At 48.1% G+C, this 72,089-nt stretch overlaps 1 protein-coding gene across 1 annotated transcript; it reads right to left on the bottom strand.

Moving 5' to 3' along the window:
- Nucleotides 1-11,503: 11,503 nt before the first annotated feature.
- TMEM273 (transmembrane protein 273) lies at nt 11,504-33,266 on the bottom strand. The gene is made up of 6 exons (XM_036461219.2): nt 33,130-33,266; nt 20,466-20,519; nt 19,589-19,723; nt 18,324-18,354; nt 17,170-17,193; nt 11,504-12,673 (listed from the first exon to the last, which is right to left on the bottom strand). Exons 1-6 carry the CDS (start codon nt 33,173-33,175, stop codon nt 12,649-12,651), a joined length of 315 nt encoding a protein of 104 aa, XP_036317112.1. The 5' UTR covers nt 33,176-33,266; the 3' UTR covers nt 11,504-12,648.
- Nucleotides 33,267-72,089: the final 38,823 nt, after the last annotated feature.

Raw genomic sequence — 72,089 nt, 5'->3', positions numbered from 1 at the left:
TTCCTAACACTGTCATTCACACCATTATCCCCAACACTGTCACTCACACCATCATCCCTAACACTGTCACTCACACCATCATCCCTAACACTGTCACTCACGCCATCATCCCCAACACTGTCACTCACGCCATCATCCCCAACACTGTCACTCACACCATCATTCCTAACACTGTCATTCACACCATTATCCCCAACACTGTCACTCACATGCCACCCGGCCAGACACACGCACACTGCAGCTTTACGAGGAAAATTCTCTGCCCTGGAGAAACGTCCATGCCGGTGCCAACAGATAAGACTTTCCATTAAGGTGTTTACAGCAACAAAAATTAGAATGATGCACACTGAAGACCAAGTGTAACACTGGAAATGATTTCAATCAATAAAAAAGGAAAGTGTTTAAAAGGCAAAAAGCATTGGTGAGTGGGTGGAGGAAGGCTGAGGCTTAGATCCTGTGGGGTGGGGAGTGAACTGAGAGAGACTCAGGAACACGAGGCAGTGTCTGCTGCAGCTTCTGCCTGTAACACCAGGGAATTAGCCTCCTCAGTCCTCAGCTTCCTTCCGAATAACATATTTGCATTTCCTGGGAAAATCATCCGTTGTATCTAGACTTTCAAGTTTACTCCGATGAAAGTATTTTTTGTTATACGTACACTTTAATATTGCCAATGTCTGTCCATCAATAACAGTAACTGCTTACTGAGCACCTGCTTCCTGCCTGCACTGTTCTGGGGACAGCGACATGAAGTGAGTGAAACAGATCCTCAGATGCTGGGTTCCTCCGGGGACGGTAACACAAAGACCCTGTGCTTGGCTTCTGCTGTTCAGGTGTCGCATACGCCTGCCTCTTTGGACGTGTGTTGTTGTTCCATTAAACCATGGACATTCTGGATGGCCCACTCTGGGGACTCTGGATGCTGAAGAGTGTCGATTTCTAGTTGTTGTGTTTTCGTAGATTTCGTATTTGTCTATTTAGCATCCATTAATCACAGAGCCAAACTGACAGCCGAAGTTGCTCAGACCCCTGCAATCCAGCTTTCAAAATCGTAGCGTAAGCCCTCCAACCAGTCCTGGGTCGGTAGCCCAAGGCCTCTTGCGTGTCCCTGTCTCACATCAAGACAATAGTCCACCTTCAGTCACCCGCCTGGGTATCAGGAAACTGGAGACAGCTACAGCCAGCGCCTGCCGACCTCACCCCAACCGGCTGTCCGAGCGATTCCCCTGCCTGGCCTCAGGTGGGAAATGCTGCGAAGGCTCCAATCACACTCTGCCTTGTGCCCGTCCCTGACCTAACGGGGGCCCCTGGGGCTCTGCATGGCACGGGGTTACACTCTCCACATTCATTTGAAATGACATTGACGTGTGTCATCACGCAGTCGCCTAAAATGTGGGCACAGTCATTCCTCTGTCAGTTAAATCATGGCAAGTGATCAGGTCTGTAGACCTGGGCCTGGGTTTGCAGGTGGGCCTATCCCAGGTTTCCCTCCAGTCCTGGGCAGCACCCTACGGCTTCAGTGGAAGCAGATGTGTGACCGGCGTACAGAACAAGCCGGGTGTGCAGAAAGAGGTTTCTGTCGGTAACTGGCGTGGGCAGTGATGGAGTTGATAATCCACACCCACAGGGTAGGCACTGCCAGTTCAAGCCTGAAGGCTGTGCCGTGAAGCCTCCTTCTGGGGGAGCACGTCTGGGGGCTCACACCTCAGCTGACGGCAGAGGCCCACCACATCATGGAGAACAGAGGATGTAAATGTTAATCTCAGCCACGCACCCCAGGAACATCCAGAGAGGTTTGCCTGCCTATCCGGACACTGCGGCCCAGCCAAATGCCACATAGCACCAAGCTTCGCACACGTTCCTCTGACGTGTCAGGATTTGAACGCCACACTGTCCCTCAGCTGCAGGGCAGCTGCTCGGGCCTCTGCTCAGCACTTCCCAGGGCCCAGCTGTTGTTTTCCCGGGACCTTGGCTGTTGCTCTCTGCGTGCCCAGTGAGGAGCCACAGGGATTTCCGGGGGATTTTGAGCAGCATTCGGTCTCCTGCTCTAAGGCTACTTCCTTCTGGATTGCTCCCCTAAGTTCTTAATCACCATAAATGTCTCAGCCCCACCATGTCCTCCCGCCCAGCAAGACAGCCTCTTTTTTTTTTATTTTTTTATTTTTTTTTTTTATGTATTTTATTGATTTTTTACAGAGAGGAAGGGAGAGAGATAGAGAGCTAGAAACGTCGATGAGAGAGAAACATCGACCAGCTGCCTCTTGCACACCCCCTACTGGGGATGTGCCCGCAACCAATGTACATGCCCTTGACCGGAATCGAACCTGGGACCCTTCAGTCCACAGACCGACGCTCTACCACTGAGCCAAACCGGTGTCGGCAAGACAGCCTCTTTCTGCTTAAATTCCATGGCCCTGTGCAGAAAGCAAGTCAGTGTGGGCCCAGCTCAGCGCGGGGCAGTGTGGAACCTCCTATTTCTCTTCTGTTAAGGCTCGGTATCCCTCTGGCTTCTTCCTGCTTTGAGTGGCTCTTCTGTGCCTTTCGCTGCTTTTTCCTGTGTTTTCTGCTGCGTTTACACTGTTATTGAGAGAGGGTTAGAATGATTCATTACTTTGTCATTTCCAGCTTCAGAAACCTTGGAGATTTTGTAAGAAATATTTTGTGATTTGCAGCTGAGAAACCTTGTGTACTAGCATTTTACTGATTTTTAGATTTTTATTTTCTTGGGGTCGGTGAGATCACTTTTGTTTCCCTTGGCTTCCTAGTAGAATTCCGTGCCTCTGCTGCTGCTTCTGCCTAGCTGGTAAAGCTTCCTGCTCCTTCCCGGTGGGCCTCAGGGTGGACTTTATTTCATAGCTACGCTGTCAGGTACATAAAGCTTCATGATGCTTCCGTTATCAATGTAAAGCATCCACTGTCCCTTGGCAAGCTTTTTAACTGAATTCGGTTTTTTTCCTGATATTACTATTTCTACATCTGTCATATTTTTGTTAGCATTTGCCTGGTATAACCTTTTTCATCTCTTTATTTTTCTACCTTATTATAATTTTTATTTTAGTTATCCAATATATATAAAAACCCAGGGCCCGTAATGTCCAAAACAACCAAAGGCTCGACCAAACACCGAAAGTCAGTCCTGCAGTCAGTGCTGGGTTGCCATGGTGACCTAGCACTGACTGCTGCTGTACGGGTGCAGCAACCCAGCACTGACTGCCTAGAGGGCTGCGGATCAGGCCCAGAGAGAGGCCCAGAGAGAGAGGCAGGGTCTGATCTGCAGCCTGTGTGGCAGCTGTTGATCAGCCATTGCCTTTCTCTTCCTCTCTGGGCTTCATCAGCAGCCACGCCTCTGTTTCTCTCCTGCTCTCCATGGGGCTGCTGATCAGACCCACCTCTCTGATCAGGCCCAGAGAAAGGCCTGGAGATGCTGACTGGCATAGAAACAAACCAACCAGAACCAAATTGGCCTGCAGGGGAGGGCAGTTGGGGGTGAGATCAGGTCAGCATAGGAGGGCAGTTAGGGGCAACCAGGCTGGTAAGGGAGGGCAGTTAGGGGTGATCAGGCAGGCAGGCAGATGAACAGTTAGAAGCCAGTGGTCCCAGATTGCAAGAGGAATGTCTGATTTTTGTCTCCAATTGGAGACGGTGCAGGCTGGGCTGAGGGAACCCCCCACCCCTCCATGCAAGAATTTCATGCACTAGGCCACTAGTGTTTCTTATAAATACTAGTTGGCTGAATTTTTAAATAAAAATAAATATGTTTTAAATAGATTAATTTAACTAATTCATGCTTATTTTTATATGTTTATATGAGTACATATCTGCCTCCCTGGTTTGTTATCTGTTTATGATGTTTTCTTTTTGTTCTTCCTCCTCCCCCTTCTCCTCCTCTCTGTACTCCTCTCTGTCCTCCTCCTCCTGGTACTCCTGCTTCTCTTCCTCCTCCTTCTTCCTCTTCTTCTATTATTTCTCTTAGCCCTGTAATCACTTAGAAGCTTTTCATCCCCACCCCCTGTTAATTCTAGGAGCTTCACTCAAATTTATACCTTACAAATTTAATACTATATGTTTCTATCAATATTAAGAATTAATCAACATTCTATATTATGGCCCTAACAATGTAAGGCTTTTACTTCTCTCCCTCATTTTTCTCTCATATAACTTCCCATGCTGATAGCATGTAAAATTTAATGTACTTAATAGTGCTGTAATTTTGAAAATAATCATTACCTATTTAAATTTAAAAATAAATGTTAGAGTTTCTTGGCTTGCTGCCACTTCTTTTATTCCACATATTCTTTTAAAATTTGTTTCAGCCAAAGCTGGTTTGGCTCAGTGGTGGAGCGTCAGTCTGTGGACTGAAAGGTCCTGGGTTCGATTCCAGTCAAGGGCATGTACCTTGGTTGCAGGCACATCCCCGGTGCGGGGTGTGCAAGAGGCAGCTGGTCGATGTTTCTCTCTCATCGATGTTTCTAGCTCTCTATCTCTCTCCCTTCCTCTCTGTAAAAAATCAATAAATATATATATATATATATATATATATATATATATATATATTTATATATATATATATATATATATATAATATATATATATATATATATATATATATATATATATTTTTTTTTTTTTTAATGGACTGTTTGGCTGCCCAGGCTAAAAAATGTGATGATTTATGAATTGTTGGAAATGTGGATTTTTAAAATTTGTTTCAATTTTGCTGAAGTTCATCTTTTAGTCATGGAGCCCTCCTGCAGTCCCTCACCAGCTGGCCAACCTCCTGCGTCCCTTCCCTGGCCCCATTCGTACACTGGCGGGGTCCCTCAGTCTGGCCTGCATCCTTTTGTAATCCAGGACCACCTGGAGAATGTCAGAGAGCCAGTTTCAGCCCCACAGCAGAACTACCAGTCACTACGATGCTCTCAATGCAGGAGCTGCCCCCTAGTGGTCAGTACACAGCGGGAGTGTTGCTCAGCCAGAAGCCAGGCTCATGGCTGGCGAGTGCAGCAGCAGTGGTGGGAGCCTCTCCAGCCTCCGTGGCAGGGCTAAGGATGTCCAAGTTAGGTCCTTTCCCCGTGGGAAGTGGACCCAAGCCCACAGTCAGACATCCTCCCAGGGCTCCTAGACTGCAAGAGGGTGCAGGCCAGAATGAGGGACCTCCCCCCACAAGAGTGCATGAATTTTGTGTACCGGGCCTCCAGTTCCATATATTTATAGTTCACTTGTTTTTCTTTGTTCTTGGTAGCTTCAAATTTTACTTCATTTTTCTGGGTATAGCTGGCTTTGGATTTATCTCACTAGATCCTTCCTTTAAACGGGGTTTTTGCAACTTTCTGCAGCGTGGTAGTTTATTCTCTCTTTTGATATGTCTCTTTGTTCTGCTTCTTGCTTCTCCTAGCACACCTGCTACAAGAGCATCAGCAGTTTGGAATCCTTCCCCTTGTCTCTGACCTTCTGTCATACATCCACTCACTGTCTTCATGCGACTTGCTTTGTGAAGAAGAAAACAGAGCTCACAACATCCAGACAAATAGGGCACTGAACATCTTCCTTTTTAAAAAGTTTAATTTATTGAATCTTTATTGCTCAAATTATTACAATTGTTTCTCCTTTTTTCCCTCCACAGCTCCCCTCCACCCAGCTCTCACCCCACCCTCTGCCCTTACCTGCCCCCCAGTCGTCATCCATAGGTGTATGATTTTTGTCCAGTCTCTTCCCGTACACCCCACTCAGACACCTCTTTCCCCCTGAGAATTATCAATATCCTCCCATTCTATGCTCCTGATTCTATTATATTCACCAGTCTATTCTGTTCCTCAGATATTCTATTCACTTGACTTTTAGATTCACTTGTTGATAGATATGTATTTGTTGTTCATAATTTTCATCTTTACTTTTTTCCTCTTCTTCCTCTTTTTAAAGAATAGCCTTCAGTATTTCCTACAATACTGGTTTGGCAGTGATGAACTCCTTTAGCTTTTCCTTATCTGTGAAGCTCTTTATCTGCCCTTCAATTCTGAATAATAGCTTTGCTGGGTAGAGTAATCTTGGTTGTAGGTTCTTGCTATTCATTACTTTGAATATTTCTTGCCACTCTCATCTGGCCTGCATAGTTTCTGTTGAGAAATCAGCTGGTAATCATGGGTGTTCCTTTGTAGGTAACTGTTTTTCTTTTGCTGCTTGTAAGATTCTCTCTTTGTATTTTGCCCTTGGGATTTTAATTATGATGTGTCTTGGTGTGGTCCTCTTTGGATTCCTTTTGTTTGGGGTTCTGTGAGCTTCCTGGACTTGTAAGTCTATTTCTTTCACCAGATGAGAGAAGTTTTCAGTCATTATTTCTTCAAATAGGTTTTCAGTGTCTTGCTCTTCTCTTCTTCTGGCACTCCCATAATTCTGATGTTGGTTCGCTTGAAGTTGTCCCAGAGGCATTTACACTATCTTCAACTTTCTGGATTCTCTTCTCTTCTTGCTTCTCTGGAGGAGTTTCTTTTTCCTCTTTGTATTCCAAATCTTTGACATGATTCTTGTGTTCCTCTAGTCTGCTGTTGGGTCTCTATAATATATATATATATATATATATATATATATATATATATATATATATATATATATATATTTCAGTAAGTGTATGTTTAACTTCTAGTTGCTCTTTTTTCATATCCTTGAAGGTCTTGTTAAATTTATTAGCCTTTTCTGGGAAATTCTTGAAAAACTTTATAACCGTGGTTTTGAACTCTATGTCCAGTCTTTTGTTTTCCTCCATTTCTTTCGTTTGTGACCTGTTTCCTTTTCTCCTCATTTTCGCTGCTTCCCTGAGTTAGTATGGTGGCTTTGTGTGCTGGGTGTCCTATATGGTTCAATGTGTCAGCCTCTGGCACTGAACATCTTGGCACCTTGCCTGTATCACAGGTTTCCTGCCCCTCCTCCCAGGCAGCCCAACCCTGGCACAGAGGCTTCCTGGCCCTCCTTAGCATCACCATGGTCTTCCACAGCCCTGGTCATTGCCACATTGGGTCCCAGGACACTCTGCCCTCTTCCCTGGCACAAAGCACCCTGCACCCGGGCACCACTCTGCTGTGGTCATGCGTCTTCCTTCTTTCCTGGGCCCTGCCATGTCCTGTGCCTGCCTCTGGAATGCCTGTGCTTGCCCTGCTTTCATGCAGCTTCCTCCACGTAAGCAGCACACCTGGTTCTGCTCCCACCAGGGCGGGTGCACAGCTTGTAGCAGGAAGCATTATAGAGCATTTACAAGTTCTGGACCCTGTTCTGAGTGTTTCCTATGGATAACCATTGGAAACTCATAGCGCCCCGCTGTGGCCACTCTCCCCAGGTGACAGAAAAGGACACTGAGGTCAAGCTGAGAGATTTGGCAGAGTCATGCACAGAGGAAGTGGCAGATAGACAAACCAGAGTTTGGCCATCTGGATTAGAGCCCATATGCTTAGCCATGCCCAGAGAACTGTCCCACCATGAAGGAGCACATGGGTTGCTATGGTGAGTGCAACTATGTCTTAAAAGCTTGACTTGGAGGTGCAGACAACTTAAATGAATGAAGTATCCATAGGGTCCAGGGGATGGTGGCAAGTGCCTGAGCAAGTTTTCTCCTGTTCTGTCACCTACCTTTCTTCTAAGGGCAGCCATTTCTTGTGGACTTTGGCCCCAACCCGAATGCATGGGAATCAAGGCCTGAGGGGGCATCGAGTGGTTCCTGTGACCTGACCTCTAAAGCTTGTGGAGCTTCACTGAGAGGCACCTGCATCGGTGAAGGCGGGCCTGGAGGGTGGGGCCCTGGAGGGTGAGGCCCTGGGGGATGGGGCCTTGATGGATGGGGAGGAATCCATTCAAACTCACTTTGGAGGACAGGATGTCCGCTGATGACAGGAGCACAGCCTTCCTGCTGGTGCAGATGCCCCACCCCAGCGAGGGGTGACCCTCTGACAGGGTCTAAAGTCCTTTCTGGTCCCAGTGGGCTGCACTCAGTATGTTGTCAGTACATAAGAGCCACCTCCTGATTTAAACTCGGGAAAGGACAAAACAAACAAAAAAATCAGACCCACATTGTACGGCTTCCTCGTGAGTCATTTGTTGTGAAGAACGACAATTGGCAGCTCTGAGCCACTGCCTCAGGGCTCGGCGCTTGCCGGCCTGCCACTGACCTGAACACCGGGAGGGGATGTTGGCTGAGCCCTCACAGATCAGGACGCCCGCCTTGCTTTATTAAAAAAAAAATCAACGTTTCCTTTATACTGAGCCTACCCAGTTCAAACTTAGGTGACATCTGTCAGCTATCTGGCTAATTTTATTCATATGAGTAAAGATTTAAGATTTTACTTATAATAGAAAAGATTAATCAAGACTTGGGTTTTTGTTTGATTATAATCAATTTTATGTTACACTTAAGAGAAATCTATCATCATGAGAAAATCATGAGACAAATCCTAGGTTGAGGGACAGTCTACAGCAAGCATGTCAAACTCAAAGGCTAACAACGGCCAAATAAACAAGGTTCAAGTTTATGTGGCCGCAAAAAAAACAAAAGCTTCAATTTTCATAGAAACATAGTTTTATTTTGATAGAGACATGCTGAATACAAAGGGCTGAAATAAATGAGTAATTATTAGCATAAAGTAATAGGACATTTTAATAAAAATTAATATTTTTCTTGAACATTAATTTACTAGACACTGAATAACTACACAAATTAATAAGCATAACACAGATAAACTTATTTTTATCAAAAGTGAAATATTTTCTGTTGCGCACACCAAACAAATCGGCCCAAGACTAATGACGTGGCAGTAGTCTGCTAAAATATTCACTGCTACGGTAGTATTATTGGAGAGAAATGGTGCGCCTGCGCATAAGGCGTGTTAGGGAAATGAATGCAACTCGATGATAGTAATCAGTCATTAGCGAACACTGTTGTAATTTTTATAAAACGTTTCTTACATACCATTATATTGGCTGGGCCACAAAAATATTTGTTGGAGGCCCCATGTGGCCCGCGGACCATGAGTTTGAGATTCTTATTGTGCAGAATGCCCACCCAGCATGTTTTTGAAAGGTCAAAGTCATCCAAAGCAAGGACAGTCGGAGCAAGCATCACAACCACAGAAGCCTTGAGTACCGATGCCCTCAGTGTCCTGGGCGGGTCCTCGTGTAGAGAAGGGGTACGAGAGGGAAACTGAGGAATCCAATTCAGTCCAGGTTTGAATGGACACCAATGTAATCGTGCTGGGTCATCAATTGCGACATATAAACCAAAACCGTGTGAGATGTTACTTTAGTGTGGGCCTCGTGGGAACTCTTCGGACTATACTCACAACCTTTAGAAAACCTAAAACGATTCTAAAATTAATTTTTGTTATAAAAATATACTTTAAAATTATATATTTCACCTGAAATTTCACTGACAATGAAAACTTTTTTAATCTCAGTGCCTGGGTTTCGGGATGGGGTCAAAGTGGAACCACACACGTTGTAAGTAATAGGTCACATTTGCTGAGTGCCCATGACGTGCCAGTGTTGTAAGAGGTTTACGTGAGTTACCTCATTGAATGCCGACAAAGACCCTATAGAGCGGGGACAGCTATTAGCCCATTTCACACAGCAAGGTTACATAGTTTGTCCTGTGGCAAAGAAGCATGTGGCAGGAAGAGCCTACATGCTCGACCATTGTTCCAGACTGCTCAGAGGGCACATCCGAAGAGAGCCTGCCCACCGAACTTCTAGGACCACGAACACTCAGACCCAAATGCACTAAGTGAGGCTGACAGTTGGTGGCCCGAGTGACTGCCCTGCACCCTGCACACAGCCTGGGAGAGAGCGTCACCCAGTGGGAACGCACACGGACAAATCCTGTTCTCTGAAGGAAGGTTGCCTTATCTGACCCAGCTGGGGTGATGACAAACCACTCAGAAGGGAGAGACGCAGCCAGCAGGACAGACGCAGGGCACAGTGGTCCTGGCCCTTTCAGCTTCATGTCCAGGCCTCAGCCCTGGGCTCCACCCTCAGTACCCTGTCTGCACACCCCATCGCCTCCACTGACTCGCCCTGTGCTCTCTCATGGTGCCGGAGCACATGTTGGAGCGACCTCAACATGTGTGTCTGTAACCCAGGTTACAAGCTTGAAGCTACAGGACGTGGGCTCACGCTCTCTCCAAATGCAGCCTGTGCTTTGGCTGCCTCGTGCTTGAAGACAAGCTGCAGACCTTCCCAAGACAGGCGCCTGGGTCCTCCACACCCGCAAGGACACCGGACCTAGGATGGCGGGGCCGAGTTGGCATTTCCCTCCCCCCCAAGTCTGTCTGTCCACAAGTCCTGCCTCTTCACCTCCACACAGCACCCAAACCCACCCTCCCTCTGCGCCTTTGCTGTCAGCATCCTGCCCAGCCACTCTTGCTTTTGTTTGGAGGGGGCCAGGGCTCTGAGGCTAAAGAGTGATGTTGACATGTCATAAATTACTTGAAAATCACAACTCTGATATTCTTACCTCCATCTGCTTGCTTGTCTACCTCTCAACTATTTTAAACTTGGATGATGAAAAAGGACATCATTTATTTACTTATGCAAGCCCCATATACTCTAGAATAGAATTTACGGTAGACTATATGATAATTCTCTGATATGTATACTTTTAACTCACATAAGAAGAGCACAAACACAAACTGATATAATTTTGTGTATGGATTTAGTGTATGTATTAAAACTAAGTTTGTAGATATAGAGATGAATACAGATTAATCTGTTCATCTTGCCAGATAACCTTCCCCAGCTCACCAGGTTCTGGCACCAGCACAGCCGTCTGCAGCCGCCTCCCCATGCAGGGCGGCTCCCTCTCTGGTGCTCCCGTGCCATCTGCCCCTTCTGCTGTGGCAGGGAGGACGGCCTGCCCACCGCAATAGGCTGCCTGGGACCCACATGCGCTCTGGGGCCCAGGGCCTCCTGGCTTATCCCGACCCCCGGCTTCTGCTAGCAGCTCCCCACGCACAGCCCGAGGCCATCGGAATGGCCTCACTGAAGACATCGCACCCAAGCACACCCAGAAGGTCTGCCCACCAGCACCTCCACCCCCAGGAGCTGGTCCCATGGCGAAGGGCTGTGAGGATAGGGGATGGGGGAAGGGGGCTGTAGGACTGCCAAAGAAGAGAGCCACTGAACGTGAATTCGGATATAACCCAGGAGACCCATCGCTAAGGGTCCCCAGCCCCTTTTGCCTCTGGGCGTGTCAGCCTCTATAACCTGAGGAGAGAGCAGTGGCCCCCACACTACTCTGTGCTCTCCACAGGAGGCCTTGTGGGAGGGAAGCAAAACCAGAGCCCAGAGGAGGAGCTGGGGAAAGATGGCAGATGTGGGACAGGAGCGGACCCCATAGTCCTGTCGAGTCCACAGAAAATGAAAGGGTTACTGGGCATTCTGAGGCATCGCCTTCCGTTCACAGGTGTCTCTACCTTTCACAACAGATATCTTCATTAAAATGCTGCCAAAGAAACAAATCGATGAGCAGAGGGCTTACACGATGGTTTATTCTCTTACACACAGAAAACTGGGTCTGACTGTGGCATTCCTGCTCTAGGTTATCAGTTAACAAAGGCTGCTAATGAGCTACATTGTTATCAAGTCAGATGTCCTGGGAATGCGGGCAAATTGGCATAACACAGCACTTCGTGGTGATGTAGCTCATGTGTCATCACACATGAGCAGAGTGGCCCAACTCGAGGAGCACCATCCACAGAACCACAGTGTCTGCTGAGGGCGAGGTGCAGAGGGCTCCTGCTGCAGCCACCAACGCAGTCACCATCACAGGCAGAGCCGTGTGGCCAGGGCAGAGCCGTGTGGCCAGGGCAGAGCCGTGTGGCCAGGGCTGGGCCCCAGCCTTCCGTTGATGGGAACAGTGAGATGTTTTCCGAGCCTCTCCATGACAAGGTATGCACACGGTAACAGTAACAGGCAGTAATCCTGTGAGTGGAACAGTGATCGCGAACACTGGAATAGCATTCTCCCAGGCACAGCATCGGCTTTCCCACGCAATCCTTTGCTGACCCGCCATGAGGCTGCCCGGCTGCCTGTCAGCCTGTGGCCTGCGACCTGTCCTCTCACTCCAGCCCAGCTTGCCGTCTCTCCTTTGGAAGATCAGTGCTTCATCTGTAGGAGGAGAGACTGCCTCACGGTCTCCGGGCATCAGGGTGCCTGGATGTTCCTGGGGGAGTCTTCTGGCAGCTGCGAAGGTGAGGCCAACAGTTCTGGGAAAAGCTTTCTTCCTGTGGCCAAGATGCTGGTGCTTTAGACGCTGTGTCTTGAGTTTGGTTCTCATTCCCTGAGCACGCTCTGTGGGGAGGTTCCAGTGACGTAGAGTCAACGCCACCATGGAAGTGTGAGCAGCTCAGCGTGGCACCACGGCAGGCAGAGAGGCTGACCGGCTTCCATTCTTCCTCACTCCTGGACGCAGTGCTCATGCCTCCCTCTACGGTGAGCTTCTTGCAGAAGGGAAGTCACACTTTCCTCCAGGACGAGGGCATGAAGGACTCTGTTCGTGCTATTATTTGCCCGGATATTAAAGTCCATCACCAGCTTTGACATTCAAATTCAAGACGTTCCCACGCTGCCATGGATGGCTGTCTAGACTGCCAAGCCCCGCCTGGAGTGGCTGCGCATTCAGAGTTCGATCACTTGTGCCTCTCTGAAAAGGAAGAGAGCCAGGGGAGACTTACTGACAGAGGGACCATGCTGTAACTAAAGTGGCATAAGCTTATGTGACACACAGTTACACAGCAAAAGGGTCATCAGCACATCAGCGAGGGCATTTCCTCTTGCAGCTCAGTGAGGAGAGTCTCAGGTGGGGCTCCCCCTGAGGCTGTTTCTGCTACCAAACCAAGACCACACACCCCACCCACCTTGATGACAAAAAGGGAAGAAGCCATTCCCCATGGGTGATAGGCACATTGAAGGAAAGAGCCACTTTGAGAACTTGAAGAGTTTGAAAGATCTGGGCAGATACCAAGAGGAATAGTAGGACAGACCTGCGGGAATGTAATCAGAAAGCGATACCTTCAAGTCTGAAGCACATGCTGTAACGGAGGGTGAGGTATGCTGTGCTTAGTGCATCAGCTTTGACCGAGGGAACAGCAGCATAAATATACATTGAGTGGCCAGATTATTGTGATCTCTGAATGCATACTAATCTGGTCACTTAGTGTATATCCTATATAATAAAAGGCTAATATTCAAATTGTCCCCTTGACCAAGGGTTTAACTAGCAGGCAGACTGGCTAACCGCCCATGTCCCTTCTCCCTGGCCAGGCTGGCTAGACCCCACCCATGCATGAATTCATGCACCAGGCCTCTAATACACACACACACACACACACACACACACACACATTGAGTGTGTGTGTGTGTGTGCGTGTGTGTGTATTAGAGAGGAGAAAGCAATTACAGGCATAAGAATTGGAAAGATCTACAGTTTGGCATGGCATCATAAAATTTAGAACATGATAAAGGTGACAAATAAAATATCAAGAAGGAAACTAATGCAAACAATAACAGTATCCAATAAGGCAATTGCTACAATAGTAACCTGCAAAACCCATCCAAAGCAATCAATCACCAAGGAGGAGAGAGTTAGGAAACTCCATTTACAAAAGCAACAAAAAATCAAATATTTAGGAATAAACAGAAATGGAAATGTGAAAAACCCATGAGAGTAAAATCTGAAAATTCTTCTGGGACACACAAAAACAGATTTGTAATTACACACCAATATCCTGAATGAACATAGATGCCAAAATCCTTAGCAAAATATAGGCAAATTGGATTCAACAACATATTAAAAGATCATACACAATGACCAAGTAGGATTTATTCCAGAGATGCAAGAATAATACAATATTCTCAAATCAATAAACATGATACATCACATAAACAAATTGAAAGACAAAAAACACATGATCATATCAACAGATGCAGAAAAAACATTCAACAAAATCCAACACTTATTTTTATAAAAACTCTTAGCAAAGTGGGAATAGAGGGATCATACCTCAACATAATAAAGGCCGTATATCAAAACCTACAGCCAACATCATACTCAATGTACAAAAACTAAAACCATTTTCCCTAAGAACAGGAGCAAGATAAGGATGTCCAATTTCACCACTCTTATTCAATGTAATTTTGGATGTCTTAGCCATAGCAATCAGACAAGAAGAAAACATAAAAGGCATTTAACTTAGAAAGAAGGGAGTAGAACTATCATTATTCACAGATGACACGATATTGTACATAGAAAACCCTGAAGACTTCACCTACCGGTAAATACTACTACGGACCCTCCCAGTGCATGAATTTCGTAAACCGGGCCTCTAGTTTATAACTAAGATCTGGAAACAGCCCAAGGGCCCATCAGCAGATGAGTGGGTAAAAAGCTGTGGTACATTTACACCATGGAATACTAAGCAGCAGTAAAGAAGAAGGTTGGTGGAGTGGATGGGGTGAGAGCAAGACCCTGGGGTGTGCGTGCTCCTCAAGCTCAAAAACACAGTTACACCGAGGGATTAGGAAGAAAACATGAACACGGCACACAGACTCAATCCAATGTCTCTCACTGTGTCAAACTGGTAATGCGACCACAAAGAGAAGTAAATTTAATTTGGACACAATACTCTGTGCACACAGAGGCTGAATTCTTAAATAAAAAAAAAGAGGAGCTGTAAAGGAATGTTCACGTTACTAAGCAAGTGTGCAGCTGTGCACTGTAACCCTGGCAGTGGGAGTGTTATATGCTACAAATGAGTGAAAGCCTTCATATGGTTGAGAAGCACGGTTCTCACTCTGGAGGAGGCCAGGGGAAATATAAAGTAAGAAGAGCTTAGGAAGAACCTTAAGGTATTGAGTTCGTTATTTTAATAAACATTTCCTGACTGTCCACAGAGAGGGTGTAGAAGCAGTAATGCCTTAGTAGCTATGAGCACACATTGGGCCCAGACCTTGGTTTCTGAAAACTACTCCACATTAAGAAAAGGAAAGGGAGGGAGGGGTAGAGGAAGGAGGGAATCGGAGGAAGGGAGGGCTGGAGGGAGGGACCCTGGGGGAAATGGGATTCCAGTCTGAGCAGGGACAGCACAAGGTGCACTGGAGATACTGTGTTGTGTCCAAGTCTAGGAAACGCTAAGTGCCTCAGGGGTCCTGTAAAAGCCACGAAGAAGTGACTTTACTGGATAAACTTGGGATAATTAGAGCATAAGAAAGATTGATGATGGCAATGAGTTAAAATGCATTGAAGTTCATAGGAATTATGTTCAACAACTGGATAAAAGAAAATGTGTTGGGGGAGAAAAATTCCTCCTTTGTGAATGCCAGCTATTAAGTGTGGAAGGAATGCTAAAATTAGAAACTCAGAATTTTGTAATTCCTATGCAATAATTGATTCAAATGTAAATCGTGAGGATGTTAAATCACTGGGTGAGGAACTGTTGGGAGTCAGGACTCCAAGGACCACCTTTGACCGTTGACTGGTTCCCAGGGGAAGCTGCCCTCTGCACTATGGAGTCGAGCAGGTGCTTCCCTGACCAGTGAGCAAACAGCCCCACCCACAGAAGGGCCTGGCCTGGGTGCCCCTGAGGCGGCACCACAGACGATACAAATGTCCCCTCTGCAGCAGTCTCCACAAAATTCTCAGTCTGGATTTACTCAGGAGGACAGAACCTAACAAACCAGAAATGGGGCTTCAGATGGGACAGGCGTGGTACTTCCAAATGACAGCGCCTTAGGTGCTCCTCAGAACGTTTAAACACTGGCTGCTCGGCATCTACTCTGGCACCGCCCTCTTCCCTGGGACCGCCATAAAAACGACAGCAGCCAACCCCACAGAGCTGTCTGGTGTGAGTGAATTAAAACGACAGCTACTTTTTGTCAGATCTGCAAAAATATATTTTTTTGGTGTGCTGCAGAATTTTAGTAATTATTTATGTGCCATGAGATGAAAAAGGCTGGAAATTTCTGGCATGGGGGGAAGCGGAAAGGTTGTCCAATTACGAGAGAAAATAAAATGAGACAAAATAAAATGCAATGACGCTGGCTTAGGAAAACAGAGCTATAAAAGATGCTTTTAAACCATCAGAGGACTTTGCATATGGGCTACGCAGTAGATGATACTGAATTACCACTCATTTTTCTAAGCACGTTCATTACGTGGTGATCATGTGGGAGGTAGATGATAAGGCATGTAGGAATGCAATGCCCTGTGTCTGTGCCAGTTGTTACGTGGAGCAGAAGAAATAGGTGTATACAGAGAAGACAAACGGCAAATGCTAACCTGTGACTCTAGATGAAGGGTGTGTGTCTGTTTTTATTACTCAGTTCTTTCAGCTTTGCGGTATGTTTACCATGTTTCCCAACAAAGGAGAGTGAGCGCAGTGGGCAGTGCATGAGGACTGGCCAGCAGGCCCAGGGAGTGTGAGCTTGAACCGAGAATCCGGATAAACCCGGGGGAGGTGCCTCCTTCCTGGGGAGCAGGTGCCTCTGCAGGACCCCTTGCCCCTGCAGGCCTTGCCCACTGAGATCCCAAAGCAGAAGTGAAGATCCAACACCAAACTGAGAGCTTGATGACACAGAGAAAAGTTTGGAATTTTTTTTCATTGAATGGAGTAAATTGGCTAACTGCTTGACAGGCCTCTGTCAAGAGGAGGTCTTGGTAAATAAAATTTAAAAATCAATGGCCTGAGCAGTATTGCTCAGTGGTTGAATGTTGACCTATGAACCAGAAGGTCAAGGTTCAATTTCTGGTCAGGGCACATGCCCGGGTTGTGGGCTCAATTCCCACTGGGGGTTGTGCAGGAGGCAACCAATGAATGATTCTCTCTCATCATTGATGTTTCTATCTCTCTCTCCCTCTCCCTTCCTCTCTGAAATCAATAAAAATATATTTTTAAAAATGATCTATGTTGCAAAATGCAGTATTCTCAGCTCTAAGCAGGCAAATGCCCCACAGCTTCATTTTACATCTTGCTAGGATTTCCCACACATGTCCCTAAAAGATGCTGGTTCCTGGTCTCACAGCCTCCCTGGCCCAGGACGCCTGCCATTGGCCGGTGGCAGCTGCACTCTCATGGCGAGAGGACAGCCACCACGGCCGGCCTGTCTTCTCCCTCAGTCAGTGCTGACCTGCAGCCAACTCACCTTTCGGAGAAGTTGAGATTTGAGCTGCAAAGCAGAAGAGCAGGGTAGACATCACTCACCCTACTAGTGATATGTTCTGATAAGTGACTTAGCACGTCGTCCTGGTGGCAGAGCGCACCTGCAGTTTTGCTGTAAGAGCTGACCTGCTGTCCTTTAGTCTAACTTCTCCCCACTCAGCCTAGTGACACTTCAGAACCCTGAGCTGTGCCTCCCTTCGCTCCGAAAACCCTGCGCTGTGGGGGCTCCCGTAGGACCCAGGCCAGGAGCAGTTCCCGCACGGTGAGGGCCCGTCCCAGCGAGGCCCAACCCCCCACTTCTCCTCCTTCGCTTCTTCCCTCCTCCCTCCATCACCGTGTCCTCCTGCGGCTGCTGTCCCTTTCCCTGACCCGCAGGCACAGGGGTTGCTGCTGAGTGACCATCGGCCACCTGGCCTGCATCGTGAAGTCGCCTCTCCCAGCTCTGGCATGTCAAAATGATCCAGAACACGCACACACGCATGATGGAGCGTTCCCTCTGACAGGTCACACAGCCACAAGAAACCAGGAAAGCAGGGCTACATGCTTGTGCTGCACCGGCCACAGCAGGTCTCCCCAGACTCAGATGTGTGTCCGTCATTTGTCACACATGGTCACAGCCTCTGCGCCCACCTGCTGGTGGCCATGTGCAGACACGCCACAGGGTGAATGGCGGGCATGGTGACACCTGACATTCCTGTGAATTCCAGTTCTAAGCTGTCTCTGCAGCAGAGTCTGCGACAAACTCTGGAGACTTCCAGGTGCCCCGGCGTATCCAAAACTAAGTTTCCCTCACTCAGAGCCCCAGCCGGTGTGGGGCATCTGGCTGTCCCAGGGAGCTGGCTCACCACGGGGGAGGCGAGATCACTCTGCCCGGCTCCCGTCTGAGCGTTCCCTCTGTGGTCCGGACCTGGGGAGAGTGGCCCGAGGCCTGCAGCAGGTGCCCAGTGCCAGGGGCGGGTGAGCCTGTTTGGCTACTACACCCTCTCAGGACACCCGCCCACACCAGAGGAGCAGGGGGAGGGGGCACAGGTGCATCTTCGTCCCCAGGAAGCATTTCGGAAAGGGCTGGGCTGCCAGGCAGGGCGAGAACAGAGAACAGATGAGCAGGAGGGAGGCGGTCCTCCAGCGCAACCTTACCTTGAGGCTCTCTTCCTTGGCGCGATGGTATCTAAACAGAGAGAGCGGGCGTTAGGAAGGAGGCGCTGTGGTCCCCGGGCAGCTTGCTCAGTCCAGGCACCGGGAAGGAGCCAGAGCCAGCTGGACTCGGCAGGACTGAGAGGCTCCCTGGGTGGGCCACTGGGGCAGTGGTCTTGAGCTGAGGGCTCTGTGTGCCCCCCGCCCCCTCCTCCCTGCCAGCACTGCCAGAGCCTCTGTCCAGCTCCTGCCCAGGAGAACTCAGAGCTCAGCAGGCAGGTAAGGCAGAGCCTTCCCTAAGCACTGCCCTGGCCTCTTCTCCAGCTGCGGCCCCTGGAGCTTGGCCCTCAGGGTCTGATGGGCACCTGCTCTGTGATGACGAGGCTGCTGCTCTCCCTCCTTCCTTGTTCACAGGGATACAAATTCAATGGCAAACAGACTCCCATGGCAAATGGAGCCCCTGGTGCAATTCGCCACACTAGCATCTCATCCTGAGAGCTGCTGCTCCCCTCTTCCTGGCCAGGCACCTGCGCCCCACGCCTTCGGCATGTCTTCACAGAAGATCACCGAGTTTTCCGGAGACATGCTGAGGCATCTTCTTCCTCACCCTCAGGAAGCCTCAAGGAAAACCGCACCGTCATGCCATTATCCCTGACATGGGCGTGGCTCTTGCAGGCCCTGCCCCGAGAAGAAGGGTGTCAATCACTGCTGCATTCTGCCATCAAAAGTCACAAACTGCCCCGGCTGGTATGGCTTTTTGTGTTCCTTGCACCAAAAGTTTGCCAGTCGATTCCGGTCAGGGCACATGCCCAGGTTTCGGGCTCCATCCCTGGTAGGCGGAGTGCAGGAGGCAGGCAATCAATGTTCTCTCTCCCTCTCTCTTCCTCTCCCTCTAAAAAAATATTTTCAATAGCCACACACAAACTGATAACTCCGTGTCTGCGTGCGCTGTGCCCCGCAGGACACTGAGAACCGAAGGATCCTGGACCGAGGACTCCCCGTTTCTAAAAAAATGCAACTGGCCACACAGTCCCCTTCCCACCCACCAGCCTCACTGCCCCGGGATCACGTTCATCATTCCCACCCAGGAAGCCACTAAGGAGAAGAGCCGGAGACAGACAGGCGGGATGGGGTCACTGTGTTTCTCTGCACCCGTGGTTTCCAGTTTGTCTCTACCAAGCGCTCCGCAGTGGCCCTGGTGCCCTGTGGGTGGCTGCCGGGAACCATCCTTGTCGGGGACGGAGCCGGGCTGAGCGCCATGTCCTTACCGTTGTCTCCTGTGCATTTCAGGTCCGAGGAGTCGTAATCGAACAAGTGCTTCCTGATCATGCAGACCTTCAGCGCCAGGAAGCCCGCCGAGATGGCCACGCCCAGCGCCGTCCCGATGAGGGCGTACTTGATGTCTGAGGGAGTAGACATTGAACGATGGCTCCAAGGGTCACCTCCTGCAAAGGGCTTCCAGGCGACCGTCACATTCTGGACGAAGCCCCAGGTCATGCGTGTGGCCCACCGAGGCGACCTAACCTCCCTAAACTCTCCGGAGGGCACAGGCTCCGGCTCCTTGACCCAGACCCTCCTCTCAGAACACCACCCGGGGCTCCCCTGCTGTGAAGCCTCTTCCGGGGGCCAGCAGTTCATTTCCCCGGCCTCCTCAGGCCTCCTGGCTTACACGTCCACTAGGCCCTTTGCGAGCTCTGAAGGCAAGGGGATGCGGCTTGGCCCGGGAACCTGCTGGCCGCTGGGGAGCTCAGGGCTCCCTCTAGTGCTGGAGACAGGGCTGGGCTGACAGGAGGCCACTCTCCACAGGTCACTGCCTGCCCAGTGAACTCTCAGAGGGAGAGGAGCTGATTGTACAGAGAGAGTGCCCTGGGCACAGAGCAGGGCCGAGCCTGCGGTGGGAACCAGGCTGTGGGCAGGGTGCTGGCGCTGCACATCAGAGTGTGGACAAAGGTGGCCCGAGGACTCACGTTCCCTTTGAGGACGGGCTCTTGGGCAGGACAATGTCGGGGAGAGAGCTGTACTAGCCACTCGGCAGGCCTGGTGATGAGGTGAGTGCCGCCCTCCTATGTGTGACAGCTGCTAAGAGGCCAGCCCGCAGCCCCACCCGCCTCACCTCCCAGGCAGAACAGCTGGGCGGGCACCTACCAATTTCCGTCCCAGTGGACTTGTCTGTTGCCAACACCTGAGCTCCTCCAACATCTGCAAAGAAAGGAAACCCTGAGTCTGTTAAAGCAGAACTGCTCTGTGAGCAGGCCTGTCCCCAGCCACCGGCTCCCGCACGGCGGGAAAGCCTGCTGCAGGGACCACTCCTCCGGGGCTCAGAGGTGGCCCTGGTCCCCTCCTGGCATCTTGGAGTCCTGCTGGAACGTCAGAGCCCCTCCACACCCAGCCTGGAGAGAGGCTCCGCGATGCAGTGCAGCCAGGCTGAAGCTGGGACAGAGAGAGAAGACAGGACACAGGTCAGAGTGAGTGAGGTGAAAAGAGCAGAGAGCTAGGAACCCAGAGACACAAGGAAACATGCGCACGGGACACGCGGAGGCTGCGCCAGCTCAGCCTGCAGGCCGGAGCCGGGGAGGCAGAGGGGGAAGGATGTATAGTGTCCAAAGGCTTGGCACCCAGCACCCTTCCGCAGCCTCGCCCACCAGTGATCTGGACTCTCAGCTCCTGGCCCTCTCTGGCAGGGAGCCCATGGCTGGGACTCGGTTTAACCCCTATTCCTCACCCCAACCCCATGCTCCACCCCGAGCCCGGAGGCCGCCTCTACAGCCTGGGCCCACACTGGCTCTCCAGGCTGTCCTGCCTCCGGCCCAGGGTCAGGGACTGAGTGAGCGCCCTCCCCGGCCACTGCCCTGACAGCTGCAGGCACTCAGGCCGGCCACGGCCCTCCCCAGGAATCCCTGCCGGCCAGCTGCTGGAGGCAGCCTTCCCTCCTGGAGGAGGAGACCCTGCAGGCAGCCCTCCCTGCACTCTGTCTCCGCCCTGAGCTCTAGGGAGCCCCTGTGTGAGGTCCATGCTGAGCTCGCTAGCCTGCTGACCCCACGCCTGCCTCCTGGGCCTTAGACCAAGCGCTGATCTCCCAGGCTCTGCAAGCGGACGGAGGAGGGAGGGCCCTGGGGGGCCGGCCGGCAAGCACAGCCAGGCTCTCAGGGCTCCCACGGTCAGATCCGTGAGAGACACGGGAGGAAGCCAGAGCCACTGCCCTCGGGAGTCTCTGGGTTCTCTGCAGACAGGAAGAGGGAGCTCAGCATTCAGAGGACAGGCTCTCCAGCCAGGGGAGAGTCCCAGGGCTGAGCAGGAGCTGGCTGGCCCAGGGCTGGTCTCCCCGGGGGCAGGAGGAACGAGCCGGCCGGCAGACACACGCACGGTCCGCACTGAGCCAGGAGCAGAGGGGAGCCAGGCGAGCACTGCCCTTGCTGCTGCCTGGAGCAGGCCCCAGAGGCTGCCTCTCCCGGGGGAGGGGGAGGACAGGGGGCACTCAGGTTCCAGGGTGGCCTCGCCCACGCAGTGTCTGCATGTGCCCAGGTCGGCCCTGGACTCAGGAGCTCTCGCCGGGCACACACCTGAGGCTCTGCCTGCCAGAGGCTGCCTCCGTTTGCTAAGGTGACAGCGGCACTTGTGGCTGAGTCTAGGGTCTCTGCTTCTTCCTCATGCCCCTTGGGACATGCTGTTGTCAGAGAACCTGATACTCTACCACCAATTCCCCTCCTTCTCCCCCCAAAAAACAGCTGGTTTCCAGCCCCCTCTCTGCAGCCCCTCCCACCTCAGTCCTGCTGAGCACTGCCCACTCTCTGCAAGTGCTTCCCCACAGGAAGGAGCCTCCTGCAAGAGGGAGTGTGGGAGGGCCCGTGGCTCCCTGTGTCCGGCTTCCCCGCGGGAAGGGCGGCCAGCAGGCCTGCTCCCTGCTCCTGAGCGAGAGCGAGAGAGCGGACGGCGCAGCGAGGCCTTGGCCATCTCACTTGGAATCTGACCTCGCAGAGCCGCCCTGACATCTAGAGCCCATGCTGTGCACCCCTGTTGGGCCCGCCCGCAGTGGGGGCGCACTCTGCGGCACCCCAATGGGCAGAAGCGGCTGTGTGGCTGCAGCGTGGCACCGTGGGGCAGTGGGGCAGTGGCACCGTGGGGCAGTGGGGCAGTGGTGTGCCGCCATCTGCGCCCTCACCGGCTGCCCTTCTGTGCGATGCCTCCTGTCCTAGGGGAGCTCTTGTTCTCCTCTAAAGGCCCGAGTCTCTGCTGGTCCCGGATCACCCGGCCTCCCCGTCTGAGGACGGAACACCCACGCTCCCGGTGGGACGCAGATGGACACTCCTGCAGCCTCTGGGGGCTGTATCGGAGCCGTGGTCCAGGTCCCAAGCCAGGGCCCCGCTGGAGGGCGGGGAGACGGAAGTGGGTGCCCAGTGAAAGGGGACAGCACAGTTCTGCTTCACACACAGTTTGACCCTGGCCTCACTTTTCTCATCTAAAGATGGGGTATAAGCCCCTCCCATTAGAGAGGACTCCCCAAGGCAGTTCCCTTTTCTCTGCCGTTTGCGCAGAGCCCCCCTGAGACCTCAGCTGGCGCGGGGGTCCCAGAAGCCCACAGGCCTGCTTCTCTCATTGCAAGTCTGGGCTCCGGGGTGCCAACTCCACTGTCCCTCCCTCAGAGCTCATGGATGAGTCCTCTTCTCAGAAAAGCCAGGCCAGCCGAAACCGGTTTGGCTCAGTGGTAGAGCATTGGAGTGCGGACTGAGGGGTCCCAGGTTCGATTCCGGTCAGAGGCATGTACATTGGTTGCGGGCACATCCCCGGTGGGGGGTGTGCAGGAGGCAGCTGGTCGATGTTTCTGTCTCATTGACGTTTCTAGCTCTCTGTCTCTCTCCCTTCCTCTCTGTAAAAAATCAATAAAAATATATTTTAAAAAATTAAAAAAAAAAGAAAAGCCAGGTCAGTGTCCCTTCTCCCCCCCCCTCCCCCTGTGCCCACGGGGGCTCTCTGGCACACGAAGCCCAAATGAGGCAGCCGTGGCCTGGAGGGGCCGGAGGCCCGGAGCAGGATGCTGGGCCCCGGGGGCAGGTCTGGGCTCTGCAGCTTCTGCTGCCGTGGCTGCTGGGTTACACAGAGCCTCCTCTGGACCAGCTTCGCCTTGCAGACCCCAGACTCCCTGTCACAGCCCAGGAACCACCTGGAGTTGCTCTTCCTCGATGCCCTTCCGGCTCGTTACAGAGACTGCAGCTGCCAAACCTCACATGGGCGGGTCGCCCATCCGCTCTGCTGACCTTGCTTCCTCTGAAGGCACAGAGGCCTGGAGAGAGCCACAGCTGCCCTAGCTGCGCAGTCTCGAGTCAGAAAGCAAAGGAAGGAGAATAGCAAAGCAGAGATGCTCTGAGGAGGCTGTGGCGTCCTGGGACACGTCCCTGTTGCCATGGATGCAAAGAGGACACTGGACCAGCCAGAGCATCCTCCCACCCCAGCTCAGCTCCAGTTTCCTGGCCAGCAGCAGGGGTGCCCAGCAGATGGCAGTGCGTAAGGAAGGCCACGCATGGACCTGCTAACACTGGCAAATGCACAGCCATTAGCCACGCAGCCTGAGGGGTCGGAGGTCATAGGTTAAAAGTGAAAGGACAGGTAGGATCTGGTGAAGTGTGTGTGTGGGTGGGGGGGGGAGGAGATGGGGACAGGCAGGGAAGGGAAGGAGTCCAGCAGAGGAGGGCAGGAGCCAAGGCCAGGAGGCCTGGGGGCACCAGGGCAGTGGGATAACGAGGCAGTTCCAGGGTCAGCGGAGCGGGGAGGTGGGAAAATTAGGCTTTTGGGGCTTTTCAGAGAAGGGGGTGCTGCCAGCCAGGACAGGCCCGGGGAGGAACTGGACACCAGGGAGATGGAGGGCCAACCCGGGGCCAGGAAGCACAGGAAAAGCCTCCAGGCCAGAAACAGCTTCAGAATTACAGAAAACCATCAGTACCAAACCCTGTGCTGGCTTCATTTTTCCTGAGCAATCTGTGCTAATTAATTCTTAAAGACTCACACCTGGGCTTCAGTATGCAGCTTCAGGATCCAAAAGGATCGGCCCTTTCCCAGGCTGTGGAGGGCAGACCCAGACCGGGTCCTCCGAGGAAGCCGCCCCTGCAGGGCCGTGCTGGCTGGGAGGCCGTGACATGCAAAGTGTCCCGCCTACAGAGCTCAAGGCCTCACCTGGTCCGGGCTGCTGAGCATGGGAGGGGCCAGAGGGGCTGGCCACCAGGGGAGCTTGAGACACAAGCACCAGCTACACTCACTAGCGGGGGTTCGCTCCTCTGTGTCCCTCTCTGCGGGGACTAAAGCGCCCCCAGGAGCCCTCTGTGGGAGGAGGATGGTGCCTGGAGCCAGAACATCTGATCGGGTCCCTCACTATCCAGCAGACCCAGGACTCCCAGCTCGAGGCCCCGCCCGGCTGCCACCGAGCCTGCCCAGCCCAATAGCTGTGAGATCCCTGACAGTGGGCACGGACAGAGGGGTCCTCCACACGCTGGAGGCGTGGAGATGTGGAGAGAAGTGCACAGGGAGGGCAGCTCTGGGGAGGAGGGCGGGCAGAGAGGAGGCAGGCCCCCATCCAGGGCCTGGCCTGGATGTCAGGACAAGGTGCAGAGCCCAGCAGAGGCCTCTAGAGGGCTGAGGCCTGTGAGTGGGAGAAGGTGAGAAATGGGGAGTGAGACAGGGGAAGGAGAAGGGGAAAGGAAAGAGGAAAGAGAAAGGGGAAGGGAAAGGGAAAAGCAGGGCAGGGCAGGGCTGCCTCCTGGGGACCATAACCCTCACTTCTGTGGAAGCACCGGCAGATACTGTGCCCTCTCAGGGTCCCACACCCTAATGGGCGGTTGAACCCCACCTGCTGGTCTCTACAGGAATCTCACATGGGCACTGGGGTGGGGGTGGGGGCGGTGGGAGAACGGGGCACAGTGATCCAGGCTGCCTGCAGGTCACACTATGTCCTGTGGCTCAGGTGGAGCCTAGGAGGTCTCTGCTCTCTGTGGCCTCAGGTCCCCTCGGGCGCCCTCTCTGAAGGTCCGACAAAGTGAGACACAGCTAACGCAGTGCTGAGAGGGCAATTTATAGCACTGAATGCCATTTTTACATGAGAAAAGAGGAAATCTTAAATTAATAATCTAATATTCCACTTGAAGAAACCAGAAGAATATCAAATAAAGCCAGAGCAAGCAGAAAGAAGTAATAAAACAAGAGCAGAAATCAATGAAGATTGAAAGCAACAATAATAGAGAAAATCAGTGAAACAAAAAACTGGTTCTTTGAAAGCTTAATCAAAGTGGCAGACCTGTGGCAAGATTAATAAAGGAAATAGAGAGAAGACATCAATTACCAAGATCAGAATGAAGCAGGGGTATCACCACAGACCCTGCAGACATCAGGAATGGAAAGAAGGAAATACCATGAACAACTCTACATACATAAAAACCTGATGACTTATATAAAACTCCTTAAAAAGTACAAACTGTCACAACCCTGGCTGGTGGCTCAGTGGGTTGGAAGGTCGTCTGGTGCACCAAAGGGTTGCAGTTGGATTCCCAGTCAGGGCACATGCCTAGGTTGTGGGCTGCATGCCTGGTCCCAGCGCATATGGGAGGTAACCAATCGATTTTTCTCTCTCCCCTTTCCTCTCTCTAAAATCAATAAAAAACAGATCATTGGGTGAGGATTTTAAGAAAGAAAAATTTAAAAAAGTACAAGTTATACTAACCCACCCAATATGAAATAGATGCTTCAAATTTAGGAAATTGAATTCATAATCTACAAATTCCACCAAAGGAAATCTGCATCCCTAGAGCATTTTGTGGTAGAATTCTAGCAAATGTTTAAAGAAAAATTAGCACCAACACTCTACAATCCCATCCAGAAGAGAGAAGAGGAGGAAACACTCCCTAATTCCTTTTATGACAACAGCATTGTTGTAACCTTAAAACCACACAAAAACAATGCAAAAAAGAAACCTGCAGACATGGTCTCTCCTGAACACAGAGCCAAAACCCTTACCAAAACATTACCAAATAGAATCAACATGGTAAAAGGATTACACGTGTGACCAGTGGAGTCTCTTCAGGGATGCAAGACCTGATCAATATCAAGAACCTAGCAATGTACTCCACTCTAGTAACCCGCTAAACAAGATACACACCGCACAATCATATTTAGTGAGGCAGCAACAGCCTTTGACAGAATTCCACACCATTCATAACAAAACTCTCTTAAAACTAGAAATAGAGGAAAACTTCTTCAACTTCTAAAAAAAACACAAACACACTCACACACAAACCACAGCTAGTATCATACTTAATAGCGAGAACCAAGATAATGACTCAGTAAGTTCACGGACAAGGCAAAGATATCAGCCATCACCAAGCTTCTTCAACGTAGTACAGAAAGGTCCTGCCACCCCAATGAGTGAAGAAAAGGAAATAAAAAGCATGCCATGTAGAAAGGAAGACACACTGTCCCTAGGTGCAGATGACACCATGGTCTATGTAGAAAATCCCAAGATATCTAAAAAATAACTCTGAGAACCATAAGTGGGTTCAGCAAGGAGCCAGGTGCAATACTGACACTTACATCGATTGCATGTCTGTGTACTAACAATCACACATAGAAAGAGAAAGCACAAATACAACACAATTCACAGTCACTTAGAAATGCTTGGGTGCAGGTCTAATAATACAGGTACAGGTTTCCTATGGAAAACTCTATTAGGCTGATAAGAGAATTTTTTTAAAAAAGTAATAAATGGAAATACTTACGAAATTCATGGAAAATATGTCAACTATCCCCAAATTGATAAAGAATTAATGTAATTCTATCAAAATCCAAGCAAATTTTTTGTTGTTATAGATAAGATTCTTGAAGGGTAAAGGAACAAGAATTGTTAAAAACTTCTTTGAAAAGAAGAATAATGTATGAATTACTCTCCCATCTTAAAACACATATACCTACAGAAATCAAGATTGTGTGTTATTGGCTAAGTACCAGACACATCTATATACATAAAAGCCTAAATGATCCTTACAAAGGTAGCTATGATGTGCACTGACCACCAGGGGGCAGACACTCAATCCAGGAGCTGCCCCCTGATGGTCAGTGCGCTCCCACAGCCAACCTCCTGCAGCTGGTCAACCTTCACAGTCCCTCCCCTCTGGCTGGTGGCCCCAATCTGCCCTATCAATGGGCAGGCCAAGGGACCAAACCCATGCATGAGTTTGTGCACTGGGCCTCTAGTCTATATCTATAAAAGCCTAAGCAACCATTCGGCTATTTGACTGTTAGACCAGTACTTGTGACGTTCAATGGCCTGTGGGGATCAGGCCGAAACCGGTAGTCTAACATCCCCTGAGGGGTCCCAGAATGCAAGAGGGCACAGGCCAGGCCAAGGAACTGGTGCACAAATCTAAAGCATGATCCATAAAAATATCAGTAAATTACACTTAATTAAAATAAAACATTTGGCTGTGAAAGCCCCTGTGAAGAGAATGAAAGACAAGCTATGGGACTGGGAGGACATATTTGCAGATCATATATTTGATTAAGGACTCATATGGAATATATTAAGAACTCTTAAACTTCGGAACTTAAAAAAAGACAACACAAAATTAAACACACACACACACACACACAAGCAATCCAATTAGAAATTGAGCAAGGTCATGAAGAAAAGTCTCCTCTATCAGGAGATCTCCTCGATTCCCGGGGCCCAGCTCCTCCTTCCCCAGGCTGCCTTTCTGAGAGAGAGACCTGGGTATTCTGCCCTTGTGGCACGTTTGTGGAGATTTGTTACACAGAAAAAGAAACAATTCATCAAGAGTTCTCTCTCTCTGGAATCCGCACACCATCTGAGCCATCCTCTTGGCAGGAACCTGGAGCCGGGAAAGCTGTCAGGAAAGATTTTTACAAAGATCTCAGGGACCTCTGAGCCAAGGAATAAAGTGATGACTTTGACTTGTAAGATAAAAACGAATTTAATTCTCTTCACCCTGCCTCTGCCATCTTTTCATTATAAATTAAGGGGAGAGAAAAGGCTGTTCTCTTCAATAACTCTGGCTCTTTTAATGAAGGATGTTTTAGGCAACTGGAACATAATTAAAGTGATATTGTATTTCTTTTATTAACGTGATTATAGTAATGCATAGATTTCAGCGGGTGCTATTCAACAGATTAAAATGGAGACAGATGGCTGGCATTTGGGTTGGAATTAGAGTCCATAGAAATATATCACATGCCAGCTTTTCAAAAGGAAGGTGCAGTCCAGCCGGTGGCTCAATGGTTAAGCGTCGACCTATGAACCGGGGGGTCATGGTTCGATTCCTGGCTAGGGCACGTTCCCAGGTTGCAGGCTCGCCCCAGTGTGGGGTGTGCAGGAGGCAGTCAATCAATGATTCTCTCTCATCATTGATGTTTCTAAACTCTCTCCCTCTCTCTTCCCCTCTGAAATCAAGAAAAATAAAAAGGAAGGTGCAAACCTCTAATAAAATGTCTAGAAATTTTATCAGGTGTTTTCAATTGCTATTCTTAGAGCAATATCTTAGCAAACTTTAAAAATATTGATCGTTTGATGGTTAAGTTGCAAATAATTATTTAGCCTTGTGACAAGTACAAGCCAAAGCCTCATTGTAAGTCTCCTGTCATTGTGCCCAAAGCACCAGCCTCTCTCTGACTGGCGCCCTGCGGCTCCCCGTGTGCCACTGCAGGGCGCGGGCAGGGGGCCGTTCCGGGTGGAGAAGGGAAACCAGAGTCCAACCCTCAGGATGTGGTGCAGCCCCACGGTTCTGTGAAAGTGTCCTGTGAGAGGACAGGATGGACGCGTCTAAAACACCAGCGTCGAGAAAGAGCAAGGCCGAGCTGTGAGGTTATAGAAGGCGCAGGGCGTGGCTGCCCCGTGCCGGCTCCGCGGCTTTGGCTCCAGTGCAGCGCAGCGAAGCTGCACAGGGCGCCCGCCATGGGTCAGCCGGGGCCACGGCGGTTATGTAACAGCATCTGTCACTGCTACATTTCCTGAGCTGTTCGCTGTGCTGTGGTTATGTAAGAGAGTACCTCCGGAGAAATACACAGGAATGCATTTAGGGGCTAAAATACAAGAAATAAAATAAAAATAAAAAATAACGTGTGTACAACTTACTTTCAAATGGCTCAGGAAGAAAGTTCCCTCTTTCTCTCTCTCTATCTCTTTCTCTCTCTTTCTCTCTCTCTCTTCCTCTCTCTCTCTCTCTCTCTCTCTCTCTCTCTCTCTCTCTCTCTGATAGATTTGATTATATCACATTTAGAGACTTCTGCAAAGCAAAGGATGCCACAAAGATAAAAGATAAACAACATACTGAGAGGAGATATTTGCAAATATTTGCAACACATGGCACAGACAAATAATTAATATCCAGAAAAAATACACAGAAGACCAATAACCAAATAAAACTAAAATGAAATATACAGAAAAAGGAACCTAACTGTGTGGTAAATATAGGAAAGTGGTTATTCTCATTAGTAATCAGGAACACATAACCTGAAAACTTGGCAATAACATTTTACAATCCTCTCATCGGCAAAACACGAGCAGTCTGATCACAGCGAGTATGGCTGGGTCTGTGGGGATAGAGAGCCGGCCCTCCCGACGGGAAGCAATTTGGCAACAACCAACACAGTGCACACCATGACTCAGCATCGCCCTCCCAGGTGCACCCCGGGACCACACTGCACCGAGGCCGGGCAGGACCCGGGGGCTGGTGGGGGAGCTAGGAACCGCCTCAGCCCACCAGCAGCGGGATGGACAGCCACGCTGCTACATGTAGTGTCGGGACAGGACACAGGCAGCTACAGCCGGTATGTCTGGTTCATTTGGTCAGAGTGTGCTGTGTGCACCCAGGTCACGTCTTACCACCTAGAACGTGGCACAGGAAGGATGTACAGCCAAACCCAGGCGCCACGGGCCAGGGGAGGAGGAAGCAAGACAGAGGAGGGAGCCAAAGGCTTCACCTCCATCTCTGATGTGGTTTCTTTGCTGAATATGTCAACTTATCATCTAGATTAGGGGTGTGGAACTCAATCAGAGAAGGGGCCAAAATCTAAAATCCAGCCTAAATCGCGGGCCGAATGGTTTACTGAACAGTCATAAACTGTCATTGTGATGGAAACGCAGCGGAGTGCAGTGATGACAGCGCGGTGCGGGCCACATTGCAAGGCCTGGCGGGACGGATTTGGCCCGCGGGCCTTGTGTTTGACACATGTGATCTAGATACTATTAAATACACTTACCTTTAAAACAACCAAAGTTTTAAATGTGTTCATTCATTCATGATGTTGGGCCCATGAATGTTTGTTATATTTTTAAAGTATTTTTAGCCCTGGCCTGTGTTATAGGGTCACAGGTTCAATTCCCTGTCAAGGCAAATCATGAGTCTCTCACACGGATGTTTCTCTCGTTCTCTCTCTCTCCCCCCCTCCACACCTCCCCCACACACACACATACACATACTTCCTCTCTCCCTTCCACTCTCTCTAACAATCAATGGGGAAAATATCCTCAGGTGAGGATTAATAACAAAAAATACCTTTAGGATATTAAAAAACTGTGTTTTAAAAACTCTCCAGTTGCTGTGTGTGGGGTCCCCTGATGCCATGGGGGTGCCAGGCAGAGATGCTCCTTTCTCGCGGTCCCTGAGGCCTCACCCACTGCTCACTCTGCCCCGGAGGGACCGGCTGGCACCAGTCCTCCCGGGCCACTCATTAATAAGTTGTACGGGGTGACCCGGTAGGTTCCTCCCACCAGCCCAGAGAGGAGAAACCCTTTCCCTTGCTGCTTTCAATGGACTGCCTTGCTATTTTATTTTGTTCACAGAAATTTATTTTGGAATTATGGATATATACGTTCATTATGAAAAATTTCAATACAGAGAAACTAAAAAAATGCCTGATCCTCCTATTCATGGAAAGAATAAAGGTGCTATTACCCTCTGCCAGTCAGGTTTGGGTGAGGTGAGCAGACAGTCCCCAAACAGGCGTCGTGCGCCTGCCGGGCTGGCCGTGGCACTCTGTGCGTGAGGGCCCCTGAGGGCTGTCTTTCACTCAGCACCCCGGGCAGCGTGTGAAGCCGCAGAGCATGAGGGGCCGCGCCGGACTCCTATGCTCACTGCTTGTTCCACTTTCCCTGTGGTCAGCAGTGCTATTAAATATTTGGGGAGCTTTGCCCCATTATTTCATTAAGATAAACCCTGAAGTTGCGATTTCTGGGTTATTGCCAGATTGCCTTCTGGGAAGGTTGGATCAATGCGTTCCCTGAGCATCCACTGGTGAATGTGCAGCTCCTGTCAGTGCTGGCTGCGTGCTGGCTGCTCTGCAGGCGGGACCACGCGACCTCCCTGCCCAGCCCTGGGCACGTGCTGTCAGCATCCTCAGGTCACAGACCAGCGGAGAGGAGTGGCCTGCCCTCTCTGAGCTGCCCGGTCAGGCCAGGGTGGCTGCTCAGGGGGGTGGAGCAGAGGCTCACTCCTACCCTTCTCTGCTAGGAGTTCTGCAGGCACCACCGGCTGGGTGCCGCGGCCCAGTCCCAGTCCGAACAGCCTCACATAAACGCAGGGAGAGCGGCCCGCTGCACAGCTGCTGCGGGCGCTGAGCGAGCGCAGGCGGCGTTTACCGGGGACTGCAGCCTAGCGGACCGGGGAAGCACCGAACCTTCCTTTCTGATTGGTGAGCTCGAGCATTGTGAATGCTTACTACCTATTTGTAGTTATTTGTGTAATCTGCACATTTCCTGGGTGAGTTTCTTAAACCTAACTTCCGTTCCCGCAGCACAAATGACCTAAGTAGGTGGAAAGCAGGAGCGGGCTAGAACCGCTGCCATCTCCTGCCGCCTCACTGGGCTCGGGCTGCCTGCGGGCCCAGTCCTGCTCGCTTGGCTCACCGTCCCTCGCTGCCACTGCCCGGGAGTATTCCCACGGGTACATGTGGTAGGTGCTGCGCTGTCTGTCTGTCTGTCAGCTTTCCGTGGGGCTTGCTGCCAGCTTCAGAGACCCTTCCTGTGAGTCACTGTGGGCCGCCTGCTGCCTCTGAGTCCTGGCCCAGGGCTCGCTCTGGGAGAGCATCCTTGTCACATGAGGGTGCCGTGCCTTATTCAGAGGGAACGTTGCTGGCAAAGGGGATTTGGCCAAGTTGCGTGGCTCTGGCCCCTCTGCTGCCTCCCTCTAGCGTCTTTCTACGCCCTCTGTGCCTTCGCCTCTGCCGCTCTCGGCTTCTTCCTGTGTCACTGGCTTCTGCTGCTCCCTCCACATCTGGCAGCGCTTTTCACGGCCTCTGCCTCTGCCTGGTCCTTCCCTGAGGCCCAGGGTCAGAGGTGACTGAGAAGCGAAGGTGTCACTGCGGCAGCGGCCGCCTCCCTTCCTGGCAGACGCTCCCCCCGCCTGAATTTTCCCATCTTGTGGAATTATTTTGATTTGACTTGATTAAATTCAACGTAACGTGCACACTATCCTCAAAGATAAGCACTATCACCTGTTCTATTGGTTCAGAAACTGCTGTTCACAGGCCTGAGGTTTGCTGCTGTCTGTGGGCCACGGAGCAGCCCAGGGTCACAGCCAGAGGCATCTGGGTCCCAAGCAGAGTGCTTTCTGCCACGTGACCCTGCCCAGTCCTCCCAGGCCTGGGAGCACTTGTGAGCTGCAGCTGGAATGAACCAGACAAGAGCAATGCTCACTGTCCATCGAGTGAGCAAAGCCATCTGTCCACAGGGACACAGCCATGCTTCAGGGACTGGGCCCCAGCGGGCAAAGTCTCATCCAGTCCCCCCACTCCCTGCCACCCTCACCACACCCTCACTTACTCAGAAGGAGGAGAAGGGATCTCAGCAGGCCGGCCGCCCAGCCCATGCTGGCTGCTCCAGGCTCTGCAGAGCAGCAGGCTGTGTGGCCCGAACTCCTGGGGCCTCGGCCAAGCCCACTGACGGAAGAGGAGGAAGCCACTGCCACGCCCACTTAGTTCCTCTGCCAGTGGGGAGGGCTGTGCCCACAGTCAGGCCCCCTGGGACTTGTTGGGTGCTGTTTTTAACCAGCACGGTCTCCTGTAGCCCTCCCACACAGCACAGGGCAGAAAGACAGCTGGGTGCAGATTCCTGCCCAGACACCTGGCCTGGGGTGGGGAGGGGGGTCGTGGATGTGGGCAAAGGCCTCTGCCTGGCGCCCACCTCCTGCAGGGTCAGTGCCTGCCTTCAGGAGGTCAGGAAGCTGCCCTCCCGGCCCACAGTTTGTGTGCCAAGGACCCCTTTACTTTAAATTCCTCACATAAGGAAACCAGCTAATACTGAATGCAGTTATAAAAATGTGCGTCCCACCGTGGGCAGACTGACAGCTGTTCCACAGATGACCTTTACTTTAGCTCCATCACAACGCTTAGTTGGTGTGTGGCTCCCACAGTCCACCCAGCGGTGAGCACCAGGGCGGGGCTGTGACACTGGCCGCCCACAGCCCGTGCTCCTCGCACTGTGCCCTGTGCCCGGTGCCCGGTGCCCTGTGCCATGCCCCATGCGCAGGCACCACCCTGCCCAGGCCCAGCCATCAGCAGGGGCGGTCAGGTCACCGGGTGGCCGTGTCTGCTCCTCCTGAGCTCACAGGAATGGTGGGCATGAGGGAGCGGGCTGTTCAGGAGAAATGTAGTGGCTTCATTTTGCTGCCCTGAGAGTCCATCCCCCTGCTCACCCTCAACACACACACCCCCAGACACACACACCCCCAGACACACACACACCCAGACACACACACCCCCAGACACACACCCCCAGACACACACACACAGACACACATACCCAGACACTCAAACACACCCAGATACACACATCCCCAGACATAAACATCCCCAGACACACACATCCCCAGACACACACACAGACACACACACACCCAGACACACACACACCCAGACACACACACCCCCAGACACACACACCCCCAGACACACACCCCCAGACACACACACACAGACACACATACCCAGACACTCAAACACACCCAGATACACACATCCCCAGACATAAACATCCCCAGACACACACATCCCCAGACACACACACAGACACACACACACCCAGACACACACACATACAGACACACACACAAAGACACACACGCACAAAGACACACACACACACACACACACACACACACACACACACTTCATTCCATGCAGAGCTCTCAGGCAGTCTCCTCGTGCACCAGGAAACATGTCTGTCATGCTTCTCCCGAAACCTGCACCTTCGCATGTCTATCCCGCTCAGTGGACGGGATACACATGGGAAGGTGCATGTTTCAGGAGAAGCACAACAGACATGTTTTCTGGTGCACGTGAGAACAGTGTTCGGCGCCCCAGGTGAGCTGAGAAAATGCGGGGGCCGTGCTGGGCCGGAGTGCAGGCCCCTCAGGCAGAGGCAGCCCGGGGTGCAAAGAAGCCTCACGTCTGTGTGAAATCTCCGATTCTCGAATGTTGGCAGCTAATTTTAAGGTTTTTTTAACAGGCCACACCTCTTGCAACCTCTTCCGGCTGGACCCAGCGTACGTGGGCCCAGGACGGAGTTTCTGCTCCAGCCGGGCTCTTCACCGGACACCTCCCTGCCGCCTGCCGCGCGGAGAGCACAGAAGCAGCCACGGCCCAGCCGACCAAAGACCTGATGATCGGAGAGCTGGAAAAGAAATGCCCTGACCGTGAGACCGGGGTGGGGGTGGGGTAAATGTGAGAGCAGAAAGGAGTGACCAGAAATCAGATCAATTGAAAGACTACACATCTTAAAATTTGTTTGTAAAAAGCTAATAATATGACAAACTTCTGAGAAATAATAGTATTAATACAAAGGGATATAAGCATCATTTTAATTAGTCAATATAGAAAAATATACAATTATCTTACTAGACACAGAAAAGTATTTGATAAAATCCATTTCCCATTCAAAATGAAGAGAATCCAATAAACTAGGAATGGTAAATACCTTTACTTAAAAAAGATATTTACCACAAAACCAATGAACTCTATGGTTATGGGAACCACATATATTCAATGCCCTTTAAATTAAGAACAGGACAGAATCTCCTCATCCCTACTTTTAGCCAATATTGTCTGGAGGGCTAGTTAGTACAGACTATCTTCCAAGGGGGGACTACAAGGAATAAAAACTGGGAAGAAAAAAAATGATACTCTCAGGTGATTTGTTTATCTATCTGGAAAACTTTGAAGACTTAAACATGCTTTGTTAAAAATAATATTATGGCCCTGACTGGCTTGGCTCAGTGGATAGAGTTGGCCTGTGGACTAAAGGGTCCTAGGTTCCATTTCAGTCAGGGGCACGTGCCTGGAATGCGGGCTCGATCCCCAGGAGGAGGTGGTGAGCAGGAGGCAGCTGATCAATGATTCTCTCTCATCATTGATGTTTTATCTCTCTCTCCCTTCCTCTCTGAAATCAATAAAAATATATTTAAATAATACTAATAACAATAATAATAATAATAATAATAATAATATGGCTGAATAGTAGGTCAATATTTTGAAACTTAATTGGACCCTAGCCAGTTTGGCTCAGTTGATAGAGCGTCAGCCTGTGGACTGAAAGGTCCCAGGTTTGATCTGGTCAATGGCACATTCCCTGGTTGTGGGCTGCAGGCTCAGTCCCCAGTATGGGACATACAGGAGGCAGCCAATCAATGATTCTCTGTCATCATTGATGTTTCAATCTCTCTCCCTCTCCCATCATCTCTGAAATCAATAAAAATATATTTTTAAAAATTAATTGGATTTTTATACACCAGCAACAATCAGAAAACATTAAAAAAAATTAAATTACTATCACCAACAATATGTATGTGTGTATGCAGACATATATGTGTACTATAATAGACTATTATATAGAATAGAACAGAATGGATCTAACAAAACTTATTCAAGACTCACATGGAGAAAACTTTGTTAGCACCATTAAAGGAGACCTAAACAAACTCAAATCTTAAAGACATCAAGCTTTCTAAAATTGATCTATAGTGTATATATTTAGCTGTATCACTAATCAGAAAATCAGGACCAAGGTGAAATATCAGCCTACCCTGTTTAGGTAAAAATCTCAGGTAGTACATTTGTGACAGGTGAATAAATCCAGAGAGCATCATGCCGTGAGCTGAGCCAGACTAGAAAGAACAGATACTGCATGGTCTCACTCACACCCAGAATCTGAACCAGTGAAACGTGGAGAAGCGGAGAGCAGATGGTGGTTGCCAGGCCTGAGGGTATCGATGAGCACAAAGTGCCAGCTACACAAGATGAACACATTCTGGAGCTCTAACCTATAGCATGGTGGCCACAGTCGATAATACTGCATTGTGTACCTGAAATTTGCCAGGAAGGAGATACTGTGTCCTCACCACACACCCAAGAAGAAAATGATATTCTAGGAGCTGATAGGAATGTTAATTAGCATGATTGTGGGTATTACTTAGCAATGTATACATGTATCAAACCAACACTTGACTTCAATGTGCAGGGTGGGACAAGAGTAGGTTTACAATTGTGAGTATGAGAACAGAGTTTATTCTTGTATTTTTAGCTATTAAGTATTGTGTTATTTTCCATTTGAACAACTGTAAACGAGAAATCAGATACAATTGAAAGAGTCAACAATTATACTTGAATAAAGATGGGAAATCTTAAGTTATACTAAGTGGAAGTTGAGAATGTGAAAACGCAGCGTCTCTGAACGCAACTTTCTGTCCTCTGGTGGCACTGAAAGTCTCGGGCATGTGAGCCAACAGTGCCCCTCCTGGACAGTCAGGGGCAGAGGGACACCTCAGACATGCACGCTCATGTACAGAGGGGGGTGTTTATAGAACATGATTTGTAAAGTCAAAGACTTTGAAGGACCATGAAACCCATTAACAGGAGGAAGGATAAATAATTGATGATAAATACTACATAGCTATAAAAACGAATGAACTCAGTTACATAGACAACTTGGATAAATCTTAGAAACATAATATTGTGTAAAAAATCAAAGTGCAAGAGATAAACAGAATGATATCATTTTCGTGAAGCATAGAAACAAGCAAAACTAAACAATAAAGCCTGTAGGCAATACATATATAATTTTCATTGAATAATATTTTAAAAAATCATTAGGATAACAAACACAGCATTCAGAAGAGCAAAGGGGAAAAGAAGGAACAGACAGATAAAAGGCAGAGGTCGTGTTCTAGCTCTCCGATTGTGAGGGGGGTGGGTGTTTGTGTTACTATGATGCTTCGTTAGAAGGAAGGGAGTATGCCGAGTTTTTCCATAAAAGTCCTGGTTTATGTCCATTAACTCCGTGTAATTATGATAACATCTCCTTTCACTCTCAAAGATTTGACAAAAGCCTGAAGGTTTGTATAATGAATTATGTAGTCTCCTTATTTGTACCCCACATATGTTATGAAGAATTTGATATTAAAGATTGCATAATTAAAAAGTAATTAAAACAAATATTGATACCAGCAAGGTTGTGTTAATAGAAATTTATTGTTCCATTCATTCTACTCATAATTACCATCAACAGCTTTAAAGGTTTACACAAGCTTTGACCCATCAATTGCAATTTAGGAAATGCAGTTTAAGGAAATAATTGAATGTGAAAGGATGAATATAAGGATGCTCACCACACAACTGCTAAAAGTTAAAAATCCAAGTGGCATGCCAAAGTCAGGAACCAGTCTAAACTGGACAAGTAAGCAGGTGGGTAGCACACACCAGTAAGTGCTTAAGCAAATTGGTGTAGGTACTGTTCCCAGGAAGAAGAAGGTGAAGTTGTAGACAAATATGGTCAGTGGTGCAGCCTACTTGCCTCAAACCTTTTTTTTTTTTTAATATATATTTTATTGATTTTTTAAAGAGAGGAAGAGAGAGGGATAGAAAGCTAGAAACATCGATGAGAGAGAATTACCGATCAGCTGCCTCTTGCATACCCCTTACTGGGGATGTGCCAGCAACCAAGGTACATGCCCTTGACTGGAATCGAACCTGGGACCTTTCAGTCCCCAGGCCGACGCTCTACCACTGAGCCAAACCGGTTTCGGCTGCCTCAAACCTTTTGCAATTAAAAGACAGTGTAACTTTGGACTATGGTTAGCAGAAGTAAGAAGGTAAAGGAAAGAAATGTGGGCATTTAGGGCCGGCCACAGGAAATCATATAGATAAATGTGATCCAGGCTTACCATAAATACATATATATGTGGTGTTGTTTCACTATTATTTCCTCATTATAAAAGTTATACTTATGCCTCTACATACGGCTTAATTTCTTTCCTTATCTCTGCTTAACTGTACACAGTTCTGTTGCTGACCCAAGAATAATATTGTGAATCTAAATTTTCTCAAATATGTCCAGGTCATGATAAAAAGCATAAAGTCCATTAAGGTACTAATGCAAATTTCATTATTAAAGTAATTAATCCTGAAATAATGAAACCAGCAAAACCCAAAAGCAACTTTCATTTTCAATTTTTTCCCAGTGCTTCATGGGAGCTGAGGAGCAGGGTGGTCGTTAATGAGACATTGGGGAAGCCATGGATAACGCCAAGTTCAACAGCTCAAAGCTCCTTTGGCTCGGGGGCTCCTGGCCAAAGAAAGCCAGGCCTGGCTGCTCAGAGGCCCCTTCAAGGAGGGGGGGAGGTTGGGGGGGGTGGGCAGAGCATCCTCCTCTGGAGGGGCATTCCATTTCATCCTCACTTGGCCACCTGCAGGCTGCGTGAGAAATAGGAAACTCTGGTGTGTGCAGTGTTTCCCTCACTATTGAAAAAAGGAACTTCATTCTTAGCCCATATCTCTTAGAAGGTTGCAAAAGCTAGCACTTATCAAATTTGAAGACCAGCACAAATGCAAACAATACAGGTGCCTTGACTTCAACGTTGAGTAACGGGTTGTCTGTTATCTGGACATCAGGAGCTTCTGAGAGAAGGCTGCAAATGTTGGGAGGGCTTACATTCTACCTCCTCTTGCCAGGAGGGATCACAATCTTTCCCGGCTTCTCTGCCTAGGAAACGAGGCTTGAGTCATTACAAATTCTCAATTTGCAAGTGGGTTTCTGCCCAGAATCACAAATACAGATTTCCTTTTTATTAGCAAATGTTATCATCTAAAGAAAGGTTGTAAACATGGACCTACATGAAAAATCTCTTCTAACCCAAACAAATCCCCAAATCGAACTGCTTGGGAAATACCCCACCACGGTATTGCTCACTGAAGCAGAAAAATAAGACAAAAATGTTGGATAGAGAAATAGTGTTGGGGTTGAGTCAGGCTTTTTTTTTTTTAATTTTTAATTTTATTTTATTTTATTTTATTTTAAATAAATCTTTATTGTTCAGATTATTACAAATGTGTTCCTCTTCCCCCCCTCAATTGCTCCCCTCCACCAGGTTCCCACCCCACCCTCTGTCCTTTCCCCATCCCCCATTGTCCTCATCCATAGTTGCACAGTTTTTGTTCAGTCTCTTCCCGCACCCCCACTCCCCTTTTCCCTGAGAATCGTCAGTCCACTCCCCTTCCATACCTCTGCTTCTATTATATTCACCAGTTAATATTGTTCATCAGATTTTTTAATTCCCTTGGTTTTTAGATTCACTTGTTGATAGTTACGTATTTGTTGTTCATAATTTTTATCTTTAGCATCTTCCTCTTCCTAAAGAACTCCCTTCAGCAATTCATATAATTCTGGTTTGGCGGTGATGAACTCTTTTAGCTTTTTTTTATTTGTGAAGCTCTTTATCTGGCCTTCAATTCTGAGTGTTAGCTTTGCTGGGTAGAGTATTTTTGGCTGTAGGTTCTTGCTATTCATCACCTTGAATATTTCTTGCCATTCCCGTCTGGCCTGCATGGTTTCTGTTGAGAAATCAGCTGACAATCATATGGGTGCTCATTTATAGGTAACTACCTGCTTTTCTCTTGCTGCTTTTAATATTCTATCTTTGTCTTTTGCTCTTGGAATTTTAATTATGATGTGTCTTGATGTGGTCCTCCTTGGATTCCTTTTGTTTGGGGTTCTGCGGGCTTCCTGGACTTGTAAGTCTATTTCTTTCTCCAGGTGGGGGAAGTTTTCTGTCACTATTTCTTCCAGTATTCTTTCGGTATCTTGCTCTCTCTCTTCTTCTGAAATCCCCATAATTCTGATGTTGGTTCGCTTGAATTTGTCCCAAAGGTTTCTTACACTATCTTCAACTTTCTGGATTCTCTTATCTTCTCGCTTCTGCAGAAGAGTGTCCTCTGGCTTTTTGTGTTCTAAATCTTTGTCTCGATTCTTGCGATCTTCCCGTCTGTTTTTAGGACTCTGTGTAATATTTTTTATTTCAGACAATGTTTTCTTTATTTCTAGTTGATCCCTTTTCATATCCTCATAGGTCTTGTTTATTTTATTGGCCTTTTTTAGGATATTGTTGAATAACCTTATAACTGTAGTTTTGAACTCAATGTTCAATCTTTTCTTTTCCTCCATCTCCTTCCTTTGTGTCCTTCCTCTTGTCTGCATTTTAGTTGTTTTTCCCTGATTTGATGGAATAGCTTTGTGTGCTAGGTGTTCTGGTAGAGCCCAGTAGCACAGCCTTCCCAGTTACCTGCGGTGGACAGACTTGGTGTAGCCCTTGTTTGTTAAGCCTTGCTTATTGTTGGTATCACTGGGAAGTGTTGATCTCCAAGCCAATTGGCTGTGAGGATCAGCAGTGTCTCAGCTAGGAGGGCTTCTGTACACCGCTTGGATAGGGCGGGGTCTTGGGGTGGCACAGACAATCTTTGGTTCCCTGTCAGTCTCGCCTTAGAAAAGACCTATTCACGGGGAGTTTCGGAAGATTGGTTGCAGGCACACGCACCTCTTTGGTAAAGGCACAGACAAACTTTGGCTTCGGGCCAGACCCTCCTTAGAGAAAGCCAGCCGCTGGGAGAGCTTCTGTGTTCAGCCACAGATGGGGAGGAGTCTCGGGTTGGTGCAGACAAACTTTGTTTTCCCTTGGGCTCCTCCTCAAGTCTCGCAGTAATGGCCTCTGGCTTCACACACCTTCGAGAGATCTCTGCCCACTGCCTGACAGTCTGGCCTCTCCCTGTCTGGGGCCGTCTATCAGAGCAATAGGCTGATTCTGTTTTCCTCTTGAACAAGAAACCCAGTTGCGCGTTAGCTGTCCGCCCTCTCCGCGCACCGGGAGTAAGCCAGTAGCGAACTCAGCCCGGCCAGCCCTCTGAGCGCCAGGAGTAAGCCAGCAGCAATCTCCATCCGACCCTTCTTCCTCTCCCCGCGCCAGGAGTAAGCCAGCGCCTTTTCGCGCACACAGTTCTCCGTACCTTCACAGTTCCTGAGGTTCAGCGTGCCTTCTCTCTCCTTCCCAGATGGCAGAGCCTCCTCTCAGCTAGCCATCCGGCGCTTCAGGGCAATGCCTCCCCTGTTTTCCAGTACTAAATTCAAATTTGTTGTGGTAGGCTGCATTCGGGTGTCTACCCTATGCCGCCATCTTCGTTTCTTTTTGAGTCAGGCTTTTTAAAAAGAAATTTAGAGTCAGCTATAACGGCATGATTAAGAGCACAGAGTTGGGGGCAAGATGGTCTTGACCCTAACTTAACCTCTCTGCTTCTTAGTTTCTTTATTTGTAAAAGAGAAATAAAAACGTACTCACAGGGTTGTTATGAGGAGTAAGTGAATAAATACATATGTTTCCCCTAAAACAATGATTGGTGCTTTGTAAATATGAGTATAAGTGGCTGATGCTATAATTTTTTGTGATGTTGATTTACAAAAAGTGAACCCAACTGTGAGTGGCCTATAAAATGAATACCTCAAATCTATACTGACAGTTACAAGAGCTGACTTAACTAAGTGGGGACTTCCCACACATTGCTCATAGGTTAGGCCCTCAGGAGACCAGCACAGGGCTTCACAGAAGGAAACCGGTGAATCCCTAAGGTCTACACTGAAATTTGTGAGAAATCGTGTGGAGGCAGAAGGTGGTTGGGTCTCAACCTGTACTTGTAGAAAATGGCATCCAGACCCCACACACCAGGTTAGGATCTTGGAGAGCGCTCTGCCTGACCTTCCCTCACGTAACTCACCTGGATAAAGCAAAAATACAGCAGGCTAGCTGGAGGTGGTGCATTATCACCAGGCAGCACCGGAGGGAATTGACCAATGACAGGTGCATGTTGATTGGCCTGCCCCTGAGCACATTTCAATACTACCTTCGCCCCTTCTCCACTCTCAATACACAGATGCCGACAGCATGAAAGCCAGATGTATCTAGAACTGAGAGGAGGGCCAAATTACTGAGCAGTCCCACCAGGGCTCTGAAGTTTATGGCTTCGGAGTAGAGGAAGCATGCAAATAAGTAGTGCTTGAACCCAGATCATAAAGCCAGAGGAATCTCCACCCATTATGTCTACAATCCTCTTAGTACAACACAATTGGAGTTAGGATTTTAATCCTCCAGTCTATATCACTAACCAAGGCAACAGATCATCCTAAAATAATACAAGTTCTCAGGGAAAAGTAACAAGATATCTGAAAAGCATAAGTGCTAAATATGAAAAGTAGAAAAGCCAAACATATGATGACAGAGGAATTAGAGTTAATGGAGCAGAAAAACACACACACACACACACACACACACACACACTATAATTTAGCATAAGCATTAAAAAATATACCCAGAGAAGTAAGAAGTAAGAGAGGATAGTGGAAAACAGAAACAAGCAGTAATGGGGGGAGGGGGGAGTGATGGAGTCACTGGGTATAAAAGTATATAAGTAAGAAACACTATAGAGGACATGATTAGAAGAAAAATATAGCAGAAAAATTAATTAGTATGATTTTAAAGGTTCAGTAACTCCCCCTGAAAACAGAATAAAGAAGAAAAAGAATGATGAATAAATGTTTAGAAGCTTGGAGGACTTGGAAGTAAAAGTATCAGCATCAATATAATTGGAATACTGGAAGAAGAGAAAAAATGAAAAGGAGTATGTAAGAGAAATAATAAGTTAAGTTTCTCAGAATTAAAAATTAATGATTTCAGACTGAAATGGCTCAGGAATATTAAGAATTATATATTAAGGTGGGGCTAATAGAGGCCCAGTGCATAAAATTTGTGCACTGGAAGGGTCCCTAGTGGCTGAGGGCTGCCAGCCTGGGCCTCCTTGCCTTCCCCCCCACCAGCCTACACCCTGGTCGACCTCCTGAAAGAACTTCTGTCTAGGGCAGTGGTCGGCAAACTCATTAGTCAACAGAGCCAACTATCAACAGTACAATGATTGAAATTTATTTTGAGAGCCGAAAACCGACTTCTGTGCATTGGCCACGAAGTTTCAATCACACTGTACATGCGCACCCCATGTGGTATTTTGTGGAAGAGCCACACTCAAGGGGCCAAAGAGCTGCATGTAGCTCAAGAGCCATAGTTTGCCAACCACAGGTCTAGGGGACAATGTAGATACTATGCTTTTATTATACAGGATATTTTATTGAAATTGAATGTCATAGAAAAAGAAAGTTTTCTAAGAGCTTCAAGAGAGATAATATACATCCCTGACAAAGGAAAAAGTATCAAGTTATATCCAATATCTCAACAGATACAATGGAAGTAATCATAAAATGGAGTACTGAATAAAAGAAACTATAAACCAAGAATTTTATATCTAGCCAAACTCATTTAAATGCAAAAACAAAAATATTTCCAGTCATGCAAAATTTCAGAATCTCTTTCAAAACACACACAAGAAATACACCAGCAAAAAAAAAAAAAAAAAAAAAAAAAAAGATAATGGAAGTTAGTGTAAAAAATGTTTTTTTCAGTCTATTACTCTAATATCCAAAGAATAAAGAGAAATATATTTCTTTTCTAAAATTGCTTCTTTTTCCATTCTTCACTTTCGTTCTCTTTTGATTTTTAAAATAATTCTGGATATACACACAAGCAGACATTTTCAGATTTAAAATTCTAGATATTCCAACATGCAGTGGGAAGTGGGATGACCATAAAGACTGAGAACACATCAGGTGGAAGTAAACATGTCAAAGCCTATTGCAAGGAAGACAGAGGTATTGGTGAGCTCAAGAAATTTATGGGGAGAAAATCATAGGGATCGATCATGAGAGGTTAGGGATAGACATCAGAATAACAAACCTCGACTATTTAAATTTTAAATAAACAGAAGAAAAACAGTTTTGTAAAAGGAGGAAAATAATAAACAACAACAAAAAATAGAATGGAAAGAGAAGGTAAAAGAATATCGTGGAAGCCAAAACTGGTTTGGCTCAGTGGTGGAGCGTCGGTCTGTGGACTGAAGGAACCCGGGTTCGATTCCAGTAGAGGGCATGTACCTTGGTTGTGGGCACATCCCCTGTGGAGGGTGTGTCAGCTGGTCAATGTTTCTCTCTCATCGATGTTTCTAGCTCTCTATCCCTCTCTCCTCCTCTCTGTAAAAAATCAATAAAATATATATTTTTAAAAAAGAATATGGTGAAAATAAATTATAACATAAAATAATTATGAAATACATAAATGTAAGTGGGAAAATATTACAATTTGGGCATAAACAAAAATTTCTTAACACAAAAATTATAATAGTAAAAACTGACAAGTTGTATTTCATTGAAATTAAAAACTTTTGTGTAGCAAAAGACATCAATAACAGAGTGAAAATACAATTCATAAAATGGAAGAAGATATTGATAGTACATGTATTGACCCAGCCCTCATTTCGGGGTCTTCATGTTTCTGTAACACAAGACAATTCTCAATAGAAAAATGGGGGAAAGACTTGAAGAGGCACTTCACCAAACAAAGGCTATAGAAATGGTAAGAAATATATGAGAAGACACTCAGTTACATTTGTTAGCAGAGAAATACAAATTAAAATATTAATACAATTCCACTACATACCCACCAAAATAGTTAAAATGCTAAAAACAGAAAATACCAAAAGTTAGTAAAAATGTAGAGCTAACAGATTCTTCTGACACTACTAAACAATGCTTGGCTGTCTCCACTAAGGTAAAACATATACCCACACAACGATCGAGCACTTCTGCTTCCAGGTGTGTACCCAAGAGAGATGCATATGGGAAAACGTGCATGCATCACCAGACATGCATTGTAACACAGCCCAATTAGCAATAAGAAAACCATCCAAATGGATGGTATAGTGTAATGAGCATGAACCACCAGCATCTTCACACAGCAATATAGATTGATCTCATAAACATAACGTAAGTGAAAGAAGTCAGGTACATTTATGTAAATTATGAAAACGAGCCAAATTAACCTATGCTCTTAAAAGTCAAGAGTGGCTTCCTTTGGGGAATAGTAACTGTTTGGCGTACAGGGAGAGTTCAGAGGTGCTGATACTAGACTGGAGGGTTCAAAGGGGTGCTTTCTGTTTATGGAAATTCTTTGAGCTCTGTATTTTAACATATACAATACAGTATGTATATTGAACTTTAATAAAAATTAAATATGTAGACATGGGTAACTCACTAATTATAAGACAGAAACCCTAATATTGGATTTTTAAAATTCTGCATAGGCTGGCCATATATTGTTAAAAAGAAATATTTTTTAAATTATAAATATTGAAAGTAAACAAAATATAGCAGACAAATATAAAATACATAGAAGTCATTTTAATATTGAATAAAACAGAATTTAAAGTGCAACATATTATAATATGAAGGGAAACTGGTGTTATACTACTAAAATCAAAGAAAATATTATAATAATATACAGTAGACACCTAAAGATGTAATCTCAAAATGTAAAAATTGACAACTGAAATAATTATAGACAGAAATAAACAATTATACTTGAAGGGTGTCACACATCTATTTTGGAAACAGTCATCAGTTAGGCAAAAATAAGCACAAAGTAGACTGGTTGAATATCATCATAAATAAATTCATACTAAAATTTTAGGTTCAACAAGAAGGGAATACAAATTTTGTGACACATCATTTCCTCATATCTCACTAGTGTCCTGGTGCACAGATTTATGCATATTGAAATGAAATTAATTAGAATAAATATTTTAATATAGCTATTCACTCTTTCTCTGTAATAGAAGTGTCAACCAAATTCACAATCAACAATGACAGATCAAAACACACGCATGCAGTTGGTGCCAGCAAGAGCTTTATAGGTATCACACATGTGTGAGTCAACTTAGCCTTTTACAATTGTGAGAATTAATAAAGCAGCAAAGCCCAGAATTATAAATATAGAATGAACTTGCTTAAATAGACCTACTTTCTGATTTAGCTGAACTTTTTCCAGTCCAGAGAAGCAACCCAATCTCTTTCAGGTAATTGTCAGCCACACAGCAGTAAATATCAACATGAAGCAGATTATTATTGTAGATCAAGCAGGGAGAACAAAAGGTAAAATATTTAGCTATAGCAGTGTTTGACTATATTCTGCACAGTGAGAAAACCTGAAGTCATTTTTAAGTTGCACCATTTCTTACACTTCTTTTCAGTCTGGTCAAGTTGCTAAACTTTCTAAATCTCCATTTTCTGGCTAATGAAAAGAACAGTCTCCTATCTACCTACTCCAGGACTTCTGTGAGGATCAAATGAGATGAGGCATGGGAAAATGCTACACAAACATTTGGTTAAATTGTAAAATGTTTTCACCTGGCTATAAAGCAAATCATATCCCTGGGCTAAAGAAACTCCAAGGAGGCTAGTTGCTACGGAGAGGAAGCTGGGTGTTACTACATGACATCATTACCCAGCACTGACAGTGATCATTTCTAGGCTGGGATGGACTGTGGGTCACATTTTGTGCCATGAAGTCTTGGCAGCATTGGCTGCGATTTGGTGGGGTGTCACTCTGGGGTGGTGGCAGGGCCTGGGTCCCACTTGTAGGAAGCCGAGTGTTGGTTTGTCGGTGCCAGGTCCATGGTGCCATTTATTTTCAAATGGCCAGTGCGCATCATGGCAGCTCCTGCGTTGAGTGTCTGTTCCCAATGGGCAGTGCACATCATAACTACCGGTTGTACAGACAGACACTTAGTGTTATATCAATATATATAGACTAGAGGCCCGGTGCATGAAATTTGTGCATGGGGGTTGGGGGGGTGCCCCTCAGCCCAGCTTGCACCCTCTCCAATCCGAGACCCCCTGGGGGATGTCTAACTGCCTGTTTAGGCCCAGTCCTGGTATTGGGCCTAAACTGGCTATCAGACACCCCTTTCACAATCTGGAACCACTGGCTCCTAACTGCTCACCTGCCTGCCTGATTGCCCCTAACTGCCCCCACCCTGCTGGCCTGATCACCACTAACTTCCCCTCTTGGTGCCTTGACACCCCTTACTGCCCCGCCCCTTGCTGGTCTGGTTGCCCCTTTCTACCCCCACTGCTGCTCTGGTACCCCCAACTGTCCCCTCTCTACTGGCCTGTTCACCCTTATGGCCCCCCTGCCAACCTGGTCACCCCTAACTGCCGCCTCTGCTGGCCTGGTCAGCCTTCACTGGCCCCCTCTGCCAACCTGGTCACCACACACAGCCTGCTGTTCAGTCATTTGGTCATCCCTCACTAACGACCCTGCTGGCCTTGTCGCTCCATGCAGCCTGTTATTCAGTTGTTACTGTGAGGGTGTCCTGAACAATTTGCATATTACCCTTTTATTAATATAGATAGATTGGCAAAAACTTAGTCATGTTCTGGACCAAATTACCTTCAAAGAGGCAGGAAAATAATCTTGCATCCATGAGCCCTGCATAAAAGTGAGGGCAATGTTACAAATGATTAACAAAACACTGCTTCAAATACTAATACAATAGACCTCCAGCAAGACTTATCAAGGAGGGAAAGAGAAATAACATAAATAAGATACTATGGCATAATTGAGAGTTTTTAAAAAGAAATTTACAATATTTATATAAATAAATATAAAAAACTCAAAGAATAGGCAAAAAATGATAAAAATATAAAATGCCAAATTTAACACTAAAATAAACAAATGTACCAATAGCCATCAAAAGTAAAATAGATAATTAAAGGCATGATTTCTTTTAAAAGCCCATGTTTACATTCCATTATAAGTGAGTTCTACCAAACTTTATAGGAACAAAAATGGAATTAAATTGATAAAAGCTTGTATTTTTTGGATACTAAAACCCAAAGAAGGGCAGTAGAAAAAAGATGATAAAGATAAAGATTATAAATATACATCTAGATAATATAAATATAAATAATCTTATCTAATAAAAGAGTAATATGCAAATTGACCATACCTTCACTACTCCACAAGCTACTTAAACCAGCCACGCCCACCAGCCAATCAGAGAAATTATGCTAATTAACCCCATCAAACATGGCTATGGCCACAGAGAGCAGGAGAGAGGCTTGGGTTTCTCTGGCAACAGAAAAAGCCAAGCTTTCCACCTGCCCTAGCCAGCCTAGGCCTCCACTCCAGGCTACAAAGTTTCAATTATAGAAGGTAAACAAATCCAAGCAGAAATGGCGGCAGCCATGGAGCAAGGCTACAAAGTTTCAATTGTAGAAGGTAAATAAATTCCAGATACCAGGGCCTCCATTTGGGTCTCCAGGGGGTGTGGCTGGCCTGCAAACCACCACAAGCCCCTCGACCAGGCTACTCCACACCCCAAGGAAACCCCCACCCTGATCCAGGACACCCTTCAGGGCAAACCAGCTGGCCCACACCTATTCACCATGCCTCTATCTTTTCTAATAAGAGCAATATGCAGATTGACCACCACTCCAACACACAATATGGCTGTCCCAATGTGGTCAAAGGTCCTGTCCCATGTGAACACAATATGGCCACCACAAGATGGCCAGCAGGGAGGGCAGATGGTAGGGACCAGGCCTGCAAGGGAAAGCAGTTGTGGGTGATCAGGCAAGCAAGAGAGGGCAGTTGGGAGGCACCAGGCCTTCAAGGAAGGGCAGTTGGGGATGATCAACCCTGCAACAGAGGGCAGTTAGGGGTGACCAGGCCAGCAGAGGAGGGAAGTTGAGGGCAAACAGGTTGGCAGGGGAGCAGTTAGACACCAATCAGGCTGGCAGCAGAGTGGTTTGGGGGTGATCAGGCTGGCAGGCAAAGGCGTTTAGAAGCAATCAGGCTGGCAGGCAGATGAGCAGTTGGGAGCCATCAGTCGGATGTCCGACTGCTCGTTTAGGCATGATCCACCAGGATCAGGCCTAAATGGGCAGCTGGACATCCCTCGAGGGGTCCCAAATTGGAGAGGGTGCAGGTTGGGCTGAGGGACACCACCACCCCTTCCCCCCATGCACGAATTTCATGCACTGGGGTTCTAGTATAAATATAAATATAAGTAATATAAACATAAATAGTCTTACATAAAATATTAGTAAGTTAAATTTAACTATTTACTTAAAAAATAATAAAACTATGACCAAATAGGGTTATCCAAAAGATTCAAAAATGATTTTAAAAAAAATTTATCCATATAAGTGACTATATTTGTGAATCAAAGGAGAAAAATTACATTATTTACATGGGGCTAACCAGTATACCCTGAGCAACAGATGAATAATAACTCTGACACATGTTTCTGTGTAACAAAGGCTAAGGGACTGCTAGGATATAGGAACCAAACAGCCTTGTTTGCCTGCCTCCTTAGGCTTTTACTATAACAACAGCTAGAACTAAAATTAACCATTATATGCTATCACCAGGGTAAGCATCCTTGAGAAGACACATGCATCTGAAGTGTCATTTAAGCAAGGACATCTAAAGACTAAGCATAAAGATTTTAGTAAACACCCAGGGGCAGACTTATTTGGAAAAGTCAAGGCAGGTCTGCCCCGAGAGGCTCCTGACCTTTCAGAGAATCCTCCTTACAGAATTTCCAACCAAGTCCCATGCTTCCCCACATCGATTATCTGCTACAGAAAATACATTTAAATAAAATTCAACACTTGGTTATGTTTTTTTTTTAAATTGTTTTGTGTCAAACAGGAAGAAACAAAACTATCATTACTTCCAAATGAAATGATTACCGAAATAGAAACCTCAACAGAATACATAATTGTTAGGATTAATAAAGCAATAAAGCCAGGAATTTGAATTCAAAGTAACTATATAAAGCAATAGCTTTCTTTATACAATAACAAAAAATTAAATATATTCAAATATTAATATCTATTCACAATGGTAACATAAGTGGTAAGTTATCTAGAAATTTATTCAATGAAGAATGCACAAATCACTTTTGGAGATAAATCTCTGGTGAAGAAGATTAAAAAAGACAATAAATGCAGAGAACACCACTTTATATGTTAATATTATAAAAATGACAATTGTCTGCAAACTAATGTATAGATTCAATTAAATGACAAAAACTCCAGGTGAATTCTTAGAAGCTTCAGATAATTATGTAGAAAAATAGAAAACCAATAATAGAGGATTTTGAAGAAAGCATGCGGATAGGCAGAGATGATGGTTTTGGTGGAGAGGAACTTGCCCTAACAGATACTACTACTTACTAAGTGACAACACTGTAGTGATGAAAACATGATGATGTAGGCTAGGGGTGTCGAACTCAATCAGAGAAGGGGCCAAATTCTAAAATCCAGCCTAAATCGCGGGCCGAATGGTTTACTGAACAGTCATAAACTGTCATTGTGATGGAAACGCAGCGGAGTGCAGTGATGACAGCGCGGTGCGGGCCACATTGCAAGGCCAGGCGGGACGGATTTGGCCCGCGGGCCTTGTGTTTGACACATGTGATGTAGGCGATGATACTGATGATGACAATGATGATGATGATGATGATGATGGTGATTTCTTTATACAAATCCATGTTCTTCACTCCTCACTGCATCTCTCAGCTTTCATCTGGGGACACTTTCCTCCTTGAAGAACATCTTCATTTACTTTTCAATGTGAATCGGCTGATGACAAATGCTCTTTTTTTCTGAAAAAGTCTATTTCATTTTTACTGAATTTTTTTGCTGTATATTGCTGGAATTTAAGATAAGTAATACTTTTCCTTTACCACTTAAAAATATTATTTCATTGACTTTCATTTAGTTTTGTTTAAAAGTCAGCTTTAGCAGAAAATCCAAGTTTCATGTAATCTGAAGCTTATAATATTTAATAATGTTTATCTAAAAAAGAATACAAAATTATAAATATAAAATTAGGTTAAAATTACAAATTTATAAAAAGTTAGAATACTACATAGTCAAAAACCTAGAAAGAGAAAATATTTTTATTACCTAACTACCAAACAAAACTGTGTGATACTTTTTCCTTTATTTTTTGCAATATATTTTTTATGTTTCTTCATATGTCAAATATTTTTAAAAGTACAGAGAGCCCAGCTGGTGTTGCTCAGTGGTTGGGCATTGACCATGAACAAGAGGTCATAGTTAGATTCCCAGTCAGGGCACAGGCCCAGTTTGCCATTTCCATTCTCAGTAGGAGGCAGACAATCAATAATTCTCTCTCATCATTGATGTTTCTTTCTCCCTCTCCCTTAATAAAAACATAAAAACATTTTTTAAAAGAGTAGAGAAAATTTCCTCTAACATGTCTGAGATCTTATTTTGTTGTTAATTTTTTTAAAATGTTTCTTTAGCATCATACTTTATTAGCAACTAGAGGCCAGGTGTATGAATTCATACACCAGTAGGGTCCCTCAGCCTGGCCTGCAGGATCAGGCTGAATCTGGCTCTTGGACATCCCCCAAAGGTTCCCAGGTTGCGGGAGAGTGCAGACCAGACAGAGAGCCCCACCAATACACAATTGGGACTAGTGAGGGACATGGGAGGCTGGTCAGCCGGGAGGGACCACAGGAGGGCTCCAGGGCATGTCCGGCCCGTCTTGCTCAGTCCTAATCAGCTGGAACCCAGCAGCTACCAGTTGGAGCATCTGCCTCCCTGGTGGTCAGTTCACGGATGTCACAGCAAGTGGCTGAGTGGCCTCAGCATATCATTAGCATATTATGCTTTGATTGGTTGAAAAGCCAACTGGGTGACTAGACACTTAGCATATTAAGCTTTTCTTATATAGGATTTTATAAAATTTATGATTACTGTCCAAATTGGAAAAATTCACATCAATTTTCTTTTCTATGTGAGCTATAAGGTTTGGAAGAATTCTTTGTAGACTTGTTCCCAACTACTGTATGCTTCATCCTGTTTGCTTGCTTGCTTGCCTGCTTATTTTTTTCTACTACTCACAATCCTCCAGTGTGGACTCCAGAACATTCTTTTTAAAATATATATATATTTTATTGATTTTTTACAGAAAGGAAGGGAGAGGGAATAGAGAGCTAGAAACATAAATGAGAGAGAAGCATTGATCAGCTGCCTCCTGCACACCCCCTACTGGGGATGTGCCTGGAATCAAGGTACATGCCCTTGACTGGAATCGAACCTGGGACCTTTCAATCCGCAGACTTACACTCTATCCACTGAGCCAAACCAGTTTTGGCTCCAGGACATTCTTATGCTAAGATGCAATATTCAGCTCTTTTGAAGGTCTTTTTTATTTTCTTATAAGTTTTAAGTTTTTCTTTGTCTTTCACTTCCACCAGTTTTACTCTGATGTGTCTGGTTTTCTTTTGATTTATTTTGCTTTGACTTTTTTGAATTTCTTTTAATTATGTGGCTTAGGATTTTTCATTAGTTTTAGAAAATCATTGGCCATGATCTCTTCAAATACTGTTTCTGTTTCATCCCCTCTTTCTATACTCTGATTACACATATGTTAGACTCTGTCACTTTATTGTTTGTGTTTTTCATCCATTTGTCTCCCATGCTTCTGTATAGATATTTTCTTCTAAACTATCTTCCTGTTTACTAATCCTTTCTTCAGGGGCATATAATATGATGTTTAACCATCTATTGAGTTCATTTTGGTCATTGTAATTTTCAGTTGCACAATTTTTGTTTGAAACTTTTTTATATTTTCCAATTCTGTGCCAAAACAATCTTATCTTTTAAATCTTTAAACAGGGTAGATATAATTCTCTGAACACTTACATTCTAATAGCTCAATTTCCTGGGTTAAATATGGGTTTGTTTCAATTAACTATTATTTTTCTTGTGTATTTTTTCTTTCTAGTGGTTTTTTTTTTTTAAATCTTTTCATATACCTTTTTTTTTTATTAACTCATCGATATTATATGTGAAAAATTAGAAAAATAAAATAATTTAAATCCTAGGATAATGTTATCTTTCTTCAGATGGATTTATGCTACTGTTGCTTTTGATAGCCTTCTGGGTCTCACTAGTAAAAACTGCAACACCTAAGTGCAATGTCAGAGATAAAGATGCACTGAAGCAGGACTTTGGTCCTTCTGAGAGCTGGATTAGTTTTGGCTCAGCAGTCCTCCTAGGGAGAAATTCTGACCCAAAGTTGGGAAGGTTCCCAGGGCCTTCTTCCTCAGCAGGGTCTGAGTTCCATGTGCCCAAAGCTTTTCTCATTTCTCAGCCTCACAGCCTCCTCCGCGAGGACTGAAAGGTGCCTAAAAAAAACTCAAAACTCATTTCTCCTCCCAGGTCTTGTTTCCATGTTTCTTCATTGCCTCATCATCTCTCTGATAACTTTAAACAGATGTTTACAAATATTTTTTGTCTAGCTTTTCTTCTCATTCTTATTGAGAAAAAAAGATCCAAATTACTTAACCCGTATTCCTGGAAGCCCAGGTCCTCAATCAAATTGAGTGCAATGCAAAGCAACCCCTGTGAGTCTGCAGGCACCCTCAAAACTCTCTGCGTATAGAAATTAAGGCCTTTGAGCAGAAGGGCCCTCATGAAGTAGTTAACCAGCTGCTAAAGACTCAAAAGAGTCTGATTATTTATGTTAGCATGTATTTATATGCTTGAGGAAGTTGTTGAGTCCTTTAAAAATGGACATTCAGATCCCATCCCTAAGCGACTTCTGGGGGCCCAGTCTTGTCATACCTTCAGGAAAATGAACTGAGATTCTCAACGGCTAACGGAGTTTGGAATGGACATCTCACACCCCGAGCTCATATGAGCTAAGGGTTGGCCCCTCTCACATGTGCACTCTATCTGCTACCAAGAGGTCCCAGACTCTGAGCATCTTCCCGATTAGAAGAAAGCTTCGATCAGTCTTTCCTCACCCAACCCCAGACTTCCTTGCATAGGTAATATCAGCCCACGTGCCTTCTCTCTCTGCACTTATCTGCTGCCGTTCAGAATATATACATTTAATTAATTCAGCTTTACCTCCAACCTGTAAATAGTGGAGAAATGCCAGATTCATACGGTGGATAAATAATAAGGGTTTTTCCCAGGAGACTCCGTCATGGTGAAAGGGGGTAACTGTAATTTTTAGCTGTGAGTAATTGTACATAATATAATCCTAAATGATTTTTCTTCTGTAATTTCATTAGAGTTTAGAAATTTAATTAGATTTTGAATCACTCTGAAATAAAGTAGCAAAACACCGGGAGACCGAGTGCGGTGGTTGCTTTGTCCTTGGAGGCCGCATTCTTGGTCTCAAATTGGCGTGTCTTCATTAGGAGGAAGTTTGCAGAACTTCTTGATATATTATTGTCTTTCAGAATGGACTCCGAATAGGCCTTCGGAGAGCATTAGAAGAGCACACAATTATTATGCACACTCTTTGTGAGGTTTAAGATCATCTGCCTTGCATATACTTAATAAAAATATGTCTCTGAAGTTGTTTAAGAAACTGTGAAGATAGGAAAGATGTTCCTTGAATGCCCCAACGCTGTTCCCAGATTATTAGCAACTACCTGTACATTATGATGCAGTGAGGAGCTGTTTGCTTAACTTTAATGATTATGTAAGGTTTATGGTTATTTTTATTGCTGCAACATATGAACTGTCATGGTGACTGTAATTAGAGGAGAGCTGAAGTGTTACTGCTGCCGTGCCCAGGGACTGGGAAGCTACTTCCTTCTGAGCAGCTTCTCTTCTGGGCCAGAGCTGGGGGACAGGAACCAACTGAATGAACAGTTTCTACCTCAAAACGGAGTCGGAGATAAAGAATATAAAAAAGTAAAATAAAAAAAATAAAAAACTTCCAACCCAGGCCAACAGCTTGGACCTAACGAAGCTGTGAGGCACAAGTCCTCTGGCCCTGAAACATCGCATCTGTTTCAGTCTCTGAAGGGGCATTGCCCACCTCTTTCCCCAGGACTACCCAAGAGGCCTGGCCATGGGGGGATGCTCCATGGAGCCGTCTGTCTGCCTCCGCCATGCCGATGCTGCCTCTGCCCAAACCTCCCTCCAGGCCGAGCTCGGGAGCAGGAGGGACAGGTGCAGAGAGCCCAACGGGCTCCGGGAGGCCTGGCCTCAGAGAGAGGCCGGAGCACCAGAAGGTCCTGTGTGCAGGCGGGCCCGGGTGCAGCCAGTCTGCAGAGGGCGGGCTGCTGTGCCAGTTATGGACTCAGAAGAGGGAGCTTCTGTGCGGGAATAGGAGGGCCTCAGGGCGCAGGGAAGGAGGCAGAAGAGAGGGATTCCAGGGAAAGGAGAGGCAGCCCCGGGCACTGGGCGCAGGGAATGGGAGCCCGGGGCTGGCGGGCAGAGCCGCAGGGGCCTCCACAAAGGCTGCTCAGCCATAATGGACTCTGGGCAGTGGCAGACCGAACGCCAGGACACCAGGCCTCGCCTTCACCCACACAAATGACGCTGGTTCACTACCTGCCTCTCTTCTAGTCCGAGCTCTCTGGGCAGCAGATGTCAGATTCATTCTGTCTCCAGTGCACACAGCGATTTCTGGTGGCAGCAGGGGTGAGTGTGTGCATGAATGAATGAATGAATGAATGAACAGTATCAGAATGTAGCCTAGAGACGCCCAAGCCACTGCTACAAGGTGGAACCAGATGAAGGCTTAGCGTTAGCCCACGGACAGTAACGCTGCCAGTGGGGCCTCCTTGAGAAAGTCAGTTGATAATTATTAACAAAATTTTCCAGAATGGGTGTGTTGTTTGGCATGCAAGCTGTACTTCTGGGGATATTTTTCTGAGAAAATTACTGCATAGATGGAAAATAGCCCAATGCACAAACTTACCTATAACGATGAAAAGTTAGAAATAAAGCAAATGCTCAGAGAGAAGCATAACAAGTCAGGACACACACACTCATAACACGGTTTTTCCAAAGTGACAACATGGAGAAGCCCATCTGAGGAGAAGACAACATGCAGTTTGTTTTCACAGAACAACAGCAAAAATACCTGGAAGAAAAGAGAATGAAAATACAAGAACGGCAAGAACAGCTGTGTTTAGGCTGCAAGCCTACAAGAGAGTCACTGTTACTCCTCCCAACTTGTCTGCATTTTTCAAACTTTTACTAATACCCAGCCCTGAGCCAGGTCAGGAACACCTCTCACACTCTACCTGGTTCTCACAGAGAGGTCTCCCCTGGTCTAATGTGAGGACACAGTCCAGGTCATCCACAGTAGGGAACACCTAGTGGGGGGGCAATGATTGCAGGTGTAATTCCTACAGCCATTCCTCTCAGCACAGGGCCTACAGTCATTCCCCTCAGCACAGGGCCTACAGCCACTCCCCTCAGCACAGGGCCTACAGCCACTCCCCTCAGCACAGGGCCTACAGCCACTCCCCTCAGCACAGGGCCTACAGCCACTCCCCTCAGCACAGGGCCTACAGCCACTCCCCTCAGCACAGGGCCTACAGCCACTCCCCTCAGCACAGGGCCTACAGCCACTCCCCTCAGCACAGGGCCTACAGCCACTCCCCTCAGCACAGGGCCTACAGCCATTCCTCTCAGCACAGGGCCTACAGCCATTCCCTGCAGCATGGGAACGGTGCCAGGAGTTTTGCTGTCCTCCTGGGGGCGGGTTGGTGCAGAACAAGGCTGTGAACCTGTTGTTCAGTGGGCAGGAGGGTGGTGAGCTGAATTGCCCTGTAATTGTCTCAGCTCTCACTGTACCCAATGGACTTGGATCCAGGTCTGCAGAGACTGCTTTCCACCTCAGAGAACAGAGGCAGACTGGCATTTTGTAGTCCGTCATCTCAGAAGAGACAGGAAGTTGGCTGACGGAGAAACTGGAGTCCGAGCTCAGTTCTCAAGGCCAAGAGCATTGGCGGCCCCACCTCACTCACCGTCCTGGGATCCCATTTTCTCCGTTGTGGAGGAAATCAGTTACGGTTCCAGGATCGACTTAATATGAGCCTCAGCTCAGATAGTTTTATTCCATCACATTCTTTTTCAGAATATACGACATTAAACAGGAGAATGTCTATGTCCTCTTACATCTCTCTATTTAAAGGGCTTCAGTGGGGTTCGGGTTCATTGCTTTGAGCTGAAAATGTGTGATGGGAGTTGGACAAAAAAGCAAATATGCCAAGATCTTCAGAGCGGCTCTGGGTGCGGGCGGCATGATTGGGGGAGCACAGCTGAAGACAGCCAGCATTTCACCGACAGCTCCTGCAGGAGCCACCGGGCAGCCGCCCCGTTGCTTTCTCCAGGCTCAGTGTGTGCGGGCCCCTGCGCAGAGGGTGACAGCAGCGGGACTGGCGCAGGTCGGCGAGGACCGCCTGAGGAGTGGGTTCCTGCGCCAGCTGTTAGCACAGCAGGGATTCGGGACAGAACAACACGGGGATCCCGACCTGGGGGGAGGGAAACACTTTGGGTCATGCAATGTGTTCCATCGTCCACCTTCAAAAACATTTCCTGTCCGGGCTGGGTGTCGTCGGGTCCCCACACCTGGAGGGCCTTCTTACTGCTGCACTGCTCTTGGGTCTGCTGGCGGTGTCCCTGAGAGTGAGGCACAGACTGATCCGCCGGGGGACCTGAGAGAATTCCTGGACCGCCCACCTGGAGCACGCGAGGCCTGGAGCCAGGGGGCCTCTATTACATCAGTGGCCGGGGGCCTGGCTCAGTTTCCTGTCTGAGTCCCCTGACTTCCTCCGCGTCTCTCCAAAACTGAACCTGGCTTGGGAAAGAGCTGATGTTCACCTGAGTCAGCTGCAATGCCATAGGAGAGCGGAGGGCAAAGGCCAGGCGTTAGGGGAGTGTTTGCCCACGCCCCCCGCCGTCCAGGGAGGCCACGCTCCGAAGCTCTGATGCCCCTGGAATGACCAGCGCCAAGTGGTCGGCGGTGTGCCCGCCAGCATCCTGCCCGTCCCCAGAGCTGCCTGTGACAGGCATTCCTGCTCTTCTCCCGCCCTCCCAGTCCGCCTTCTGCCCACTCTCTCTCCGGAAACATGGCAGCTTACAGAGAGCAAAGCTTGACTCCGTCCTCTCTTACACGGAAGCTGTAGCTGGCGGATTTGTGGTTTCATGTCTCCTTTCACCAGAGTTAGCAAATATCTAGTTCCCAGAGACACAAAGCAACAATTTGTGAACCGAAACAGCTTTGCTTCAGCTCCTACGTAAATCAAATACACGCTGAGCTCATGAAAAGAGGCTGAAATTCAGTCCCGCAGCCCGGCTGGAGCCCCGCCTGGCCCAGGCACCGGCCAGCCAGCAGTGGGGAGGTAGGGAGGGCACTGGTCTGGGCACGCCTCAGGCTCCGCAGCCTGGCAGACGCCATCAGTGACGTTCAGCCACAGCAGGGGGCAGGGCAGTGTGCCCAGCTCACCCAGCCTGGGTCTCTCCCTTCTCTGCTCCTGAGCTTTCCTGGAAGACACCTATCCCTCAGCTCATAGGCAGTCTGGAGGTGTGGGGCCATGGCTTCCCGGACAGCTCCTCAGTGCTGGGGAAGGAACACGCAAATGCTCAGCCTCTTGAGCCCAATCAGATGGTTCTGAGCGAGGCATCTCAAAGGTCACGGCAGAGCCCACCTTCCACTGTCTCCAGAACCACCCTGTGCTATACCCCTGCTTCCCACCCTCACCTGGCCCTACACCCCTGCTTCCCACCCTCACCTGGCCCTACACCCTCCTTCCCACCCACCCTCACCTGGCCCTACACCCTGCTTCCCACCCTCACCTGGCCCTACACCCCTGCTTCCCACCCTCACCTGGCCTTACACCCCTGCTTTTCACCCTCACCTGGCCCTACACCCCCCTTCCCACCCTCACCTGGCCCTACACCCCCCTTCCCACTCTCACCTGGCCCTAAACCCCTGCTTTTCACCCTCACCTGGCCCTACACCCCCCTTCCCACCCTCACCTGGCCCTAAACCCCTGCTTTTCACCCTCACCTGGCCCTACACCCTCCTTCCCCCTCTCACCTGGCCCTACACCCCTGCCTCCCACCCGCACCTGGCCCTACACCCCCCTTCCCACCCTCACCTGGCCCTACACCCCCCTTTCCACCCTCACCTGGCCCTACACCCTCCTTCCCACCCTCACCTGGCCCTACACCCCCCTTCCCACCCTCACCTGGACCTACACCCCTGCTTCCTGGACTGTCCTCCCAAATGTATTTTTGGCACCAAGGATTGGTCTTGGGCTTCACTCTGGGGAAACACAAATTAAAGCAACTGAAATAACAGAAGGAAGACTTTGCAATTTTATATTCTCAGCTGTCTTCTCAAAAAAGTGAATGTCTATAATAATAAAAATGTAATATGCTGCCCAAACCGGTTTGGCTCAGTGGATAGAGCCCAGCTGCCATAGTCTGAGTAAGGAAGCAAGGTGTGCAGCCATGAGCTGCCAGGGAAGAGGGCAGTGTGGAGGGAGGGCGGCCAGGAGAGCCAGCCTGGCCATCTGCAGCCAGGCCTGTGGGACCACTCCTGCCCAGGCAGTCCTGCCCCAGTCCGCTCCGGGCCCCCCACCTTCCCTCAGGAGAGGCTCCCGGGGCGTTCAGCGCCTCCTTCAGGTGAGGCCCCGGGTGGCACCGAGGCAGCAAAGCTCTTGGTTTAAAACCCCATAAAAGCGGCCACGCTCATTTCCTGTGTTGGGCTGTATTTTCCGTTACCGCCCCAGGGAGAGCCGAGGGAGCGAGCAGCCAGCCTCCTCTGGGGAGAAGGTGCGGGAGAAGCCCCCTCTCCCGGGACACCTGCCTCCAGGCGGGCAATGAGCGCAGAACGAGGCCTGGACCACATTACGAGTCCTGCCCGAAAGTCATTGCCGCTGATTTCGTTTATCAGGCCAGCTCTGTTGTGACATCAGCCTAGACCTAACTGCATCCTGTTTGGATCTAACTAATACTCACCCTAATACTGAGCATAAATAAGCAGGGATTTCTCCTGAGACGCCACAGATATTGCATCTTTAATGGGACCTAATGGTAAGAGGCCGCCGCGCCCGCCGTGGGAGGCTCCACGCACGCCCTTCCTTTGCTTCAGGAGAGGGGAGCGCTGCCGGCATTAGGCTTTCTCCAAACTCGTGGTAAAAATAAACCTGCCTGCATGCAAGCCCCGCGCCATCGGCCAGAGGTGTGGTGTGCCGATGCCCCCTCCATGCACTGCCCTCCCAGGTGTCCTGGGAAGGGCTGGTGCACGGCTGCTCGCAGGGGCTGGGCATGTGGAGGGAGCACCTGCCGCCCCTGCCCTCCAGCACGCCCTCCTCCGGCCTACAGGTGCCCTTCCTCCCGCCAGCCAGGCCGCAGGAAATCGGGTTTCTCTCCAATTGTGCAGTTGCTTTCTTCTGTGAGCACGTTTGGTGGGGAGGACACAGGTCCCTGTGTCAAAGGCCACGGGGCCACCTGGACAAATAGGCAGAGCCCTAAAGAAGAGATTGTTCAGGCTTCCAGTCCAGGCCCGCCCTTCAGCCCAGGTCCTGCCCTTCCAGCCCAGGGTCAGCCCTTCTGCCCAGGCCCCTCCCTTCCAGCCCAGCCCCTTCCCTTCCATCCCAGGCCCTGCCCTCCAGCCCAGCCCCTTCCCTTCCATCCCAGGCCCTGCCCTCCAGCCCAGCCCCTTCCCTTCCATCCCAGCCCCTGCCCTTCCAGCCCAGGCTCCGCCCTTCCAGCCCAGACCCTTCCCTCCTAGCCCAGGCCCCTCCCTTCCAGCCCAGGGTCAGCCCTTCTGCCCAGGCCCTGCCCTTCAGCCAGGGCAGTAGGAAGAACATGATGCCAACTAGCAAGGGTTTCTTCCAAAACAGAACAACACCGAATATAAACATCAGCAAGTATCCAGGTCTAACTGCCAGTGAAAGGAAATCTGAGGGCTAGAGAAATACATCCCACAACACCTTTAGGATAAAACCAGCCAACCCAGGCTGTGGAAGAAGATCCAAGGCTAGATGACCAGTTCCTCCAAAAATAAATTACATGGAAAAGGGGCACTATTATAAAGTATTTAAATTGCTTTAGACTAAGGACTTGTGTTTACAGATGTGAAATGCCTGTGGATCTAATTAGAACTAAGATATTTTGTAGAAAATCCAAGGAAATTATTGGATAATGTCAAGAAATTATTGTTAGTAGCCAAGATGGTAATTATTGAATGGAATCTCCCAACATAGCCTGCAAAAGCAAGGGGGGAGAAGAGGAGGGAGGGTTTGAGGGATGGAGAGAATGTAGGAGAGAAAAATAAAACTACCCAAAGCCGTCCTCTCCACACAATTAGAAGCAGAACTTGAAATTACTTGATGGACTAAATAAGCAAACATATTGGGAGTGATGCTAGCTAAATCTATTATTTTGGTTTGAGGCAGGAGTTACAAATATCAAAAGTGAGAGGGAGAAATGAAATCTGTGTTGGATTAGAATTAGAGAAAACTTAGGTAAACTTATGTATGTTGAAAAACAATACTATTTTATGTATTTTTCTCCTCTGGTGTTTGGAATAATGCATACACCACTTGCATCCTGTCCATTTTGCTGTTCATGTTAACAAAGTCACATAACTAGCTGGTTGGTGGATGTTTATTAATTCATAAGCCAGATAACACACTAGGTCATCCCTGTTGTTGAACTTGTAGCTTGCACTCAAGGCAGTCACACAGGCAATGATTTTCCCGACTTGGGCTCTTTGCGAGGAAAGCGTTTCAGAAGTGGAACGTGGATCAGAGACATGCTCATGTTTATGAATCTTGAAGCATTTTGCCAAATTGCTTTCCAAAAAGTAGTACACCATCTGAGACTAACCATTAGGAACGAGCATTAATTTTTTAACTGGTGCTGGGGTTGTGTCATTTGCATCTCTGATTCTTCCTTTGTGAGTCTTTCTGTCTCTGTGCCTCTGGTGAGGTCTCAATGTTCTTCAAACTCCACAGGAGTCTTTGAGTAATAAAGATATTACCTTTCGTATCGTGTCTGCCTCAAATGTTTTTCCTGAAAAATCCACTTTAGATGAAAGAGGATGTGTGGCTATAGCAACTGGAGAGCCATGGTGATGCTGCCTCTCACATTCGCCCTGAGAGCAGCTCCATGTGCGTTTACTTACAAAGTAAACAGCTATATTTATCCGGAACATAAAATATTGTGAAATGACTTTCTCTTGAGATAATTTGCCAAAGACTACAAACCAAACCAAAGGGCCTGGCTTTGTCTCCATGATCAAAATAACCAGCTTTAAAAATGGCCTGATGTAGTCTTTGTACTGTTTTCTTAGCAACCAAGTCAGACAGTCTCGTGACTAGTGAAAGTAGGGCATTATAGGAGCCAAATAAACGTAATCCATAGGAAAAAGCTATGACAACACTCATTTCTACAGGGGGAAAGCCTGTTTCTCCAGGAATGGATTGTTAAGTAAATCAACCAGAGCGGACAGAAAAGAATGCCAAGGCCTGGCACTCACTTGTCTCGCCATCAAGGAGGGGGCGGGAGGCTACCCCGCCGCCCGCTGGTGGCCTCCTCCCTGCCCTCGAGGCCTGGCACCGGCCATGCTTCTTCCTCCTGTGCCTCATCTCTACAGCGCATACCGGGCGATCACACACTAACGTGTGACAGGGTTAGTGCTGATGAGAAAGCAGAGCTTTCATCTGAAAGGGTTTCTCCAGCCTGGCCGGTGTGGCTCAGTTGCTTGAGTGCCATCCTGTGCACCTAAAGGCTGCCAGTTTGATTCCCAGTTGGGACATATACCTGGGTTGTGGGTTCAGTCCTGGTCAGAACACATATGAAAGGCAATTAATAGACGTTTCTCTCTTACACTGATATCCCTTTCTCTCTCTCGTTCTCTCTCTCTCTCTCTCTCTCTCTCTCTCTCTCTCTCTCTCTCTCTCTCTCCCTCCCTCCTTCCTTCCCTATCCCTTCCTCCCTCTCTCTCTTTTTCTACCCCTCACTCCATCCCTCCATCCCTTCAATCCTCCCAGAGCCACAGCATCCATGTCCACCTCACTAGCACTGCTGTCCACTACAAGGTCAGCATTGAGTGGCTGAGACAGACAGAATGGGCCACAAAGCCTCAAATATCTATGTTCAGGCCCTTAAGAAAAAGTGTGCCAATCTCTGGTCAAAATCTCCTCTATTAAAACCTTCACTCCTAGAGTTTCCCCAGAACCACTCAATTTGCCACTCCTTTCTCATAAGGAGAGCAATTTACTATTTTCTAATTCCTGCCTTTAAACTTACACTCCCAAATCAATACTGCATTCAAGTCTATGGGAGCCGTTACACAGGGCATGATAGCTGTCTACTCTCTGCAAACAAACTCACTTCCGGTTAGCATACCACATGCTCCTTAGCAGGCAGCAGGGGGTATGTGACAGGAAAGATCACTTTGATCTCCTGGAGCATACATTACCTCATATGATATGTATTTAGACATGGCCAGCCCTTACTGGAACGACCTTCAAGGCCTAATAAATGGGATAGAATCCCCAGGCTGCCCTTAGCCCTCTGATGTCAGCCACAGGCTCTAGCTGTCCAGCGAAGAAAGCAGCTCTGGGGGTCCAGGCTGGTGGTCACGAGGGGAAAAAGCTTACAGAGGATGGCAAGGACCAGAGGGGAGAAGGGGCTGCGGGTCTGTTGCAAATGCAGGCAGTTCCAGCTCCACCTCGCCAGGGGAGCTGAGGTTCTCTAGGCAAATAACGACGGATGGGAACGATGATACAGGGAAAGGCTGTCTCTGAGTCAAGCCAGCCCTCCAACCCCAGGCACTCCTGGGACTCGGTTTTCTAGCAAAGCTAAGCAGAACTTGGTGGCAGCCAGATATCCCACGTTTTCTCAGTAACAAGCAGGAAAATAGGCTTGGCATCACTAGTTGTCATGAAAATACCCATCACAACCACAGTGAGATACCCGCTAGGATGGCTAGCAGCAAAAAGAGAGGCAATAATAACTGTTGTCAGAAATGGAGCCCTCAGACACTGCTGGTGGCAATGTAAAATGATGCAGGAAACAGCTTCTTGAGTGATTAAGCACAGAGTTCCCATATGACCCAGCAATTCCACGCCTATTTATATACCCAAGAGGAATGAAAACATATGTCCACTCAAATACTTACACACAAATGTTTACAGCAGCATTATTCACAACAGCCAAAGGGTGGAAACCGCACTAGCAAATGTTTATCAGATGATGAATGAATAAACAAAATGTGGTATATCCTTACAAGGAATATTATTCAGCCATAAACATGAAGGAAATACTACCATATGCTACATCATGGATGAACCTTGAAAACATTATGCTAACTTAAAGAAGTCAGGCATGAGCCGAAACCAGTTTGGCTCAGCGGTACAGTGTCAGTCTGCAGACTGAAAGGTCCTGAGTTCGATTCCGGTCAAGGGCATGTACATTGGTTGCAGGCACATCCCCTGTAGGAGGTGTGTAAGAGGCAGCTGGTCGATGTTTCTCTCTCATCTATGTTTCTAGCTCTCTATCTTTCTCCCTTCCTCTCTGTAAAAAATCAATAAAATATATTAAAAAAAAAAAAAAAAAAAAGAAGTCAGGCATGAAAGAACACAGAGTCTGTGATTGCATTCCTATAAAGTCCAAAATGAGGACATCTATATAGACAGAAAGCACATGAGCGGTTGCTGAGGTGGGGGGTGAAGATGGGGTTAGGGGGGTGAGAGCTACAGAGTATGGGTACTTGTTTTTTAAAGGTGATATAATGTTTTAAAGCCGATAATGGTGATGGCTGAACACATCTGCAAATATACACTTTATATGAGTGACTAGTATATTATGTGAATTATAACCAATGAAGTTGTATAAACAAAACCTGGACAGAGATAAACACAGATATGGAATTAATTAGGAGGAGGAAGGGAGGGAGACAGAGACTATATGTCATTTAAAATTTGAAAAGCAATAAACCATCTGTAATTGTTATCTCTGGGAAATCACACAGGGAGGGAGTTTGTTTCCATTTTACTGTAATTTGTTTTATTGCCCCAAATTGTAACTGTGGACAAACGCTGGCTGAGTGGTGTCGAGGGCCCCTCATTCAGAGAGTCACCATGGACTTGCAGAGGAGGGACCAGCAACTGGAGTCAGGCTGCTCCTGCAGAGGATGATGAAGAGACAATCCCACTCAGTTACCCCAACTGTGATGGTTAAGTTCATGTGTTCACTTGGCTGGGCCATAGATCCCAGCTATTTGGTCAAATATTCTTGTAAGATTGTTTCTGGATGAGGTTTACATGTAAATCATTAGACATTGAGATTGTCTTCCACAATGTGGGTGGGCCTCATCCAACCAGCTGAAGGTCAGGATAGAACAGAAGGCTGATGGCGCCTGAGCAAGAGAGAGCTTTGCAGCAGATGCCCTCACAGCTGACCTGCCGTGCTGGCTCCTGGTAGGTCTCCACAGAACAACCTCCAGACTGGATCTGCAGCTTCAGCACTTCCCTGAGTCTCTAGCCGACCAGCCACCCCTGCAAATTTTGGACTTGCCAGATTCCATAATCAGATGAGCCAATCTCTTATAATAAATGAACATTATAGCCCTGACTGGTTTGGCTCAGTGGATAGAGCATCGGCCTGCAGAATAAAGGGTCCCAGATTTGATTCCAGTCAAGGGCATGTATCTTGGTTGTGAGCACATCCACAGTAGGGGATATGCAGGAGGCAGCTGATCCATGTTTCTCTCTCATCAATGTTTCTAACTCTCTATCCCTCTCCCTTCCTCTCTGTAAAAATATCAATAAAATATATTTAAATAAATAAATAGATGAACATTATAATTATAGATACCCAGTGCATGAAATTCATGCACGGGTGGGTGAGGGTGTCCCTCAGCCTGGCCTGCACCTTTTCCAATCTGGGACCCCTAGGGGGATGTCCAACTGCCAGTGGTCGGACATCCCTCTCACATCTGGGATAGCTGGTTCCTAACCACTCACCTGCCTGCCTGCCTATTTGTCCCTAACGGCTTCTGCCAGCCAGCCTGATCACCCCCTAACTGCTCTCTTGCTGGCCTAATTGATGCCGACTTGATCACCCCCAACTGCCTTTGCCTGCCAGTACAATTGTCCTCAACTTCCCTCCCCTGCTGGCCTGATCACCCCAACAGCCTCCCCCACCAGGCCTGCCTGATTGCCCACAACTGCCCTCCCCTGTAGGTCCAATCGCCCCCAACTGATTTCCCCTGCCAGGCATCTTTTCGTGGCCATCTTATGATGGCCATCTTGTGACGATCATACAAGGTGTCATGTGAGGGCATGATGCCACCTAGGCTTTTACTATATAGGATATAGGATATACACTGAGTGGCCAGATTATTATGCATTCAGAGATCATAATAATCTGGCCAATCAGTGGATATATTCACACACACACATCCCATTGGTTCTGTTTCTATGGAGAACCTGACTAATGCACACACCCTCACTCCAGCCACCTTCTCACTTTAACCTCATTAAATTCTATAGAAGCAGAAGACCATGGCTGGGGAGGAGGAAGAGATGTGTCATTGACCTCAGAAGGAATCCCCCATCTTGGCGGGAAGGTTCACTCCTCACCCCCTAAGCCAAGTAAGAGAGGGGTGCCTACAAAAAGGAGAGATTGACCCCTCATTCCCTAGTTGGTCATGTAGTTAGAATTATTCATCTTCCCTATGCAAATGAGCCAAGAAAGTGGAATGGAAAAAGATATGGGCAAGAAAAGGGTGATATGGCCAAGGAAAGGGTAGTTACAAGAGGTCACACCCTTGGAATCTGAGTAGCAAGAATATGAGTTACCTGTGTGCCAAGCACTGCTCCAGAAGGCTTGAGCTATCTTGTTGATGTGCCATCCAAGAGCCTGGCCCGTCACTAGATGGCATCCAGCAGAAGGAAGCCACTGGGAGCTAAAGGAAATGATGCTGAAGATCAGTTCCCCATCTCAGGAGAGGCCCTGAAGAAGGGTTCCCGATGACCTCACACACACCAAGTTGTGGACACCCATCACACCAAATGCACCAACAGAGATTGAACACTAGCCAGAGAAGCAAGGCCACTTAGGTAAAAGGCTTTGCCTGTTCCCTGGCCATCCCTCTGTGCCCTCATCCTACCTAAAGGAAGGCGAACCAAAGACGGTGGAAGAGATGTGAGAGACAGCAGATCATGCCCTCAGACCAAGATGAAATCTGGGCACACGGCAGGCTCCCATGGCCTCATGGAGCAGGAAAGAGGCGCCCTAGACCTAGGCTGAGTCCTCACTGACCTCTGCTCAAGCCTGGCTGATCAGGTCACTACCTAGGATGCTGTCCACTGGGGACAATGCACCCCATTCAGCCCCAAGGTCTTTGGATTCCACCACTTCCACTTGACCATGGAGTCCCTGCCTATGACACCTCCTAGAACCCTCCAACCTGTGTCCTGTCACCGGGGCACACAACACCTTTGCGTCCCTGGCCTGGGACAGAAACCCTCCTGTGCTTCCTTCCCTCCCGGGTGCACAGCCAGACTGGTTGTCCAGCTGCTCCTGTGATGGGGTGGAGTGGGGCACAGGACCAAGCTCTGGCTAAGATGCGGGTGGGAGTGGGGCACTCCGCCGGCCGGCCAGGTCCCCGAAGCCTCTTGTGGGCTTTCCTTTCTTACTGGCTGGTTTTGGCTGGTCAATAGAGAGGACACAGCAGGGACTCAGAACGAAAGGGGCACAAAGCCACTAAACGGAAGAGCAGGGGTCTCTGAGTGACTATGTAGCACCCCTGGCCAGACCCCCTTCCTCTGGCCCATCCACCAGCCGCCTCTCCACCAGGGGCCCATGGGTGCTCTCACCGCAGGTGCATTGTGGCTATGAATTAGCCCTTCTCTTCCCTCCAGGCCCAGAGCCCCCAGGATACGTGCAGGGGAGTGAGCTGGGCACTGCTGGTGTTGGGAGGCTGAGAAATGTCTCTAAGCCCCGCTGCTCCCAGCAAGCGTGTCCCCAAGAGGGGTAGGTACAGGCTGCGTTTGCAGTTTGTCTTCTCTCTCTGTCTCTCCTGCTGCAGCCCAGCACGGTGGACAGGTGAGCTTCGCACCTCCTTGTCCTGTGAGGCTGAACCCTCAGCAGGGTCTATGGTTATGTCATCTATCCTTGTGTTTTGTAACCTTCATGTTCGTGTTGGCTGAATCTGGCGGCTAACATTGTAATGGTGGCTTCGAGGACTTACAGAAGCTTTCTTTCTCTACAAAAGCTGTTTCTTAAGACTATTGTCCTGTTAAAGAGTCGAAAGCATTTACTTGGAAAAGTCAGAGCTGAGTAACGACATAGTATTCTTGCTAATACCTTCCTTCAGCAGGCGGCCTTGGCGCCTACTGTCCTATGGGTGCCACACACTCTGTGAGCTGGCCCGTGGGCTGCTCCCTTCTTACCAGACCGCCTATGCTGCAGAGACGGGACTGAACACCTCCTTTCCAGAAAGTTCCACATAGACCAGCACCCGCCACACTGACACGCTGACTCAAAACCTGGAAAACGAAGTGGACAAGAGGCTCTGGCCACATGACCGGCATGAAGTCTTCCAGAAAGCTTCTCTGCAGACGCCACTGGCTCTCCGAGGCTGCTGGGCTGGCATTCTGAGTGCCAAGCAGCGGGTGGCGGCAGCGGTGGCATTTTGCTAGAATAGTCCTGCGTACGCCTGGGCAATTTTCCTGGCCGTGTGGCAGCCAAGTTTATTTCCTGGTTTCCCGGGAGACACTGTAAGCAAACGAACAGGATTTTTAATCCACTTTCTGATTAAACTAACTAGTATGGATTTTGTTGTCTGCTGGTAAGAGCTCTGTCCCACACAGGTGGGGAGCCCAGGGCATGAAGAGTGACTGGATGTAAAAACACTTCACAAATATTATCCCCTTTAAACATGTGCTCCAAATGCACGCCAAGAGAATTTACAAGCAACTTCTGAAATCAGGAGGAAGAGATATCCAAGTTTCTAGAGAGGAAAGGATGGTTAACAGAAATTAATTGTAAACTTCCTGTCTTTGCAAATGTATGTGTAAGAGGCCAATGTGTAAGAGGTCTTTAGTTAGTATGTGCCCTTTGGTGTTGTATCTAATGTAAAAAGATATGTCTAAGTGCTTCGTGGGTTCATTTGTGACTCAGGCCTCAGCCCCATTTTTCTCAGAAGCTTTTCGACAGTGGGCTCCCCAGGGCTGAGGTTTCAGGGGACGCACCGTTAGGCCCTCACAGACTCCTAGACGCACACTGCCGGAAAGGTGTGTCCAGAAATGTAACAATGCGGCTGCTGGTGACGGCAGTGTTTTCTGGAGCGACCAGAGGTTAAGGTTTTCCCAGCAGAGCGTTTGCACCTCCAGGAGAACCATTTCTGAGGCGCTGGCGTCTGTCTGTCCAGCCGGACTGTGTGCTCCCAGCAGCCCGGGGAACCTTAGAAGAGCCTGCGCCTCCCAGGCAGCCTGTGCTCCGTGCAGGCCACGTCAGCCGCCCAGGGGGGCTCTGGGACCCACCGCGTCTGGCCTGAGGGCATTTTCTGGGACGCGGCATGGTTTCCCCAGACTGCCAGGAAAGGAAGACGATGAGCTAACCCTCCCGGCCAGTGTGTGGGCACATCTCACCTGGGAGGCAGGGAGGACGACTGAGCTCAGGCGGAGGAGCCTGAGGGTGCGATGCAGAGCCAGCCCTAACACCTGTGCTGAGGAGCTGGAGCCCATGGGAGTGCCTCATCCCGCTGAGCCCAGTGGGCTGCGTGGGAAGTCACAGGCAGCTGTGGGTGTGAGGGCATGGCAAAGGCCGGCCTGAAGCAATGAGATTGCTCCATGGCAAAGGGCGTCAGGTTTTCTCCCCTGGGCTCTGTGTTTCAGACATGCTCTAGGTGGCTCCGTCTGCTCAGACTGGAGGTTTATAACTAGCACTGTTTTCTATGGTCTGGATGCTGGGAAATCTAAGACAAAAGTGCCAGCAGATTTTGTGTCTACTGAAGCCCCATCCTGGTCCTTGGACACACACATTCTCGCTGTGTCCACACAGGAGGAGGGGCGAGTGGCGAGGCAGCCCTCCAGTGTCTCTTGCGGAAGGCCACTAATCCCATTCATGAGGGCTCCATCCTCATGACAGGCCCCACCTCCTGACACCATCACACTGAGGGCGAGATGCCAGCACATGCGTTTGGATCAGTCCACATCACTAAGAATGCACACCGTGGGCTTCCTGGAGCTGAGATACTGACAACCTGACAGGGCTGGGCCATCCTTCAGGTGCTGCCTGAGGAAGGTGATGACATACAACGCTGCCAGAAGGATGACACTGCCCCTTGCTAATGCTCTTCGGGAGTGTTGAATAAAACTCAGCTCCTCAGTTGGGTTCAGGGCCCTGTGTGAGCAGCTCTGTGTCCTCACCCAGCTTATGTCCTCACCATCTTCTCCCTTACTCTCAGCTTCCTGGGCATTCCCAAGCATTCCCGTCCCCAGGGCATGGGCACAGGCCTCATTCTCCTTCTAATACATGCCTGCCCCTGCCCATTGCCTGGGGAGCATCTCCAATCTTTGTCTCTCTCGTTCATTGCCAAGCCCTTAGCTCCTGGAACTGTGACTGGTGCATAGTAGGTGCTTAACCTTTGTTAATTAATAAAAAATAAATAAAAACTTAATTGAAGTGCAGTATGCATTCTAACTAGCGTGACTTACTATGTATATGGAAATAGTTATAGATTCAGCTTTTTCCTTTTCCGTATCATTCTACTTTTAGGCTCCAAAGCTAATGGTAAATACTATATAGAGTCCCAGGAGGTTTTCTTTTCTTTTCTTTTTTTTTAATCCTTACCCAAGGACATGCTGAGAGAGAGAGAGAGAGAGAGAGAGAGAGAGAAAGAGAGAGAGAGAGATACCAGTTGGTTGGCTGCCTCTGTATGTGCCCTGACCAGGAATCAAACCAGCAACTTTTTGGTGCACAGGACAATGGTCAACCCACTGAGCCGCTCCAGCCAGTCTGCTGGGTTTTCTGGAGCAGAAGTTGTCCTTTGCCTGTCCGCATGGGCGTGCCGTGCATCGCTAAGCTGAAGGCGGCGGTAACTAGAGGCTCGGAGCTCACAAGCATTAAGCCTCTACTTGATGCGTGTCCTCTCCACAGAGTCCTTCTGATCCTCACAGCAGACTCAAAGGTTTTCTATCTCTAATCGATGATCGAGGACCTCAGCCTTCAGGATCACAAGGAACGTGCTCAGGGTCATACTTTGTACACACTTCACAGCCCTATTTGGGCTCCAAAGCCAGGGTTCCTGCCTTCACCACACCGTGGGCTGTGAGCCGGGTGTGCTGGGGCACAAAGCGAGGTCACAGTCCACAGCGGTCCTTGGCGGGGCCTCGCTGTGGGCGGGGCGGGTCAGTGACGAGGCAGTAAGAACGGAGAACTGCATGTCGCTCATGGTCTCAGGCAGAGCCCCTGTGCCCGGTAACCCTGGGCAAGGTCACGGCCAGCCTCTCCTGGCCACACCTGTGGCGGAGCGCATGGTGAGAGCCCGCTGACAGCTGGGATGTGGAGAATTAACTGGTACGTGACTGGGAAGCGCTTGGCAGACAGAAAGTGCTATATAAATGCTTAATAGTAACCACCACCCTGTCAGGCATCCAGCGCTGCTCCTCCTCCCCGTGGTCCTGTGTAATGAT

Source organism: Pipistrellus kuhlii, unplaced genomic scaffold (genome assembly GCF_014108245.1).
Source record: "Pipistrellus kuhlii isolate mPipKuh1 unplaced genomic scaffold, mPipKuh1.p scaffold_m20_p_35, whole genome shotgun sequence".
Classification (NCBI taxonomy): domain Eukaryota; kingdom Metazoa; phylum Chordata; class Mammalia; order Chiroptera; family Vespertilionidae; genus Pipistrellus; species Pipistrellus kuhlii.
Note: the sequence above shows the minus strand (reverse complement) of the source record. Positions and strands in the feature narration are given on the sequence as shown.

Coding starts and splice junctions, on each gene's coding strand:
- TMEM273 (XM_036461219.2), bottom strand. CDS start 33,175: ATGGGCTGGGCGGCCGGCCTGCTGAGATCCCTTCTCCTCCTTCTGA. Junction 19,724..20,465: donor GTCCACTGGGACGGAAATTG/GTAGGTGCCCGC, acceptor CTACTCCCTCAG/ACATCAAGTACGCCCTCATC. Junction 17,194..18,323: donor CCAAGGAAGAGAGCCTCAAG/GTAAGGTTGCGC, acceptor TCTGCTTTGCAG/CTCAAATCTCAACTTCTCCG.